This window comes from Dermacentor albipictus, chromosome 5 (genome assembly GCF_038994185.2).
Source record: "Dermacentor albipictus isolate Rhodes 1998 colony chromosome 5, USDA_Dalb.pri_finalv2, whole genome shotgun sequence".
Classification (NCBI taxonomy): Eukaryota; Metazoa; Arthropoda; class Arachnida; order Ixodida; family Ixodidae; genus Dermacentor; species Dermacentor albipictus.
The window spans coordinates 109229515-109290462 of record NC_091825.1 but is presented as its reverse complement, the minus strand read 5'-3'; the positions used below and the strand labels follow the sequence as shown (position 1 = coordinate 109290462).

The window sequence follows — 60948 nt, the reverse complement described above, 5'->3', positions numbered from 1 at the left end:
ATGAAAGCCAGTGCTTATTCAGAAGTTCGATTGGCTAGCTCGAGGAAACACGCAAACACAGGTTTTGCGCGGTAAAAAATAAATCGGCCCAAACGTAATAAAAATCGCGAGAGGTAAAAAAGAAGGACATGTTAACAAGGAAAATTAAAAACAACCAACTTAAAAATGCCTGTGCGAAAACTCGCGCAGCGGCAGGAGAGATCGGCCATAATAGAAGCACTAGTCGGCATAAAGAACCGCAAGAACATTTTTGTCCTGTGCGGATTTTTGCCAGTTAAAGCACGAAGAATGAAACACTTAAGTAAGCGAACGAAAAAGAGAAAGGCAAGTACAAAGAATAACATGAAAGCATGGCAAGCAGGAGGAAGAAAAAGAAAACGACAAATTGAACAAAACACGTGAGCTTCAGCAATAGTGAGGCCTAAGGGAACGGTGGAGAAGTGCATAGAGTTGCCGGAGTTGTGCAGAAGGCGGTCAGGTTGACGGGCGAATCGCCGTCCGATCCGCCAACCACGCGGCGGTAGTCGTAGTTGGTCTCGATGAGGCCATCGATGTACGTGAGTCCGGTGACGAAAGAGTAGTGGTCGGGTACGCCCAGCTCCCAGCTCTCCTTTTCCAAGGTGTGGTTCTTCTGGCCAAGCTTCTGCATCATTTTCTGCAAGGAGCCGCCGTATTACAGAAACAGAAATGGCGCAGTTTTTTTTTGTATTTCAAGAACGGTAACAGATTTTTAAAGAGCCCACTACTGAGAAATATTATAAGTAAATTATGGGGTTTTACGTGCCGAAACCACTTTCTGATTATGAGGCACGCCGTAGTGGAGGACTCCGGAAATTTCGACCAGCTGGGGTTCTTTAACGTGCACCTAAATCTAAGTACACGGGTGTTTTCGCATTTCGCCCCCATCGAAATGCGGCCGCCGTGGCCGGGATTCGATCCCGCGACCTCGTGCTCAGCAGCCTAACACCATAGCCACAGAGCAACCACGGCGGGTAATATTATAAGTAAGTCTACATTTGATGAAGTATTCTTTTGGAACTTCATTTTCACCGATTACCCGTTAGTAGATTGTTTATTCGAAGACAAAGCGAAAATTGATGTTCCGTTTCTCTGAATGTTCGCGACGGAGCAACGCCACCTGGATAGCACAAGGCCTGTTCACTCCGATTCATGACGTCACGCTACCTGGCCCGAAATTTCCGTTGCCAAGGCTTGCGCGAAGGTACCGGTGACGTCAAAATCATCGCGGCTTTCTCGGGAGCATCCCCGTTACATTCTATGGCAGTCGCGCCAGGTAGCAGGACGTCGTGGATCGGAGGGAAGAGGCCTTGTGCAGGTCATGCTGGCCGGAGTCCCGGCTCCGTATACGTCACTATGACGTCGGGAATTTCACAGTCGTCTTTTTTTTTTTTCGTCTGGATTGGTGGTTCCAAGTATAAGCATTTAAACGTTCTCATTTCTCTCCTTGGCTTTTTTAAAAGTATTATGTGGCCATATTTATCGGCTAAAACAAACAGTTAAATAAACCCGAGCAGACGCCCTCAAAATGAATGACCTCACGACGCGCTTGCGCGGGAACTGGAAGCAGGCACCGCCACCTGTTCTTCTTGCGTCTTTTCTGGCTAACCAGGCCTCTTCTCAAGGTAATAGTGGTTCTTTACCATTGAAGAAGGGTAATTTACTAATGCAGATCAATTTATCTTTTTCTTTAGTGCCCTGTTAACGCAGAAGATATACGCGGGTGACGTTCATTGACAGGGAAGAAAAGGCGGACCAGTAACTGCTTCATAGGTGAGAGGAATCGTTTGTTTCTTACGTAACTCCATTATCGAGAGTTCTGATACCGTAGAGAGGGAGTACGTACGTGTACTCCATCTGGAATTACGAGTACTCTGCAGGCATCGGAGAGCTTCTGCTGATACTGGACATGAGTGACTGCTAGCAGTGTGCTAATATTTAAAACAAATATGTCGCATAATGAATTCGCTATCGAGTCTTCGAATCGAATAGTCACTATTAGTACGGAGGAATATTCTCATAATAGCTCTCGAATATCTCAAATAGTGTAGTGTGTGCGGTCGAACACAAAATTCGAGCAAAAGTGCGATGGATTTCATAGCGGCCACAGTAGATGTAAAGCAGAAGTTACGCTGTTGATCAGAATGCGATGCTCTGAGAGCTAGACCTTACCGGCAAAACAGCGAAAATTCGCACTCTACGAAAAGCCTTGTGGACGCGAACAAGTTGCTTTTTTTTTCTCTGAATGCCCCATTTGTGCTTTTATACAAACAACACTCCTTAACGTGCACTGTCATGACAGAAACATGGTAATGCACTAGAATGCGAACATTGTTTCATATTTGTGGTGAAAATGGCTGTTAATTCAAAAACAATTCCAAATGTATTCGATACCTTATTTGTTTTGTATTGTCTGTCTGCCTGAACTAATATGTTGTGACCTAGCTGTTGCTGGTACTTCTTGTGATGTTTGAATATCTTCAGTGTATTATCTGATTATGTCCTCTTCCCCCTTGTTCCCCTCCATCTTATACACCACCCGTAAATGGCTTTTAGAGTAAATACAATGAGAAAGAAAAATAAATATTCAATTCAATTTGACTCGCTTTCGGCATTATTCGATTCATACTTGATTCGGTCTCAAAAACTACTATTCGCACATCCCTAGTAACTAAAGATCGCCACATGAGACCGTCCTAAATGAACTAATAATTACTACCATCATGGCATACGGTGCGCTGAAATGCTTACGTGTGCTATTAGGACTGTTGTTCAAACCAATCGGAGGAGCCAGTGTTGTAGCGGAGAAGTGGAGCGGCTGCTTTATAAGCTCAAATGATACTACTCGGTCAGCTGCAGTGGAATTATACGACACCGAAGACGTTTTCAGAGTGCCGAATCATGGCTTAATAACGGAGATGCTATAAGTATTTGCGACACGCCCGGAATCAGTATTTATGCAAGTGCATGTTATGGCATATAAGGTATCCATCAGGAGTAAAGTTGGTCAGTTTCCCCCGGGTACTGTTACACCTTGATTAATGAGAGTCCATTACAAGTTCAGCATAGCAGTCAGACATGTATTTCAAGAACATGTTACGGAAATAACGGTATCATCGTTACATAGCTGTATGAAAAAAAAAAAGAGGTGAGCCAAGAGCTGCTGACATTGAAGAAAGACAATGTCTTCCGGGGTGCATTAGTGTATACCATGTTGTTTGTTCGATGTTTTTTTCCATGTTTGTTATTCAGGAGTTGAATGGAGGCTTCTCCGAAGACATGGTTCTTCAATGTCAACTGCCGTTGAGTGACCTCATCTATAACACGTTACCGGCTTTAGCACCATTTTACCCTTACATAGAGCCACTTAGATAACATTTACCTTTTTTTTTTACTTCATGTTCTTTCCCTTTGAACTGCAAGACACTTTCGGGACCGGCGCGCGTTTTTATACACCTCTACCTCCGGGATTGGCCCGCATTTTTCGTTGAGTGAAGCGGATTATTACTGCTCCGTAAATAGCAATACTTCGCACTTCTTTTTTGTTGCAAGCTTAATTTTGACGCCTTTCCCGTTGTACAAATGCACTAGAGCGCCTCATATTGCCTAATTTAAGGAGCGAAAGTGGCTAGTTACCCAAATTCCACTAACCCCAAATTGATCGGAGATTGCGATAGAAAACCTTGTCTTAAAAGGAAGAATGAAAGAAAGGAAGAAAAGAAAAGAAAAGAAAAGAAAAGAAAAGGAAAGAGAAGAAAAGAAAAGGAAAGGAAAAGCTGTTCGTGCGCCTCACAGAAAATTGTTCAGGCACCAACTACAAACTAAGCAACAATGCGTCCGCTGGCCAAATGCAGGCAAGAAACACGCTCTTCAAGACCGACAGTTTCTCATCCTGCAAGAAATCCTGATAGCGAAACGTTTCGCTGCAGTTTACAACAAGCCTTAGGGCGGAGATGCATTGGCAAAACGGACGACTCTTACTTCTGGCATGTTCGGCTCATAGTAGATGGTCCCGCTAAGCAAGTCCGTGTGGATGCGAGGATAGTCGATGGCCTTCTTGATGTTCTTTTTCTCCCAGAGGACACGGATCGCCACCTGAAACAAGATGCGACATACGGCTATGTGTTATATGGATCGCCCGGCGATCTTAAGCTTTGAAAATCAGTCCTCGTATGAAAGGTCGCTTATCGTTAAAATTAAGCCAGTGTGATAGCGTTAGTTCAAGCACAATTAATGCAAAAATCGCCTTGCATGACATCGGACAAGCTTCTCACGCCCTTGCTTCGAGTGGCCTGGAGCTGCCACTGCAGTGGAAACGTCTGTTGTTCAACAAATCCAGAAATCTGCAACTCAACTTTAAAAATAAAGAAAGGAAGCCCTGGATGTCGCTCCAGCCGCATCGTTGAAATCCCAATTGTGTGAAACGAGCTCTCTGAAAATCGAATGGTGACGCATGCGACCACACCGATCTTTTTTCGCTCGGGTCGCTGCATGTGAAACAGGCTTTAACCGTATTTTTATTCACGCGCTTTTGTTGCGCGGCGTATGCAGTCGAACGCCCGTATAACGAAGTGCTTGGAGCCTCCCAAATCATTCGTTATACAGGTAACTTCGTTGTAAAGGTCGCGCATCACACAGCTAACAATAGAACTAGTACAGAATTATTCCTTCGTTATAGAGATAATTTTGTTACCTAGGCGTTCGTTGTAGAGGCGCTAGACTATTATCGGAGTGTGCGTGTAGAATTCTCGACTTTAGGCGACGACGTCCTGAGTTAGCTTCGCGTAGCGTTGACGAATGCGAACGCTTGTAGCGGACGGAAATATTCACGATACTCGCGAGAACCAGTGGGAAATGGTTCTGCGTCCTTTTGTCTGAAGCAGCCGGCGTATCATGTCGGCTTCTCGTCTTGTTTCATTCGCGTGTAGGATTCAATTGCGCGGTCACACATAACCAGTTCATGCTGTCACTTTCACGAGATGTCGTATATCATAATGCGCTTTCGTGCATGGAATCTGTTATAATTTTAAATTAGCAATTTTGTTTTCTATACATGTATAAATACACATATCTCAATGCGTTAGCATTTAATTGATACTGCAGCGAAACGTAATGCCACTGTCGAAACAAGTCATCATGAGCCGCGTACTGCAGCGGGACTCCACCGTCGCGCTTCCCTAAGAACGTGGCGCCACCCAGCGCCGCCACCACGAAGCATGCGCGTGATCTCCGGAATGCGTGCCACGCCGGTGTGTGACAACCGCTGAGAAACGCGTCATGCAGCAAGCGGGCTCCTCTCTCGCGCTTCGGATGGATGGATGTTATGACCATCCCCTTTGGAACGGGGCAGTGAGTTGCGCCACCAAGTTCTTGCTCTTATACTGCCTAATGTCCTACCTAGGTTAAACAAGAAAAAAAGAAACACTATGAACTCCCACAACCAAATTTTCCGATCCCCTATTGCGAACTGTGCTTTTGTACGTCTCCGTTTTTTTTTTTTTGTCGTTCACCTACTTCTCTTCCACCAATCCTCCAATCGCCTCTTACTACGCTTCTTTCTGGACACGTTACGCCATCTAGTGGCATTACCGAGAAGCTAACGCGTGGTCTCCAAGACGAGAAGCGTGGCGCACCGGTGCCTGCCAACGATTAGAACTAGTCCCTCGCTTGCCGCGCACTCAATGGCAGATACTGGCCCAAGTTGGCGAGAGGATCAGCCGCACATACCCAATACGTTCATGGCGCTGCAAGAGCGTTGACGTGAAAGCCGTTCATTGAAAAGCTACACATACCCAGTACATTCGTGGCGCAAGCTGCTAACGCGTCGGGCTGCTGTCTTTGAGAAGCCCTTGTGACGGTTTCGATTCCGCTCAGTATCGGAGAAATTTAAGGGATCTTTTTGGTCATTGAAGAGGAGGCACATTGCCTTTGGTGCATACCTATATTTGCTTAAGGCAGTGTCAAAGGCGTTCATTGAAGGGCGTACACGCCTATTGGCACATACCCACACGCCCAAGTTAGCATCGAAGAGGTTCATTGAACAACAGCACAACCGAGTAGGACATACCCAGTGCTCCGAGTCGGCGTCAAAGAATTTATTCGAACAGTGGCGCCTATAGCCCAGTCACGCATCTACAGTGACACATGTCCGCTTTAAATACGTTCGTTGAAAAGCGGCATGTGTGTACACATTGCCACATACATGGTGACCCAAGTTCGTCTGATGGTCGATTTCGAACACTGTTGCCTCAGCGCAGCAGCCCTGCTCACTACCCTTTCGATCACGGACTACCCAGTGACCCATGTAAACAAACAAACAAACAAACAAACAAACAAACAAACAAACAAACAAACAAACAAACAAACAAACAAACAAACAGATATATAGATAGCCCCCGGAAAGTGCGGAAAGTACCCAAAATATGAACACATTAACCAACGATGGTTATTGTTGACATCTAGGTCTTCAGAAAACACTGAAGGCGATAATGAAAAGTACGTACTGTAATATAGGCATATAATACCGCTCTTAAAATTAATTATATCAGGTTCTGGCACTATACGGTCCAGAACCACAGTCTGGTTATGAGGCACGCCCTGGCGGAGCACTCCAGATAAATATTTTGCGTTCCGCCCCTCAGGCACGCGGCCGCTACGGCTGGTATCGATCCTGCGACCTCGTCCTCAGCGGCTCAACGCCACAGGCACAGCGAGCCCAGGTGGTTATTAGCAGCAGTAAACAGCTTTCGCGAGCAAATATAAGGGAGCGAATCACGCTTGTAATAGCGCACATGGTTCAGCATTAAGAAATTTTGGAGCGCTTGCAAGGAAAGAAGCGCGCATACAGTTTGGGCTTACTGCATCCTTTAGTTTATTCTCTCATCACGTGCGCTTTCCCCTCCCCCCCCTCTTTTTCCTGTAGCAATGCAATTCATTTCCCAATCGTCTTATCCGTCACGCCGAGTGACCCATCTGAGCGGTAACAGCGGGGTGTCATCGTCCAAGTCTATACAAAGTGGTAAATGAGTGGTACGTGAAGGGCATTATTATGAAATGCCCACTGTTAGACTAAACACCTCCGTAAAAAATTTGCGAGCTTACGTTACCAGCGGCTGAAAAGTGCCGATCATTTTGCCGGATCGGCAACTCCCTGCACTCTATAGATACGTCGGACAAAAAATGCACGGCTGCTGTCGCTCTTTCCGGTGCGCGTATTCGTCGCGGGGGTACAGCAGGCTGATTTCGGCTGCTAAGTAATTCGAGCGATTCATCGCTGGGCAATTGCACGATTTATGAAGTAGCGCGCTGCGTTCGTATCCGGGCACATGTCACGCTTGTCTGGGGAAAACACTGCTCGTATACACATAAGTGCGTATGCGGGCTGTACCATCTCAAGTAGTCGCAATGGAAGCCTGTGCACTCCCGTGTGAAGTACGTTTCCTGCGTGAACCCTGCCACAACAGAAATGCTTTTTTTTCCGCAAGCACGAACGGAAATTCACCCCCGCGAACGTCGTCTACTGCTCTTGGTACACAGACCGCGCGCTGTCTCCTGCCCGTGGTTCTGAAACTTAACGCTAGGAGGATTTCAGTGGCGCCCCCTACAGGCGCCGCACAGTGCCTATGCGCCACTTCGAATATATGTAAGCGGCCCGCTTTTAAGCGATGCCCGCCCGCTTAAAAAAAAATTCAGAAAATAAGACGAGACTAAAAACCTAAATAACAACAGTATGAAAAACAAAGGTGAATGACACGCCAGTTGGACGCAGGTTTAGCACATCGATTTCCTGGTCAACGCAGTGTGTTTATATGCCAATAAAGACACCAATAAGGATGTCATGCAAAGAAAAGAAACACCAGTGGGCCGACAACAATGTATCTCATGTTCGCTTTCCTCGTGCGTTCCGAAGTCGCCATGAGGCGATGCTTTATAGACGCCGGTAAACATGGCGCACCGCTCTCTCTCGGTGGGCACTTATCTCACTGAAAGTGCACTGGGGCACACGCGTCGCAGAGTTCAAACTGTTGCTTTCCAGTTCGAAAGAGGGTTGCGAGCCCAAAGGGCGGTGCTAAAGATCCCTGCGCAAAGCGACGCGGAGTACCCGTCTTTCTTTTTTTCTCCCGTAGCAATTGAGAGACAGCAAACTGTTATCTTAAGGAGGCTGTGCACTCACACGAAGTATCAACCAAAGCGTGCGCCCGCACACACTTCCCTAACATTTGGAGCTCTCGCTGAGATTGACTTCGCAAGACGTTTCCGCGTGCGGAAGGTAGATTAGGAGCGTCGCGGGAAAACTTTTGCCGCGGTGTGTGATTCTCTCTTTCACCCGTCGGCGCAGCCGCACCACCTTGATAGAGTGACTGATGACTGGTTTCGTTTGCTCGACCTATCTTGCGAGTGAATATCGGTGGCTGCCCTTCCCCCTTAAGAGCAGTCGCGTCGTGACATACTTTTCACGGAACGGACCACCCCAGCGAGCGACCCGTCCGCGTTCCGAACGGTGCTGAGTTTGCACAAATGCGACCACTTCAGAAGGCCCTGCGGATTACCTTTTTGCTTCTTTGTATTACCTGATGGTTGCTTCGTAGAGCGGACGTCCATATTTGTTTTATTTCAGAAGTACAGCCAGCCCAGAAGGGGCTACAGGGAGGAGTGGGTAATACAGAGTAAAAAAAAAAATCGTGTGGTATCAATACAATTCACGTATTGCGAGGCAAGAAACAATGTATTAATTGCCCAGTAACCAGTAGGCCAAATACGTTTGAAACAATTGAGATGCACTATTTGCAAACAACAACAACAACAACAACAACAACAATAATAATAATAATAATAATAATAATAATAATAATAATAATAATAATAATAATAATAATAATAATAATAATAATAATAATAATAATAATAATATGCGCGGAACACTTCCGCGATAGAGCATGAGACATTGGCGAAATGGCACCTGTTCAAACAACAGTGAGCTGCCAGACTCGTGGCTATATCGTCGGAAAAGTGTAGCCGAACCTGCGACGAAATAAGAATGCAAAAAAAAACAACAAATAGAAGGCGGGGTGCTAAGATTGCGTGGTTAAGATTGAGGCAACCGATTTCATACTGTGACGGCGTACGGAAGAACGAGTTTTTTTCAACGCCCACTCGTTTTACTGGGGTATTCCCTCAGTTCTTTTGCATGCCGGGGGCGACTGGAGCACCGTGTAATCGACTCGATGTACAGGCGCGGCCACTGCTAGTGGGAACACGAAGCCCATGACATCGCTTCGCGGAGTGCCCGGCCCACCTCATGAAGTCTTGCGGCGCAGGCGTAATCAAAGCGATTGGCGAAAAGCCCGCGGAGTCGTCTGCTACAGCGAGTCATTTGCTCGGCAATTAAAATGCGATAATCGGCCCGCATGGTCACCGGTGGCTTTCGCGCTCCCCGTGAGCGCTGGGTTGTCGCTGAGGGGTGCCAAATACAAGTCACGATGTGTCAAGAAGGCCCTCACTACTATGATATATACCACGGTGCATCATGTCGGTGCCACCGCGCCCGCCCGTGGCGCAAGAAGCCCCGGCAGCCATGCGGGACGATTATCGCGTTCGAGTAGCTGAGAACTGTGGCTGTCCTTGTGAATGCTTATAGCTTCCCACGGTAAACCGAAAGCATGTATTTGAGTCTGTCACTAAGCCGTCGAGCCTGTAATAACTCGATGCTTGCCTGTTTTAAACGAGTGCTCGGTGAAGTGTGCCGGCTGAACGAATTCGCATACGAACCTACTCGCCCTACATCACTCAGTGAAGCCGTTGCTCTCGTTCGCGCGATTCTGCCGAGTTGTCCATGTCGGCCCGCAAGCCTACTGTTCCACAGTATTCACGCATTGACTTCGCTGCCTTCCTCAAATCTTCTGTCTAAAGCATATGTGTGGCAGTTACTCAAACCGCCCCATTCAACCTTATGTTTCTTTCCGTGCTTCACAATGACCCGAGTAAATGAGGGTGCTGACACTCGCAGTAAATGAGTATCGCAAAACCCGAGCAACAAATACTATTTCATTTGCAAATAAATCGGTATTCATGCACTTTAATGAAACAACGAAAAGGAGTGGCTTCGAGGACTTTACTTACATTTTGATGGCTCAAGAATGTGCATCTTAGTGGTGACGATGAAATCAGCATGCATTTAAATTGCGAACACACAAAGCTCTATTTGCTCCCCGTTATTTTAAAGCGAAGCTTTCCTTGCGAGCCCTGCCAGAGTTTCCTGAGCGTGGTTGCTGTTATCTTCAAGAACAGCTCGAACTACGTACCCCGATGGTGGGGGTCGAACCTCGGTCCCAGACAACTGCAGCCCCGTGCTCTAACCATTAGGCTACAATCGCACGTACACGTACTTCTGTGGTGTTAACGCCAGCTAGCTATTTCAGCGAAGCTGCGTAGCACGGGTGCGCGATGGCGCGTGCTCGCGCGCCGGTTGCCCTCACGCCAAACATGCAGGAATGGAATGGCCATACTTAATGCACTTGGTTAACCGCCTCACGAAAGTTTCGCCTCACATAGATTCCAAAATGTGCGTTGGATCTACATGTGTTTTCTCCTCTAGCGCCCCTTTGAAGGGTGCGCTTGCTTATGATGTGTCCGAAAGGCTGCCCAATCGAAGCTTCGGGCGTGAATACAGGTGCACGTCTCCTATAGCGCAAAAAAGTACGAGTGATATGCGCGAGAAGGCGATGCGTAAAGGCGCTGGCTGATGTGTGTTTCCGTCGACGGTTCCTCGCTTTTTTTTTTTTTGCAAGACATTCGCCGTGACCCTAAAGAACAACTATAGCCCGCAAGCAAGCCATTCCGAATCCAGGAAAGAGGCGAACCTGGGCCATGCTCGTGGGAATTCGCACTCCCCCGGCACCGGCGAGCGCCAACAGCGAGCCGTTCGGCCCCAGCACCAGCATAGGCGACATGGAGGTGAGAGGCCGCTTGAAGGGCGCCATGCTGTTGGCGCGCCGGGCGTTGCTCTCGGCCACTTCGCTGTCGGTCCCGCTGGTGTCCACCACCCGAGTCGCGATGTCCAGGTCGCTGAAGTCGGACAGCGCGTTGTTCAGCAGGATGCCCGTCTGGCGCGACATGCGCAAACTGCCGAACCTGCGGGGTCCGTCAGTACAGGTAAAACTCTTGCTTGGGCTAGTTGGTTCATGCTTGAAGTAGGTAAAGGCAAGGCGCAGAAGACCAGGACTTAGGAAGAAGAACATCGCCCGTCTTGTCGTTTGTGTTCTTCTTCCTAAGTCCTGGTCTTCTGCGCCTTGCCTTTACCTATACTTCAGTACAGGAGGCCGCGTTTGAAGGCAACTGTGCAATCATTCCGTCCGCCGATACAAACGTATGGGGCAGACATTTGGAGGTTAACAAACAAGCTTGAGAAGAAGCTGGATACTAAAAAGGGCGGCGTATAAAGGATAGTTTGCGAGAGCACGTCTTGTCGGGTGAGAACGGCACCGGCTCACATTTATCGCATCACTGCAAATCTTGCACGTGCACGTGAACCATAGCTGCAGAGAGCACGATTATCTTACACAGAAGCAGGGATACCGTGGCACGTGAACTGACGGAGGCCTTCTGTATCAGAAACGTTGGTGAAAGATTGGTGTCGCATTACATGAATGAGTTACATATCCTCATTGACCAGCTATGATAATTTGTTGTCAACCTGTTCTTACGTCACTCTTTGTGTCGTTGTGCGCATATCTGGAGTATATGTGCATAGTGTAGTGCGGGTAAAAAAATCAATTGCAAATGTGTATTCGTTCGTGTCTCTCCTTAGTCCTCGTCTCATTTTGCGCCTCAACCTCGTTTATCGTCGTGCACCAACTAGCCCGACAGTAGAAGTCACTATATACTAATCCAAAAGCAACACGTACACGGCCTACGATACTCCGTATGCATAGTTTGCACGTGACGTCACGAACGCCGCTTCTCGCCGTACTAATACGCAAGTATAACGAACACGATGACGTAGGTGCATCATATTATGACGCGTACATTGTTTTTAGTTTTCCACAGTGACCGTTCTTCAGCGGCTTAACATTGTTATCGGTTTATCGCTCAAAGCAAGACGCGCTCGTCGTACAGTCACGCTTCTCGTTTACGCCGTTTCTCGACGTGCTAGTACTACAAAATGGCGGCTACGATGACGACAATGCAAACCATGAATATAGCAGAGGGCTTCGGGTTAATTCTGACCACTTGAGTGTTCCTCAACGTGCATTCAAAGTCGCGGTATACACCACCTGCCACGCAGGTCGGGAACTGAACCCGGCACACCCCTCTGAATTGAAACACCACAGCCAGTGAGCGAGTGGGATTGAATGAGTAGTCGGTCCGCCAACTTTGTTAACCAGGAGACAATATGATGGTAGCGCGACGGTGAATTGACAGCTCGGAGCACTTGCACATTCAATAGACAGAGTTTTTATAAGTATCCGCAAAGGAAGGTTCATAAAACGTTTTCCTTTTTTTTTGTCCTCCTCAGGAACAGTTCTAGATTTCCTTGTATTTAGCCGTTACTCTCCGACGTAAGAGGACTCCAATATTCGCTTAGTCCACTGATGGGAATTCAGAAGAACGGAAATACTGCGGCAAGTAATTTTTTGTGTGTGCAGAATTCCTTTATTTTAATCGCCTATAGACAGACAACGCTGTTGTATACCTTTTCCAGGTGTATTATGTGAAGGGATAAACGTTATACTTGTGTGATAAATCACAATTTCTAGTTAACCGAACTATAAGCAGCATCGCTAATTACTTTCCTTATTATTCTCTCTTGGGCAAACGTTAAACATGGAGAACTGAGGCTGAGTCACGAGGCCGTGTAATCATTACGTCATGTCTATTGTGCATAAATTTCATAAGAACGAGCACCATTTGCAAGTGCGTCCCTAACAATCCGGAAAAAAAATAATAATATAGATGCACTGGCGTTCCAGTTACTATCGTTCAGAGTCACGCTATGGAGCTCGCTTAATTCTGATCTTTTTTTCTTAATAATTGTAACGTGTACCGAGCACTTACCGAGCGCATTAGGCGCTTTGTGCGCGGTTTATGAAACGGTGCTGCCAACTTTAGGCCCTATTTAGCTTCCTGTCAGTTCCTGCCTCATATTCCTTCCTATACTGCTGACCGACGTTCACAGGTCGGCCGCGAACTGTATTTACCGTGTGCTCATCATACATTTGGCTTCAATTTAAACCATTTCCTCTCTCCGTTTACGGTGTACTGCTTCCGGCTTCAGTTTCACAAATGCAATATGTGCTTTAAGAAGGGTTAGAACGTTAGTAGTGGTGTTCGAATATTCGAAATGACGAAGATGAATCGAATGGCTGCTTCTATTCGATTCAGCTTCGAGAAATCACAATTCGAAACAGTCGAATAATTATTGCTGTTCGAATATAATGGATAACGACTTCTAAAGAAGTCTACAAAACGAACAAACAAACAAACAAACAAACAAACAACTTCTGACTGTTCCGAATGATTTCGTTGCCGGAGAGCTGTAGTTGCCGCGCAGAGGCACCAAGGGCCGCATTCAGAAAGTTTTTCTTTCGTAAGTGACATCTCTCCATTGGTCGGCCGCCTTCGCTAATGACATGTCCAGCATCATGATTGGCTGACGTTTTTTCTTACGACAAATTTTAGCGTAAGAGATTTTTTTGTAGATACGGGTGGGCCCAGATCGTGAGTGAACGCATGTGGCAAGTAACTTCAGTCCAATAATTTAGAGTCATTCATTAAAGATGTCTCGCCTTATATGGCAGCCCACGAAGTCATTGTCCGGATTTAAACAAATAAATTTATTATTTGGCAAAACTAGCCTTGTCCACATCTCTTCTGGCGGATGTGCGGTGCTGTAGTATAACAATTAAGTCCGCCACCGAACACAACACACTACGTTCATTTTGTGACGTGCTGCTTCTTTATTATTATGACTGTCACTGTCATGGTGTACCAGTTACGATCCCCTTTCAGTTGTTTCTCATTTACAAGTTTCTCACTTGACCGGAAGTTGGATTGATATTAAGGGTTACATGTGTCGCAGAACGTAAAAAAAATGTTTTCGTTTCTTTAAGTGACTCCGCGGAATCTTTCATTTTCCTTTGTATAGGAATGAGAAAATATTGTACGTTCGATTTGAAGGTATGTAGTTTTCTTTTTCTCGGGTATTCACATTCGATTGAGCTTGGAAATTTCGCTACTCGAACTCCCGTTATAAGCAGCGAAGCAATGGCGTCATCGCGTTAACTGCAGCACCGGCGAGCCCGCACAGAGGTCGTCGACCTTCGGAGAGGGTAATTAAACTTGCACAAGCGGAGGCTAGCAAACGCACGGGTTGTGAAGCGTGCTCGAGATGACGAGCACGTCTCCCGAGGGCGCGTAGAGGATGAGGTTGCTGGTGCCCTTGTCAGACTGTGGCACGACCCCGCGCAGGTAGTCCTCGGGTTTTCTCGCTCTTTCCGGCAGTATGTTGTTGAAGGTGTCCGACGCGTAGTGCATGGACAGCATCTGCTGCACCTCCTGCGGCGTCAGCAAACACCAACACGAGCGTGACGTTCGCGCGCATGCGTGAGTACAAGCACATTCGAGGGACATTGAAGATAGATAGATAGATAGATAGATAGATAGATAGATAGATAGATAGATAGATAGATAGATAGATAGATAGATAGATAGATAGATAGATAGATAGATAGATAGATAGATAGATAGATAGATAGATAGATAGATAGATAGATAGATAGATAGATAGATAGATAGATAGATAGATAGATAGATAGATAGATAGATAGATAGATAGATAGATAGATAGATAGATAGATAGATAGATAGATAGATAGATAGATAGATAGATAGAAAACAATCGTTGAGCTGCTTCATTAAATCACCGCAATACAAAGCCGACAAAGCCCCTCTTATCGTGTGCAGGGGCTTGGCTATAGACCAGAAAAGACGCGCAAACTAAACGCAGGTGGCGACGCCGCCTTGAAGTTGCCGCATCAGTTAGCGTGCCGTGACAGCACGAATTTCGATCACGTATGCTTGGGCATGGTTAATTTTTAATATCTAAGGATAGACTATATTGTATCCTAAGAAGGCCCAAACACTGAACTTCGAAAGTTTCAGAGACATTTTGGTGCAGCCACAACGGCCTCAGATCGGAAGAAAATACGCCAGAACCTACGACGTCACACTGACGTACAGGTACAGGTGGGATAAAAATAGTAATAATGGAACTTTTTTATCCTCCTTTTCTCGTCTGAGAACGCATTACTGTAAAATGAGCGAAAAGGGAGTTTCGGAAGAATGCTTTGTCAGCGCAAACTGATCAAGCGTTTACAGACAGACAGACGGACGGAGTTCGTATACCCTCCGTATGTCGACGTAGTCGTCGTCGCCCAGGTGGGAACGCTTCTGGAGCGCGTACTTGAACGTCTCGGCCAGGTAGTGCATGTTGGCGAGCGTGATCGCGTACTGCTGGTTGCGCGTCGGGTCCTCCCGGCTGCGCTTGGCGTTCATGACGTTCATTATGTAGGAGAGCACGGCGCCGGCCGTGGGCGGGGGCGCGGTGTACATCGTCAGGTCGCCCCCGGGTCCGCCGCGGAGCGTGGTGCGCAGAGCGTCCTTCCAGACGGGCTGGTAGTTGCTGAGGTCGGCGCCGGTCACAAGCGAACTGGTGCCGCGCGAACCCTCTGCAGGGGTCACGAGAAAGCACGGCGATGAACGATAAACTTGGGTATTCCTAATAGACGTTAGCGCGAACGGTACGATCGCCTGACTACATTCTAAACATATTTAGCGCCTTTACGGGTGTATAAAGAGCGTTTTGATTGTCTCATGGCTAACGCCTTCACGTTTGACGGGTACGCAAGGCGTTGGTGGAGACCAATGAAGGTATCTTGTCTCGCCGACTTATTCTGGCTGGTGTAAATGATGACAGCTGCGACAGACGACCCGAAAGGTGCATTAAATAAGTTTCTAAGCTATTGCTGTCAATTCTCTTGTCAGACATTTCTGTCCGTCCAAGGTTGTCTAATCAGAGTTATCAAGCACGCCTTTTCTAATCGCACGTCTTTGTGGAGCTCGTTGTCGTGCACCAAATTTTTTTTAACGCCCTAACGGTACGGGTGTTACCAATGAGACAAACCTTATACACCCTTAAGGATATAAACATTTTTAGAATGTATGGCTTTGACCACAGTACGATATGTACTAAAAGCAGGCAACAGATTCATGTACTTGTGGTAGTCCACCGACTCACACGCACTGTCTGGAGACGCTCCCCCTAATTGGGTAATTGGGCGCGCAGATACATTCTGTTTATTCTTACCAGTGAACTAGCACAGGTTTGATGAGAAAGATGCATTGACGGGCTAGGTAACGCAATGGGTGTTCACAATAAGCTTTAGTGCAAGCCGTAGACGGCGGTTGGAGACAGAACAAGGACGTACTGTCAACTGACGTGCTTGTTGCGTCCCACCCTTACTTATAAAGAATCCGCTATGAAGGGTATTTTTATTGCAGCAGTAATTGTACGGACGCTGGAGGCGAATTCGCGCCGTTGACGTTGGCGCCGCCGTCGTCATGCTGTCCCGCTGTCGACGACGCATGCGCTGCTCGCTCGCGGTGGTTTAAGTCTACAGAGACGCGGGGTACGTTTGACTGCAAAAACGAACAAGTGGATGCACCGCTTAATCAGCGCGATGGTGGAGGTGAGATAGCGCTTTGCTTTCCGCTGTTGGTATGAGGTATTTGTGCTCGCGCACTGGTGCGTTTTTTTAAATTTAAGCTGGACCTAATCTTTAAAAATTGCCTGTGGCGGATACCACAATTCTGACCCTTTATCTAAATTACTCGATGAGGCGACCTTTACGTCAACGAGAATTTCTACATGCTTAATAGCATAATTAGGGTAACTACGTTTATTAACTCTTAAATTAATTACGGCATATACTTCAATCTACGAATTGAAGCGTGTGAGTTCGCAAGACCTATCGACTTGGAACGAAACTTCAGGACTACTCCAGTTTGGAGATATTAATTTTCAACGTGTCCGACGAAATGCATTGGCACCCCAGCAGTTACGTTTGTGCTTCGGTGCAAAAAAACAGCCTTTTCTGGAAAAAAGAAAGGTAAGTGGAACAACAGTGCAATTCTACCTCATGTTTGATTATGTGTGGTGTTTTATGATGCAAGGGCCAGGCATGGCCAAAGAGCGCCATGACAAAGGTAATGTTAACGGTGCATTGTCAATGGTGTAGACAATGAATTCCTCATGGTATATGTGACATGGCTGTAGAAAGGCCTAAAATCTGTCGCTCTGGATGCCGTAAAATATATTATTACTAAAAAAATGACACTGACTAAGTAGTGATGTGGGCTATGGCAATGGGGTTTCATTAAAAGCATGATACAATAAAAGGTAACCATTCACACTTTAGCTTCAAGAAATCCTTTGAGTACAGGGGCTGCTATATGTGCTCTAAACATTCCCTGGCCAAATGATTTCCAGTGTCTAATTTAACTAAAAATTCTGACTAGTTTCGGATTAAAAAGCGGTTCATTGCTAAGAAAAAAATTCGGGTGAAGAAGTATATTTTCACGATATGCAGAAACGAAATACTTTTTCCTCTGTGCTTCTATTGCAGGGTATTGAATAAGGACGTGCAGGACTGTGAGATTTTGGTCGCACATACTACAAGTCGGAGGATTCCCCCCAGTCAAGAGGTAGGAGTGAGTGCCTAAGTGTGTCTTATTCTTAATCGGCAAAGGAGCACTTCGTTATATCGTTATGTTCTCTCCGATACCCAATATCCTAATTTGGGTTTTATCAAGTGCAGTTTATTTGATATCTGAGCATTACACTGTTGCTGCCAGTGGATTTTCAGCTTGTGACGCAAGTATGCTTTAAGATCTGTGCCTGGGGAGGGGTATGTCTATGTCCGTGTCACTAAAAGCTACCGAAGTAGCTTTCTCGTCAGCAGCTTCGTTGCCTTTTATGCCACAGTGGCCAGGCACCCAGCACAGGATGATCATTTGTTTAGCACTATAAGCTGAGCGTAGCAGTGTATACAGTTCATTAAAGACAGTGTCTATGTGTTTATGTACATTCTTCAGGGCTCGGACTTCACTCAATGAGTCTGTGAACACAATAGCCCTAGTCAGATTCATTTGCTTGATGTGCTTTATTGCAGAGAGTATTGCATATGCTTCTGCTGTAAAAATACGTGTATGTGGATTCAGTGTACCGGATAGTAAAAATGCTGGTCCTATTGCTGCGTAAGGAACACCAGAAGCAGACTTATAGGCATCTGTGTAAAATTCAGCACAAGAGTACTTCTCCTGAAGCTCAAGAAAATGTGAACGTATGTGTGCCTCAGGTGCTCGTTTTGATATTTCAGCAAACGAGACGTCACATTCGATAGTCTGCCACTCCCAAGGCAGTGGAAGCCGCGTAATTCCTATTATGACATTCTCTAAAATCGATGCTCCGATTTCTTCGGTCAATGCTTCTAACCAAAGGGGCAGAGGAGGTCTAGTGCCTGGGCGGTTACGGAAAAGCGTATCCGTAGACAGGCCGTGAATAACTGAATGGCATGGATGATGGAAATCTGATTTCACTTTGAGGGCGTAAGAGAGACTTAAATACGTTCTTTGAAGATGTAGGGACCATTTGTTAGATTCAGCATACAGGCTTTCTACGGGGCTGGTCCTGAACGCACCAGTAGCAAGACGGATACCCAAGTGGTGGACGGAATCGAGCATCCTTAAAGCACTAGGCGTGGCAGAGCTATACACGATGGCTCCGTAGTCAAGGCGTGACCGAATAAGACTTTTGTACAAGCTCAAGAGGCATCTTCTGTAACTTCCCCAAAATGTGCGGGACAAGAGCTTCAGCAGATTCATTGTCTTCAAGCATTTCATATTCAAATATTTGAAGTGTGGGATAAAAGTTAGTTTGGAGTCCAAAATGAGGCCTAGAAATTTATGTTCGTGACTCACAGATAGCCGTTCTCCATTATGATCAATAACGGGCTCCGGTATTACACCTCTCTTATTGGAGAAGAGAATGCATGTACTTTTTTCAGGGTTTAGTTTAAAGCCATTCTCGTCTGCCCACTTAGACAACTTATTCAGGCCAAGCTACCCTTGTCGCTCGCAGATACTAAGATTACATGACTTGTAACCTATTTGGATATCATCCATGTATACGGAATAAAACATTGTACGTGGTATGATAGTATGGAGCGAATTCATTTTTACAAAGAATAAAGTACAGCTCAGCACTCGACCTTGTGGCGTACCAGTTTCCTGACTAAAAAGACGAGACAGGACGTTACCAATCCGAACATGAAATGTGCGGTTGCACCGATTACTTTGAATCACGTTTAGAAAGTTGCCTCGGATGCCCATTCCAGCTAGATCACGAAGGATTCCGAAACGCCAAGTAGTATCATATGCTTTCTCCATGTCTAAAAATACTGATAAGAAAAACTGTTTGTGCACAAAGGCATCCCGGATATTTGTCTCGATGCGGACAAGTTGACCTGTTGTAGATCTATGTTCCCTGAAGCCGCACTGCAAGGGATCTATCTTGTTGCTTTCAAGAAAATGCACCAGGCGCCGGTTAGTAATTTTCTCAAAAAGCTTACATAGGCAGCTTGTTAGAGCTATAGGCCTATAGCTGCTGGCCAAAGACGGGTCCTTGCCCTCTTTCAGAATAAGGATTATGACTGCTTGCTTCAAGACGGACGGGATGTAGCTGGCAGAAAATATGGCATTAAGAAAGAGAGATGAGTGTTTTGTGTGCTTCGGGGTGTAGGTGTTCAATCATCCCGTAAACTATTCGATCGGTTCCAGGGGCCGATTTATTACAACTATGCAGTGCAGCCTGAAATTCCGCCATATTAAAAGGACGGTTGTAGGATTCATTGCTCTTGCCTTTTCGATCCAGAGGCAGTCGTTCAGCTTCTTTCTGGTATTTAAGGAATGAATCGGAGTAATGCAATGAGCTAGAAATTTTTCAAAATGTGCCCCTGGAGAGTCAGCTTGGTCCTGAAGAGTATTTCCTTGCGTGTTTACTAATGATAAAGGATGAGTTTGCCATCCTTTGATTTTATTCGCTCTGTTCCAGGCTTTTCGTTCGTCAGTGTAAGAGTTAATGCTAGAAATATATCTTTGCCAGCTTTCCCTTTCGGCACGGCGCCATGTTTTTCTACCCTCAGACTTCATTTTCTTGAAAATGATTAAAATCTCTGTAGTTGGAGAGTCTCGAAGGCTGTTCCAAGCAATATTTTTATTTCTACGCGCTTTCTTGCAGTCGTCATTCCGCCATGGAACACGTCGCTTACAGGGCGATCCATTTGTTATGGGGATACATATTGACGCCGCATCAACTATAAACGCCGTGAAATATGCCACTGCATCTTCGATAGACAGATTACAGATGTCATTCCAAGTCAAATGTGTCAGCTCCCTGTATCGTGTCCAGTCGGCCCAATCGACTTTCCACCGGGAGACAAGCGGAGAGCACTCATCACTTTTTGTTAGTTTTATGACAATGGGGAAATGGTCGCTCCCGTATGGATTCTTAATCACGTTCCACTCCAGATACGGCAAGAGTGGACTCGATGCGATGCTTAAATCGATAGATGAAAATGTTTTGTTTGCGACACTGTAAAATGTAGGATCTTTCATTTAGCAAGCAAGATCTGTAGTGACGAGGAAGTTTTCAACTAAGCGTCCTCTGGCATCACAACGACGGCTTCCCCAAAGGGTGTTGTGTGCATTAAAATCTCCAACGACAATGTAAGGTTCGGGCAGTTCATCGATAAAGGTGGGAAATTCTGTTTTTGAAAGATGGCAGTTCGGGAGGATATATACAGAGGTAATTGTGATCAGCTCATTAAACAGTCGCGCACGGACTGCAACTGCCTCTAGGGGTGTTTTAAGCTGTAGTTGCCGGCAAGCAACACCCTTATCTACAATTATTGCCACACCGACAGACGAGGAAAGAGCGTCGTTGCGATCTTTTCGATAAACGGCATACTGCCGGAGAAAGTTCGTGCGTGAAGGATTAAGATGCGTTTCTTGGACACACAGCACTTTTGGATTGTGCTTATTTAAAAGTTCCTTAATGTCGTCTAGGTTGTGGAGTAAACCCCTGGCATTCCATTTTATTGTTTATGTTTTGTGCTGTGTGTCTAAGAAATATAGATTACATTAGCTCACGAGACCTTTCCCGGCACCATGATACGAAACCTCTCTTTCTTCCCGACGCGCTCGAGGGAGCTGCGCCATTCCTTGGGCGTTTGAGACTCCGGATTTGTGCTCGTATCCATCACCTCGTCTGAGGCGGTGGATACTGCCCGCGCGGCGGGCACTTTCGCGGGAATGTTGGGCCGATCTGCTCGAGCAGTGGCCCTGGGTCCAACAGGCCCGAGGGTCTGCTGTTCCTCCTTTGTGGGGGCCGGTACAGCGCTGGCTGTTCCAGCCGAAGGGGGGGGGGGGGGGGGGCTGATGGTGTGACTTGGGCGGCTGCCAAAGGATATAGCGCTGCCCCCCGGCGCGCCACATCGGTGTAGGATGGACTAGACTGATTGATGGAGAAGCGTTTGCGCGCCTCTTGGAAGGAAAGGTTCAGTTTGACTTTGATTTTGATTATTTGTTTTTCTTTTTTCCAAGATGGGTAAGAACGGCAGTACGCGGGGTGATCCCCTTCACAGTTAGCGCAATTGGTCATGGAAGTGCAAGTGTCGGATGAGTGCTCGTTTGATGCACATTTTGCACAAGTAGTGCGCCCTCGGCAGCTTTGCGAACCATGCCCGAACCGCTGACACTTGAAGCATCGGCGTGGGTTAGGAATGTATGGCCTTACACGGAGTTTACAGTATCCTGTTTCTATTGAGTCTGGTAAGTTGTTAGTTCCAAAAGTGATGATTATATGTCTAGTTGGTATTTCTTTGTAATCTTGCCTTATTTTTATCCTTTGTACCTTGACGACGTTCTGTTCTTTCCATCCTTCCAGTAATTCACTTTCGGTAAGGTCGAGAAGGTCATCTTCCGAGATGACACCGCGCACTCTGTTCATCGACCTGTGTGGTCCTACAGAAACGGGAATGTTCCCAAACGCTACAAGTTTTGAGAGTTTGTCGTATTGTGGCTTGTCGCGAACTTCGAGCAGAAGATCGCCACTTCCCATCTTCGTTACTTTATAACCTGGGCCTATTGCTTCAGTGAGAGATTTGGCTACAAGAAATGGTGATGTCATTCGGACTGTCTTCGTTTCGTGCTGACTGTGGACAACGTGGTATTTAGGAAAGGACACTTTCGGTTGCATAATGAAGTTGAATTGTTCATTGGTGAGCCCCCTCTTCAGGGAGCGATCAGGCAATGGGGGAAAAGCTTCTGCCATAACAAATTCGAAAATTCGGCGACGATGGTGCCCACCCACCACCGAGCCCAACAAGGGGACGCTACAAGATATTGGAAGCCTGCAGACGCCAGCCATGCATCGCCACTATAACCTAATATAAGATACCCAAGGTTGTCTAATTACACCAGGTTAACCCTTGCCGCCCAGAATACGGAAATGAGGAGAAGTGAAGACAGGAAAGATGAAAAAGTGAGAGAGAAAGACGAAGATCGGAGAGGAGGATAGAAAAAGGCGACTGCCGATTTCCCCCAGATGGGTCTGTCTGGAGGTGCCGTCTATGTGAAGCAGAGGCCGAAGAGGTGTGTTGCCTCCGCCGGGGGGCCTTAAAGGTCCGAACACCAGGCATCGTCTCAACCCCCAGGATCCCCCTTTCCCCAGACACGGCTAAGCCGCGCACTGCTACCTGCGGGAGGGGCCAACCCTGGTGTGCTCGGCTACGTGGTGTCGCAACACACCAAACGCCTGCTGACGCAGACGCCCCTGCGGCGTCTACCGCAAGTTTGACGGCGCATATCACGAAAGCGGTGGCAACCTCATAATTGGTTTCAAGTTGATACGACTCGCAAACTCACCGGCTACAAATCGTAGACTGAAATATGTGCCTAAGGTAATCAGTTAAATTTTTAGTTAGTATAATTAAGTTTTTATTCAATCAGTAATTTTGATTTCTTGTAGAAGTAACGACCGCCTCATCGAGTAATTTAGCTGAAGGGTTGAAACTGTACCTAAAATGCTTTTTTTTTAATTTGGTGCAGCTAAACAATGGCGGCGCTCCTCATGACGCCAGCATTCTGAGACGCCTGGTAACCCAGCAGCGGTTGTCTTGTGTGCTGCGTCGTGCCAACATGTTGGACCAGCCTATACTTAGAATAACCGTCCGAGGAGTTTTATCGCAACGGTAGACCTCCCTATCGCTGTCGTCGTGTGTGTGAAGTTTATGGTTTTATCAAGCAGTTATTATACGTTTCTTTCGAGAGATAGAAATGCGATTACTTGTCATACATCAAAGACTATACGTTCTTTCTCCTCTGGAAAAATCTCGAATATAGCTCGCTGAGAAAAAAAAGGGGGAGGGGGAGGGTGTCACATATCCCCGCCACCCTTTATATCTACCCGTGATTCCGTTTTATTCATTTTATCAACATGCTGTCTAAGAAGCAGCCTAATTTCCTAGATGTATAAAACGTCGTCGGTAATGATGACGCAGCCAAATCTAGCGGTATTGACGAGATGACCTCGTCCAGTTCTGAAAACTACTCATTAGCAAGGCTTCGAAATGAAAAAAAAAAAATCTTCCCTCTAAACGCTACCACTAACCGTGTCTAACTCAATTTCCTGAACTAAGACAGTAAAATAACTTAGCTATGCTTGAACTGCGCAAGTAACCGGGCGCAATAAAAAGATGATATAGGTCGACACATTAAATAGCAACACGGACGATTTCATTGATGTGGAGTCACCCAAATTTCGTGCAATTCTTGCTGACAGTCCGGCGCGACAGATGGTATACGTCCTACGCAGTGTTCCCACAGCTGCTAATACATGTCGGTGTACTTATTATTTTTTTGAAATCTTTAGTGATTCAGTGATAAAGCTTGAGAATCTAGTGATGTTTGGCGTGTTTAAGAAACACACTGGCGAAATCTACCTCTGTTTCAGAATTTTGTAGCCTTTTCTACAAATTTGCGCGGACTTTCTGTAGATTGCTACAAAAGCGCGGTCAACTTTTACAGCGCATTGAGAAAGAGCGATATGTGCCATTTCTTATTTTTATGTTTAGGCTTAAGCACAGACCAGAAAAAGAAAACACTGAACATCTCGGACATCGTGTGCGAGGTGTCATCTGAGGCACTTACAAAAACTGGAGGACGCTTAAGCTTCGCCTTCAAGAGTGGAACGCGAAAGCGTTCCCGTCGACCCGCCAAGGGATGTAAGACAGTGGGCTTCGGCGCAGCGACTACGCGCCCCGCATAGGACGCGGTGAGCGTCGAGCAACGCAGCGTTCGGTGCGGCAACGAAATGTGCGCCTGAGCAAGCGACGCACGCCTCCAAGGCAACACCGCATTCACTAGAGGCGCGTTTGTACCGCTTTGAAGCATGGAGCCCGTGGCTCAGTGGTAGCGCCTCCGTCTCACTCTCCGGAGACCCTGGTTCGATTCCCACCCAGCCCATCTTGCAAGTTGTGTTTTATTCATGAAGGGCCTGCTAGGATTTATCGCTCACGGCCAACGCCGCCGACGCCGACGACACCGGCTTTTCTGCGACACGAGCTCCTTAACGCTGTCGCGTTAAAACTGGTTTGAAGGTTCATGACCTGCGGCCACACTGGTCATGTGTGTTTGCCAGAAATGCGGAGATGCATACCGCTTGTGAAGTCCCTAGCGTCGCCGGTCATCAGGTCCTGGACGAGGGCGTCCGCTACGGTGTGGTTCTTGCCTTTGGTCACCACGTAGAGCGACCGAAATCCCGCCTCCGACAGTGTTTTGAGCGTCCGAGACAGAGCCGGATTCCGTATTAGTTGGCCTTCGCGGTACAGGTCCTTGGTGTATGAATTCCAGAAGATGGGCCTGCGTGTTTATGGTCGAGCGTCATTCGACGATACCAGGTTGCCGCTGTGATCTCGAGTACACGACGCAAGCAAGGAGAACCAAGGAGTATTGAGCAAGCTGCAGCGGGGGAAGAAGAACTATGTAATTCATGCGAACATGTTTCAATCAATATGGCAAGAGAAGCTTTCCTGAAGCGGTTAACTAAATGCCGTGACCCTGAATACGATACGCGCGATTGTTATTCATTGTCGTCCCTCGCGACATGTAATCTCATGCGATCTGTGTGTGTGAACCGCGCAGGAGGCAACTTCACCGTCATGCAGGGTTTGTCCATGCACGGCTTCGTTTGCAAATGCATACCTAAATGGAAGCAGCAGTATCTGATGTAACGCGCAATGTGAAGTGCCGAAGTAGGGATATCACGAGGACCAAAGAGTGATGATTGGCTTTTGTCGGAGGAAGAACGCGAAGGAGAGGTTTACGGGAGAGAGAAGTACGATGCGGTACACCGCATCGTACTACTCACCCCCATAATAGTCAACCTTACTAGAGTAAGGCTGACTATTATTTGCCCGTTTCATTACTTCGTCTTTCGCCTATAACGAAAACTGGCGCGTGTACTTGGCGCACGCAGCTCTTAATTCGGCCCCAGCCGCAGCATCCGCGGTTGGTAAAGTCCCGTATAGAGTTTACAAATAATATTTCGCCTTGACAATATGTTGATCCTACGCAATGTCGGAATCGGTCAACTCTTTCTCTACCATGGGGAAAATATGTGCTTCCTTGTAGGTTAAGCCAGATATTTTTTTTGAAGTAACTACCGCCCTAAATATTTTGTGTAATGCGTGAACACAATGCAGAATGAATGCGCTTTGTTGCGCGTGAAAGTTTATTAGCGAGATATATGTCATAAAAAAGATATAAATTACCGGGATCGGGAGTGTGGGATAAAAGTGAACAATGTTTTTAAAGATACGCTTGTACCTACTAAGAAAAAGATGTAACAAAAATGATGAGATACACAAAATGTATTGCCGTCTACTAGGCACTATCTCAGAAAAAAATGAGGACGTTTAAGCATCGCCTTTAAGAGTGGAACGCAATAGCATTCAACGATGCCTGACTGCTTCTCACGCTTCCCGGCAACTGCAGCACATGTAACCGTAATTTTTACCGGGAATTTTACACCCCTCGGCGAGCACTATGCCCGAAGGCGGGCTTTCCGATAGAAACCCGACCTCTTGTACGGGCCGCGATGTGGCGGAGGCAAGCGCCATTTGGAAGTGTTTCAATGAAGCCGGCGCGCCACTCCGTGTACCCCAAGATATTTACGCTATGAGAACAAAGAAAACTGCGCAAAAAAGAACAAGACAGAGAAAGAACCACACATTTGTACCGCAAGGAGTTGGCGTTTCTAGGCTTGACTACATGATAGCGGCATCGGTCTTTGCGGTTGGTACGCATGCGCTCTGTTGCTGGTAGGAAAGAGGCGTTGGAGCATTAAACCAGTTGTTAGTCTGCGCCTGTGTCGTGTGGTTCTTTCTCTGTCTTGGCCTTTTTTTTTGTTTTCTTCAAAGTTTTCTTTGTTCTCATAATGTCATACCAACTAGTCCCTCACCGTACGTTACTGAATATTTACGCGCCGGCGTGCGCAAATGGCGGACGCCGTCTCCGGTCTATGTATTGTAGAAACGCTTGAGTTTTCGCGCAACAAGATTATGTTTTCTCGTATATTCAAATTACAATCAGAGAGCTATCATGGCTGCAGGTTGTGTATGAGTCAGAGTTTAAAATTTTTCCATAGATTTTAGCTTGAGAAATTCAATTAGTTTAGCCAATTCCTTGCGCCACATGGAAGGCCTTGGTATGCGTGGCTCGAAAATCCTTTTTTGTTTAACCGATGTCGGACGCCAGCGCTGGATTTTCTGCGGCGCGGGTTACCCCTGGGACGCGGCACCTCCGGGCTCCAAGTCCTCGTACCATCTGACGACTTCGCGTTAAAAGCATTTTTTAATTGAACAAGTAGTACAAAAACACTTAGTACAAAAATTGAACTGCAAACACTACAGTTCGGCGTGCCGGCCTGGCTGGTTTGTGTCGTCGTTGCTCTCGGGGTCAAAGTCCGACGAAAAGGCAGTATCCTCAGACTCGCTGCTGCTTGATCCATCGATAATATCAGACGCAGCGGAATCGCGAAATCTGTGATCTTTCCAAGCGCGCGCGTGGCTGGCGGAGGCGACCATTTTTTGCTTTCTGCTTTGACGATCGCAAAACTTCGGAGCGCATTAAGAAAAATTACCGCCTGGCGGGAAAAAAAGCACCTAACTGCTTAGAAAACAGAAATTCAGTTCTCCCCATTCACGTCCAATGGCGCAGAGCGTCCGTAAGCGGCACGGAAGGTCTCGAAAGTGGCATTTCGAATCATCGTTAGCGGGCTAACGATACCCAATGGGCGCGCTGCGGAGATAGTGAAAGCGAGATTATCATTCGTACTTACGAAGAACGCTGTTCTGGTTTACCTACAGTTTCGCAAGCAAAGCGCATGGCGAAATTAGACGTGCTTCGACCGGCGAACGCATTGCTCAACGCAGCAGATACGGCGCTGCGAAACGGGTCTATCGCATACAATACACAACAAACCTTCACGGCCAGATATTTTTATTGCAGTAACAACGCAGTAATTAAGCGCAAAGTTACATCGGAATGGTTAGGTGCATAACAATGATGCCGAAAGTCCGAACCATTGAACGGCCACAATTACTGTGTTCTTCTATATAAGCAAATAATGGCCGCTACCTGCCGTCAAGCTAACAACGCCAAACAGCAAATTATAATAGCCGAGAGCAACGTAGTGCTATGACGTCCTGCGTTTAGCGGCTGCCGAGGCACACGTGATCCTCATGTAATACTCTATTTCCGTTTAGTTTTGTAGCACTCAAAATACAAAAGCGACATTTCACTTGAGAGGCAATATGGTCCCTGCGTCGTGCGATCGGAAACATAATAAAACGACACTTCAGGTAGAGCTAAGACGTAACCGGTAAGCGAAACTCATGCCATTATATGCCTAAAATGAAGCGTATTCCACGATGTCATAGGAGTGTTTAAGATTATTGCCAACCATTGCTAAGTAATTTTCACACCACGTTGTTCATGTTTCCTGGTACCACAAAGACTAAGGAGTGGTCTACACATTGCGACAAGGAGTCCTTAACGCACTGCATTCACATCTCGCTGTGACAACTTCGTTTGTAAAAAAAAAAAAACTATGGCAAATGCCTTTTTTTTTTGTGATGTGAAACTCAACGCAGCAACGAAATTGAAATGATTGTTGCGAACGAAGGGTGCGACAATCACACATCGCGCGCTGATATTCACTGATATTATTTTAGCGCATAAACTGCATCACCTGGCGAAATGCTCCTGTGCATCGCCAAAAAAAAAGAAAAAGCCGGCAGCATTTACGACTTCGCTACAACCACACGCAAAAAACAATAGAGAGTTTTAGATTAGGGGACGCAAGTGGCTTGGGTATACGCAAGCACTAGGGGCCACGGAACAGAGCATGCGCAGGCCTTTACGTCTGTGTCTGCGCATGCGCAGTGCCATCGACCCTATAGTTCTTGCGTACGCAAGCCGCTTGCGTCCTCTAATCTAAAGCTGTCTGACATTAGACAGTTTTAGTTACACGTACCTAGAGGCTTCACGTGAAAAGCCTACGTACCTTACGTGCACGCCATCTGAAACGCTTTTAGCTACACGTACGCGACGCACGCCAATAGGGACCCCGTAGCCACATCTATCGGGAAATGTGAACACGGCGGTAGCGAATTCGATCCTGTCGCCGTGTTTCAATGCAAGCCGTCTGCGCGCGCGCGGCCCGCTATCGCTTGTTCGTGATCTCGCGGAACTACCACGCGAAGCTGTCTACGTGCGCAAGAAACGCACGCAAAGAATTGAATCTCACGTACGTCCGTGAGACGCGCGCGCGCCCGCTACGTTTTACGCATGCGCACTGCTGACACGTAAAAGCTCTACGTACGCAAAGCCTCTACGTACGTGTAACTAAAACTGTCTATTGTCTATTTAGAAGATACGCACGCTGTACACGCACATACATGAACACGTAGCGGCTATCAGACGACATGCGGCGCCATTCGCACTATGCAAGGTTCAGCTAGTGTACGCCAGGCGGCGACTCTTCTCGATTTGGTGGTCTGAAAGAAAGCCTGCAGCTTCTCGGCACTGCTAGGCCACGTTATCTCTATCACGCAATTTTCGCTTCCTAATGGTCATCCGCCGAATATTTAATTGACGAAGCTCTCCCATGAACCTATCCTTCCCGTAGCTGCTGATCGTGTGCTTCTGGGTGCCCAGCTTCCCCTCCGAAAAGCACAGTCTTCCAAGCGCAGACTGCCACGCTATACGTCTGAGCGTGAGAATGAATCATCATTTTAAGATTTGAGGCGCCTTACGTGCGATCTTGTACGCGTTCCAAAATAGAACGGAGGCGGTTCGTTCCACCAAGCCAAATACGGTTCGTCAATTTGAACCGCGCTGAACGCCATGACGTCGATTGCGGCGTGATATCTGCTATCAATCATTCCGTGTCGTCTGCTATCGGACGAACGGAACGGAACATACCGCCTATTTCGTGACGTAAAGAACGAACCGCCTCCGTTCTATTTTGGAACGCGTACAAGATCGCACCCCTTATCTCGGAGGTCGCGACCAGGAGTCGTGCATTATCAGTTATGCGTGACTTGCGGCGAGCAGGTAATGGAGGCGTTTATTTATTTCTTCAGTTCTGGCATCTGAAATGTCTACTTTTCCAAGCATTTTGTGACGCATCCACTTGTACTGCGAACGCTAATGTTTCACGGGGGCCTGATCCGAAACTTTAGCTTTTTTTCGCTGACCCGAAATTTCGTTGCAGTTGATTCGTATAATCTCCTCGCGCGAGAAAACAATCCGTTCTCTTTTCTCTCGAGACACCGGGGATGGCATGGCTGCTTACTTAAGCGTGTCCTCGCGCTTAATATGTTCGCCCATGTACTTGATGGCGTTCGCCAGCCCCACGTCCACGTCGACGCCCTCGGAGGCCTTGTAGTGGGCCGCCTCGAACAGCCTCTCCCAGTGGTACGTCGAGCCGAGCTCAGAGAGTAGAGCGTGGTAACCGTACAGAGCTGCGGGTACACCCACGGACTTCCAGCCTGGCAGTCAACACAGATGCTCTTATGACAATGACGACATAATTAAAACGATCATATCTGGAAAAAGAGCGAATGATTAGGATAAGAAGGAAAGGATAAGAATTAGAGAGCAGACGGAGGTAGCTGATAATATAGTTGACGTTAAGATGACGAAATATTGTTGGGCTGCCGATGTAATGCGTATACGGGGCAGATAAGAAGTCTTCTATTGGAGTTACAGAATGAGTGTCAAGGTAATTAAGGGAGGCGCAGACGGGGTCGGCAGAGGACAAGGTGGGGTTTTGAAATGAGAAAATTGGCATGCATAAGATGGTGTCAAAGGGCACAAGACAAGGATAATCCGCCTTTTTCGTGTTCCTGTGCTGCCCACTGAGGCAGGCCACTGGAAAGGTTTCGGAAGGGTGCCGGGACTTTCGCCGGTTGATTTCTGTACCTGCGTCCATGTTGAGTGTGTGTCGGTTGTGCGTTTCGTGGATCGCGATTAATTATTAATGGTTTCTACGGGGCAGCATGTCGTTCACCCATCGACTGAACTGGGTGAACAGGCCCTAGTGCGCTGTTGTGGTAACAGCGCGGTCAATAAAGGCACGCTGAGTTCTGCCTGCCGACGTGGCTCCTTTGGAGTCCATTGTCGCTGATGTCTGTGGTTGCACATCGCTTTTTGTATTCCTTTTAGACATTCACTAAACATTTTTAATATTCAAAAAGCCTTCGAGCGCACCCTTCCACGTAGGATTTGCCAAAGCGGTGCATTTGTTTACATTGACATCTACAGCCACAGATTGCTGTTAGCTTCAGGTATTGTGGAAACAACGCATCACTGATATAAAATAGTGTCAAAATGTGATAAACCGAACATATCTGTGCATACGAGCCGCGTTGTTCCATCCTGAGACTAGTCAATATGAGCGGCCGAGCCACCCAGACAACGGCAGCCGTGATCCAGACACACATATTGGTTGTTATTACTGACTCTCGTTTTTGTTTACCTTCATCATACTTGCAGTTTGCGTGTGCCATAAAGTATTATTAGAGAAAGCTATGCTCGGCATGGAGCCCTCACTTATAGTTCGCGTAGTTCTCTCGCGAGAACGCGGATGCCATCGCCGACACTGGCAACCTTCGGGAACGGTGACGTAAGTACCGATATTGGCACAGTGCTGTGTCGCCGCTTGCCGCTTATTGTGTACATGGCGTGCGAAGTGAAGAGTAGTTGATATCAAATTGCTATAGGGCTGCAAATGAGCTATAAGAGCGGTTTCCTGCGGCCTAAGTGCTTATTCTTTAAGTTCAGGTCCATTGGTAGCTGGTTCACGAACTTGACGAGGCCAGCCTATCCCAACTTTCGCTAAACAGGATCAACATTGGCTGAAACTTCGTGTGCAGTGCTTGAGCGGACTGAAGCTTGTGCATTTCAACTTCGAAGGCCTGTCGACGCATTTCGGGCACGACTAACTATATATACAAGCGAATGCGCTGCGGCTATCGCGTTGTTGGTTCGACGGCTAATCGCGTGAGGTTCGGTCGAGCGATCATGGTCGGCACGCAGACTTTGTCGGTGCCATCGACAAGGAAGCCCGTCGCGACAGTGACAGTGAAGGCCAACTAGCATAATAAGGTCAAACGGCAGTCCATCATCGTTTTCTATAGATAAATAAATAATACCCTGTGGATCTAAAGGAAAGTCTGTTTTGATAGTCCTTTGAAGTACATCCCAAAAGAAGACATCCGCCCAACAATCTAAAAATACATGATCTATAGTTTCTGGTTCCTTACAGATCAAGCAATGTGAACCCCAGGGTAAGAAAAAACCACGATCTTCTAAAAAGGTTTTGACAGTCAACGTACCCGTGTGAAGCTTAAAAAAAGGAAGACTTGGTCCCTGGCGTTACTTGCATTCTTTTCACCCGCTTAAGCACGTCTTGCCCTCGGCCTCCACTATATATGGCCATGTACATTGGCACAGGGAGAACTATATCGCATACATCTTTGTACAGAGTTTTACGTTTCACTGAAAAAAAGTACTCATTTGAATATCTAATGGACAAGAGCCGCGCACTTAAAATAACTTCTTTAAGAAATCCACAGACAGGACCTCTCATATTCTCTGTACTAACTACATAGCCACGTAACGCGCTCCTTAGCCTCAGTTGGCACACCGTGTGCAAGAAAGGATCGCTTAAGTCGCGGAAAAATAAAAACCGGTTTATGACCTGTCGTATAAAGAGGTGCGTCATTCCCAAACCTCCGTCTTTAACTCGTCTGAACAAATTCATTCGACTGCATCGTTCCCAACTCGAAGTCCACACACACACTGCTAAGACTCGGTGCAACTTCTGTATATTTACCCTTGAACAATGCAATACCTGCATTTCGCTATGTTGGTCAAGATATGGAAGAAATCAAAGGGGGAAATCTGAGAGACTCAGATGCATTTACTGCATTTTGACTTGTACTCCGTGCTAAGAAACACAGTCTTATATCTCTGCGGGCATCGTAACCACCATTAATTTTGAATTAATTTTGTCCGTGCTAATGATGTCCAATCAACGGCATGAATTCGATTGTATTGCCCACTGCTATTCCACTGATAGAGATAAAGACTCCCCCCTTAATGTCCTTATACGCACCTACCTACGCAGACCAAAATTCCGTAACCACTAACCACACGAACCACTCTTTTGCCGAAATTAGACCATAAATCGACGCACCGACGTCTCTGGTAGCGCTACAATAAAGAAAGATGCGTCCACAAAATGCGTTTCATGTGCTTGCCACTTAAGCTCAACTAGTACGATGGGCCTGATCCCCAATTAGGACGACCGTCGAGCATGACACGGCTTAGCAGCAAGGAATCGGCACGCTATATAGCAGCCTGTCCACGACGGGATTCGGTGGCACCGAACCATACCGCACTTGACCACGGAATACATTTCGTCGCGTAAATCCCACCGACAGCGCTCTTGGCACTGTCTTGCCACTCTTGGCAGGACAAGACAGCGAGTTGTATAATAGGCCGCACACGCGGACAAGTCCTAGTGCAGGGTCTCATGAAATCTCGCGAAAGTAAAATGATTCTACGAGAGTGATCGCCCGAGAATACCACGCCATGTCATGTGCGACCTATGACGAAACCCGTATAGGTGTGTTTTCACATATTAAGGATCCGCTCTTTTTCGAAGTCAATCATGAACGAGGAAATAAAAAAAAAAACGCGATCGCAGGGGCCCGAGTGCACAAAACAGTATGCACAAAACAGACGTAGTATGTTTCTTCATATATACAGTTGTGACCATCAAAATCACTTAGCTTAATTTTTTGCAATAAGGAGACCGCGACAACCTAAGGGCAGCGCTGTTGTTGGAACGTCAGCTCAACAGCGAACGTCTGCGGTAATGTTTCGAGAACACTGAGGGAGTTTTTGTTTAAATCTCACTGTTCTTTCTTTACCGCTTTTTTTCAAGCTTACAACGAAACAATCTTACTCACCGCTTTTCAGTGCCTTGCTGTCGGTGAAGTTCTCACGGCGTGCAGACTTGGGAGCAGTCTCGGTGGCAATCAGCACGCGGGCTCGTTTAGTGATTCTGAACACGAAAACAATGCGCGCTTATAGCTTGAGCTCCTCGCTCTCTATGCGGGGAAATAATTAATTAATAATAATAGTGATAATTAACAGCGGCGGCGCTTAAGATTATTTTTGCCGAGCAGTTAATCAAGCAAAAGAAAACTCAGTATCAATGCGTTTCGAGTTGTCGATATAAAGCTCAGATGGCAGAGCGACCGTCCCGGTAAGGCGTTGGTCCCGGGTTCGATCCCCGGACCAGGGCGAATTTTTTTCTCACACAGCGATGCTTTCTTCCCGAGAAACCCGTATTGGCTTTATTTTTTAGCTTCATGCTACATTCGGACGGATCACGGTTTTCCATTTCATGAGCCTTGCTCCAGTTTGCGGGATCCCGCACAACTTATTTCCGATGTATACAATCGAGAAGTGATGCGAACGGCTGTACTATAGTTGTAAAATTTCGTCCCTCTGTACCACAACACTGTCGGCAGCAGCATGCAAGCCGATATGATTGAAATCGAATGACAAGACGTCGGAGAATCTGGGCACCTGGCAAATGGCGAAGAGTGTCAGTCACCTACTTTATGCGGGAGTAACTGCTTGCCCATAGAGTTTCTTACTTGAATTACTAGATGTAAATGTGGCGCTGCAGTCGTTCAAACACCGTGGAAATAATTGGTATGTAGCACACTGATTTTTCTACGATTGGGCATGGCTTCGCCGAAAAGCGCATTGTGGCCTCTTTCTTTAGGTATGTTACGGTTCAGTTATGGTACGCCTCAAACACTCTAGCAATATTTCTGCCAAGCAGTGAATTGTTTTAATTTGCATCTAATTCATTCCTTTAACAAATTACCAGTTCATTCCGAAAAAAAGGGGAAAATAGAAGCAAAAAAATCGCGAAACAGGAGCGGTCCAGCTTTGGCATGGCGTGTAATCGTCCTCTTCTTTGGTAAAAAAAATTATAATGCTAATTAGGCGAGACAAATGTGTGGCCATCGGGACACTGCTTTCTATATAGAGTAAGCAAAGAACTGCAGCCAAATGACTTCATAATAGTGCGAGACCCAGAGCAAAGACTTCCTCGGTTTAAATTTCAAGAATAGGAGTGGATGAAACGGACAGGGCATCCTTGAGGCCAGCGCCGCTTATCTTAAAACGAAAGGCAAGCTTGCAAATCAGCATGTTTTCGAGTTATAGGGCGCGCACGGCAATGGATGGATTAGCATTCTCAAGGAGGCCGCGGTTGTCTGCCAGTTTGAGTTTCCGGGCCCGACTCACGCGTGCGCAGTTCCAAAAGGAGTTATAAACAGGCCAACATTTTACGACTCAACTGGACGGGACCAGAAGACACGTGGGCGAATAGTTGCACTGACTGCCCGCTGAAAGGCTTCGAACTGCTTAAAGCGTTTCCTTTGTTATTCCGCGGCGAAAATGGCCGTAGTCAACGTTTTCGACTCGCCTATGAGCGCTAATCACCTCACAAATCATGGTGCCAAACAATGAATCGATTCTAGTTCTCGAAAGAGAACTGCGGGCCGCATTACGAGATCGAAACGATTGCGCATGCCAGCCATACTTGCCGTAAGGAGCGAAAGGAACGCCGCAATGGGCTTTCGAGAAAGCCTGGCCGCTCGGCGAAACTCGATCAGTGTGAAACAACTGCGCGCGTTCACTAAACGGGCTCGCCGCGTCTGCGGCTGCTCTTGCTGCAGCTATATTTCGTATTCGCTCACAACGCAGAGAGACAAGGGAAAGGGTATTGCACTTAGCGTGACTCTCTGCGGTCTCGAGGAATGCGAATGAGCGTTCTGTCGACGGTCACATCCTTTTCGCTGTAATCACCAGCCGACGCAAACGCGCGCTCGGGTCCGAATGTCTTCACGGAGGTTTCGAATCACTCTTTCGGGAGGGGCTAACTCGTAAGCCGAGATTATCGAGCACCTGTACTCGCTATAAGCTCGCTATGGACATGGGATTCGCGAGTTCCCGAGAAAGAAAGTACTCGCATTTGCCCAGCTTTTTATTCATTTGTTCTTGTTCTGTTTGAAACTAGGCCATGGTTGTGTCCGTGCTTACAGCTCAATTCAAAGAAAGAAACATGGGCGCGGAATACGAGTATGCAAGACTAAATCACTGACAAGCACATACAGAGAAACAGCGTAAGGATGGCTTCGCCCCGCGATGCCATTATACCACGATGGAAATCCCATTTGAACTTTTTGCCATTCGTTCCTTTGAATTAATCCCCAATAAACTGGATGTGTTCGAAGCTGCAGACTGTATGAAAGTCTTAACCGTGCCGCCGCTTGTTGTTTGGTTGCCGTTAGCGCTGGTCATTTGGGTACCCGAGTGAATTGGTGCCAACAGGCGGATAGCCGCCCTGAAAACGATCACGAATAAGCGCCGTGTCTCGTCCAAAACTCTACTGCCCGCTTGAATTAAAACGGAGGTCACATTTCGTACAGGCCTCGGGAGTTGGTCAAGCTTTGTTAGAAACATCAAGGAAATATGTAATATCTATGTAATACCTATAATGTCTATGTAATACCCTATGTAATACCCACGCATGAGGGCCCTTAAGGGTAATGTATATAAATAAATAAATAAATAAATAAATAAATAAATAAATAAATAAATAACAAAAAAGCGGGCTGCAAGCAATTATAATGAAAGCCTTCTGGTTACGCGTTTTATTTCCGACAATATTTATGCGAACATCCATACTAAAGTTGCACAAACCTGCCACCTATAAGTTTGGCAATTAAGGGAGGCTCGTAAAGGTGAGCACGGCGAACCACATTACTGCTTTCGGAGCCACGTCTACACATGCAACTCCCGCCTCCCCCAAGAAATCAAAATAAAATCGTCAGACCCGAAAAAGCTACACGAACACCCACTTAAGAGCTTTGCGAACGACTCCGTGAGAACTTTCAAGCTTTCAATTAGTAATGCAATAAATTTTATCCCTTCGTAGCTTCGTTTGTGTCGTTCGTTCATTTTGTTTCTCCCGTGTAACGCTCAGTACAACTATGAATGGTAGGACAAAACGAAAAATAAAAGCCTCGAATTTGCCGATTACAGGCTTGGATGATCACGCTTGAGCGACGTTGTTTTCCAACGAAGTTGAAAGCGATCACCTGTGATAGTGCAGCGCCACGAATCCACCGCCGATGCCCGATGCGTGCGGGTGTACGACGCCCATGCAAAGCATGGTAGCCACGGCGGCGTCGGCCATTGTGCCGTTCTTTGAATACACCTCCCTGCGCGTAGTGGACGGGTGACGGCACGAGTCTGTTACATTGCGAGCAACATTCAAATACTGGCGTCGACCATTTGCTAGTACATACATTAGCGCGCCAAACGAAATGCCAGAAGAAACGCTGTAATCTGAGTTTATTAGTGCATGACGCAAGTTCAATTTCTTTTCCCTTAGCTTTAACACGTAACATTTTCTTTTATTTGCGTGGGTCACAGGGGCGGATTCAGAGTAGCATCAGGAAGAGGACCCTTATCAAAGAGATAGTGAACGTGAACATGATGGAGAAGAGATAGAGGGGAGAGGGGGGAGGGGTACCCTTGTGCGTCGTTGACAGTGTGATAATTTCTGCTCTCATTTTACTTTGGTAAAGAAAATGATCGTGCTAGTTGTTGTTGCATAACTATTGCGTGAAGTATGAATTTTTAACGGAGACGCAGGAACAAGGAGGTGTGAGCACGCGCTCTAATTTCAAACTACTGTGGTCTATATTGAAGTGGCACTTATAAGGCACATAGCCCCGAAGAAAAAAAAATACGGAAACACGAAAGAACACGGAAATATGCCGAAAAAAACAGGGGAAAACATGACAACGTAACATTATCATCCATCACTGCGTGCGTTGTTCTACATCGCACTGTTAGGCAAAGAATTGTTGGTTTCTTGAACTCATGAGCATGCGCTCATGTGCATTACCGGAAGAAACGGACATTCAGCAAAGATAAACATTTTTCTTCACCAAATACGTCATGCGCTGACGTGGTGTAGGTTATGAAGATACATTTCATGTGTGCCGAATGTCACGTCAAGTAAACGTGTGTCACAGACAGCTGCATCGCTCGTTTTGGCAAATATGTGAACATTGATCGCAAAATATTCGTATTATTGATTCGCATATACTACATACAGACTACGAAACTACGTAGTCTGTAGTTCGACGGAAAGTCTTCAGGCGAAGGTAGCGCATTGTGAAAATAAAATGGCCACTTATCTAAGTACTTGGTGTCTGTCCTATACGTGTTTTTCCTCAAGCTATAGTACTCGGGTATCAAGTGCTCGCTTTATTATCGCCAACTACGAGCCGCATTAGCTCTAATGAGTTAGACACTAAGGAGAAACAGTGAATCAGCTTAAACAGGCGTTCTCTAAAAGCGTTATTTTCGTAGGTTTCGCAGCAAAATGTGGATTACTAGGTCAGAAATTGAATGCAAGCCTTCCTCTCTTTTATTTCGCGCGTAGCAATGGACGCCGGTACATCATGTGAGACGTCACGCACCCATAAATATGTTCTATATTGAAGGCTTTAGGGCAGTAGAAGTTATCGAAGCTTGCTAGGTTGAGTAAGTGAATTTGTTTTTCTTTTTTTTTAGAAAGCATTGTATGCCTTCATTACCTGATAAACGAGTAACTGGACTCTAATATATCCGACGTCACACACTTTTTTTTACATTTCTTTGTCGCTGGACTTCAATATGATTGGGATACCCGGCCTTTCGGTGGTCTGTGTTTCCAGGATATCATTATTTAGTAAACAATAACAGACGATATCAAGACAAATGGTGCAGAAAGGTCAGGGTATAGCGTCGCCAGCCGTATTTCGTTATCTTATGCTTCTTCTCTGACTTAACGACCCTGTTTCACGGTAAGAGGGACCGCTTTACTATTGCACAAGCGCAATTTACTAATAGAACTTGAACATTTGTTGTCCACTATTCATATAAGGGCCACGTCGGAGATAAAATATACAACAACATCACAACATTGTTTTTCAGTAGTGTCGATATACGCCAGCACTTCGAAATCCTCCGTAGGGGGAACAACGTCAGCCGTTTGACTCGTACACGTGGCATCACACGCTCACGGGGTAGGCAATCCTAGAAAGAGCTGAATGAAATAGTCCTTGCTATTCGATTTGAAAATTCGCTCTTCGAAATTGTCGAATATTCGCCTAGGTTAGTACGTAAAGGATTGCAGCAATTCTGCGATTTCGAGGGTGAGAGATCGACTCATATGAGGACTGTTCCCAATGCTTCTGCTGCGAGAGAGCCGTGATAGCAGAAAACGGATAAAGGAAAGCATTTGTTTCCCATTTTCAAGCTCCCACATTGACTGGAGTTGTGAACGGCATTACATGTATCTATCAGATAACGTAAATAAGCCCGTTTTTTTCTTTTTTTTCTTTTTTAGCCAAGATAACTCCACATGAACTTGATATTTTGTTTTACTAGGAACGAGAACATTTTCGAAATTCTGTTCGATGTTTAGAAATTACTTTTCGCGAATATTCGAATTCAATTCGAATCGGAAATATCGCTATTCCAACGCAGCTAGTTATGCTCGTTCACTCGCCGCAAGGCAAAAAAAAAAAAAAAACCGGCCTCAAGTTCGTCTTTTTTTTCGCGGATCAGTCCCGCGTCCCGCTGTATTTTCACGCCTATTGTGTGTGACCTGGGCACGTGCTTGCACGCAGGCACATCGGTGATGACGGCCCAGCGGCTGTACTGTCCCAGGCCCGACTGTGACGGATCCGGCTCCTTGGTGCCGCCGCCGGCGAAGTAGAATACGAACATGACGAGCGACACCAGGCCGAACAGGGTGGCAATCACCGAGCCCGTTCCGTACAGAAACTGTCTTCGGGCGCGGATGGCTCTGCGTGACACGTGATCGGAGGTAATGTAACACACACAGACACGCAAACATACGCGCACGCACACACAAAAGGAACAGACGCAACGCGCTTGTTAGAATCCACTTACTGAGCGAGACTTCTTTGAAACGTCTGAATTAAATTCTGTGCGATGACGGGCGTGATTCCAGGATATCGTCGCTTTAGTCACCTACGTCATCAGTTTATTTTTTCAACTTTTCGGAGTGGTTGCAAAGGGAAGTGCAAGTACAATCGTTCTGTTTTCGAGTGGGTTGGTAAATTCAGTAGATGCGTGCAGCGTCGAAAGTGCCTGCAGTGCTAACAGACAGGCCGCTTGCTTCACTATGCAGAGCACCTATAATAATTCGTAACACACGCGTAACAGTGGAAAAATGGCAGAATAAAAGACAACACGTTGTCGCACGTACATTATCGTCGCGCATGCGCAATTAGGTTAGACAAGACCCCCTAGCTTCAATATAAGCTAACAACTTTTAAGAATAATAGGCCTAAGAAAGAACATAATAATAAGACACGAATAAAAAGGATAGGACAGGCGCCTGTCCTTCTCGTGTGTCTTATTTTGAGCTATCCTCAAGCTTAACTCATAAGCCACCTAACCCAGCAGCACGTATCACTAAGCTACTCCATATGTGCCTTACATAGCGGACGCTATGAGCGGATGGTTCAGAAGAAAGAAGAAACAAATACTCAGGCTTTACATAAACCCGTTCTTGCCACAGAGTGAAGGAAATACATGCACGTACTCTGCTATAATCCTGGACGAATCCTCTGCGTCCTCTCCCGAGTCACGACGCTCGTCGTCCTGGTGGGGCCGCATGGTGACGGTAGGATGCTACAGCCAGCAGCGCGCAGGTTCTTCTCCTTTGCCGGTTTTCTCGGAGGCCACGCAGTTGACGGGTGCTAAACGTCCTGTTACTTCGTTGTTGCGACTGCGAACTGACGAAGCTGGTCTGTCCTCTCCGGAATACCCACTCTTTATGCGAGGTTTGCAGAGTCGCATTCGGCTCTGTCGTGTCCTGCTTCTTCTTCTTCGCTTTCTTTTCCCTGCTGTTTATGGCACGCGCACCTTTGAAAGGTCCGCGGAAAATTTGCTGGTTGGTTGCTCCTAGGTGATATATAGCTCGACCGATTATGGGGGCCGCAAATCGAGCGGTAGTAGGAATCAAATATAAGCTGAAAGCGAAGTTTGTAAATTAAATATGATGCAACAAAGGTATACATTAGTGGGTAATCATAGTAAAGGAGCTTGATTTTATAAACTCTATTATGAATTTAGGGATATATTAAAGAAGATCTCCTATTAATGTTATTAGTCATTTGGGATGAGAGAGCCAAAAATATTTTGAGAAAACATCATTCCCTTCGAATCAAAGCACCTTCATGTATGGACATAAGGGTGACAGGAAGCACTTTTCAAACCCTAGCATTCAATCTTCGGTACTAAAGAAATCACAGCGAAGCATCATCGCGCAGCGGGCATTCAACGGGAGCAGAATAAGTGTGATGCTAAGACGTATGGGAGCACGACTGTAGAGATCACAGAGCAGACGGCTGTAGCTGATATTCTACTTGGGATTAAGACTAAAGAAATGGAGCTCCGCCGGTCATACAGTGCCTCGAGCAAGCCGGTATGTTAGACTAGCACAATGATGGCCGATGTAAATGAAGACCAGTCGAGTACAACAGAAGACGTGCTGGTATGGCGAGATCGAGAAATTTGTAGGCAGAGGACGGTGTCAAGGGACCTAAGAGGGGTAATTGCAGATTGCCGTGAGAGGTCTTTGTCAGGCAGTGGACATAAAGAATAAGGCCAACGATGATAGTGATTATCATGAAGGAGAGTAAACATTTTTGTTTTTTATTCACCGCGGTAACCAAGTGTCCATGGCGTAGCGCTGCTGAGGTCGAGGTCGGGAGTCTTATGCCGGCCGCGGCAGCTGCATTTCGATGGGGTCGGAACGCGATAACTCTTGTGTACTTAGATTTAGGTGCGCGTTAATTGACCGGAGGTGGTCAATATTATTTCGGAGACCCTGACTGCGTCATGCCTCATAATCAGATCGTGGGTTTGGCGCGTAATATCCCAGGATTTTTTTTTACACATTTCTTAAGTACAAATTTAGCCTGTAGACCCAAATCCACACGGGTGATGGTAAACCGGGAGGATAGAAAGAGCCTCCGCGAAACGACGGCACGTTGAAGTAATACATCAGCACACTGTCGGCATACCAAAAGTGTAGGTCTATTCCATCTGAGAATCAAAGCAAATATCCCAGATTTTACAAGCATGATAAATTTCAGATACCTCTACGATAGCCACAATTTTGGAATAGCGACGGGGAAGTAGTGCGCAGTATCAGCAGTGTTGAAGAGAATGTAGCAAGGTGCAAAGTGTTGGCGCATCTTAGTTTCGCTGTCGTAAAAACATTAATGTCAGCATGGCCGTGTAACAGCCTTAGACAGTCATTGTTTATTTGCGGCTTCAGGCTTGACTGCTTAGGAAAAATAAAGTGCGCAGCGCAGACAAGGACGAGAGGTCAAGAGACGCGGACTAGCGCAAGTCCCAGCCCCTTGACCTCTCGTCCTTGTCCGCGTTACACATTTTATTCTTCCTAAGCATTATGAACCAATCCTCCCAGCAACAAGTTTTATTTCACTTAACTGTTTCAAAAGAACCTTGGGATAGGCTAGTTGGTTCGTCATGAACGAATGTTCTCGGCACAAACAAGACAGGGACAGAGGGAAAATAATGAAACAGGTCAGCGTTGGCCATGTTTCATGTGTTTCCTTCCTTCCTTGTCTTGTTTGCACTGAAAACTTTCTTTAGTTTCATCTGTGTCCCAGTGGAGACGTTCGTTTCGTTGCCATTTGTTGCTTGCTTACCACCTCAGCAAGAAAGTGCCCATAACGTTTAATAAACTCGACCGCGTTTCAAGTAAATTAAGTTTGTAAATGACTTTATTTGCAAGGCAAGAGAAAGTAACGAGAAATCGAAAGTGTAATTACAGTCTCACCCTGCGTGCAGCGAGAATCTCCATGCACGTACATAGAGATGGCGATGCTGGCTGTCACTTCTTCGATACAAAACTATGTTGCCATCAGTATCGTATTTCTATCGTTGCAGAAGTGCTGGAATCTCAATCGCGAGCAGAAATAACATTTATTATGTACGTGTATCTGTTAGTACGCGCGCGTATTCGCGCGATCATAGTACTCGAATGGTGCCACAAAGGCCCACTAGTGGTCAAAATTAATCTTGAACCACTACGGCGATCCTCGTAGCCATATGAACAGCTTCGGTATGTTAAATTCTATATTTTATACTTTATTGAGTACGACATGTATAGAATGTACGAGCACGCCTACGAAGAATGAACCGTACGAAATATTAAAGAAACAATAAAGCACAAACAATAAACAGTCAACGAGAGAAAACGTATAGGAGTTGCCAAGTTTCACTTGACCTAATGAAACAGTGTGCAGAGCACGCTCTATCCTCTCAGGTGACGTATACGCACTCCCGCCGCCCACATTTTATTTTTGGCAGCTGCGAGCATCGCAGGTGTACTGTGCAGACAGAGACTTTGCCCAGAAAGAGACGCAGCAGTGTTCCTGTACACACACGCACAGATACGCACAGACGCGCTGTCGTGATCCGGTTCCCTCCGCTCTCCCTTCCCCATAGCCACGCCAGGCCTCCCAACTCTGCTCACAGTCCCTCGCTCCTGCAACGATCCGGCGGATCGTCATTTGCGGAGGGTGTAGCTCTGCAGTGGCGGGTGTGAGACCCGCGTGCTGCTCTCAAAATTGAATCGTGCGCGAGCCGACCTCGTGATCCCACGCCTCCCCGGCACGACCTGGAAGTTCCTGTCGCGCTCGAGTTCCGGCTGGCCCATTGGCCTCCCGCAGTCGGCAGTACACTGCAGTGTTCGCCGATGTGTGTGTGCGTGTGTGTACGTATATATATATATATATATATATATATATATATATATATATATATATATATATATATATATATATATATATTTAGCTGCCAGCGAATGGTACAGCTGCCTTCTTGTAGCTCCATGTATAGACGCCTCACGTCTGTCTCAGAGTGCGGCTCTCGAGCTCGACGTCACGGAATAGTTGCATCGTGTTAGCTCAAACGCGTTTTCGGGGAGTAGAAATGCTTTACATCAGCTGTGTAGCAAATCCCGGCCGAAGCGGCCGCATTTCGATGGGGGCAAAATGCAAGAACACCCGTGTGCCGTGCATTGGGTTCACGGTAAAGAGCCTCAGGCGTTCGAAATTAATCCGGAGTCCCCCACTATATACGGCGTGACTCATAACCATATCATGGTTTTGCGCGTACATGTTATGGCTCATGTACCCTCTGTACCGGGCGGACTGCATGAGTGCCGTTGCAGACTAAGAAAAAAAAAAGAAAAGCGAAGAAAAAAAGCACATGTAGCGCCATCTTTCGGTGGCAGCTGCGAGCCTCAGCGTAACTGAATGGGGAACAATCGCAAAAAATATATCTCCCGAACACTACAACAGAAATGCGGCAACAAGAATCACAATGGGCGTGGGGCGATCGCCTGACCACGTTCAGAGACCTCACCCAACATCACAGACTCCAAAGACGCACATTCCCGCCACCACACGACAAGTTAAACAGGAATGAGGCCGTAACTTTACGCCTGTTCCAGACACACAGCTACCCTAACCCCGCGGTCCTACATCACTTCTACCTAGCTTTATATCCAACAGATGCCTGTAAAGCTTGCGGACAGTGAGCAACGCTGCAACACATGCTCTGGGAATGTGCCGGCAACCACGGTAATGGGACCACATCCGTTCGCGACACATCCGTAATCGCGGCTGTTACCACAGTACGGGAAGCCTCGAGCTTGCTTCTCCATCGACGTCGCCGCCGCTGGGAGGCGGCTCTCAAAAGTTCAGAGCTGGCAGACCAGCTCTGGGCCGTCCGGCAAGCCAAAGATGCCGCCCGAGTCCAAGGACTTCGAGCCGCCACCTAAGGCCATCACATCGAAACTGCCGGCCATTCATTAATAAAGTTTTCTCTCTCTCTCTCTCTCTCTCTCTCTCTCTCTCTCTCTCTCTCTCTCTCTCCCGAACAAAATTGGTTATCGACAATAACTGGACGTTATACGCAGTAGAGGCTCACCGGGATATTCTGAGGAAATTCCAGCAGCGTGACAAAAAGCACGTAGGTTCCCAATGCATATGCTTTGTCCATCAGTAAATTTCCATCTTATCTTTCTACCTCCCTATCGCCCACTGTAGGGTGACAAAGCATATTTTTAGAGCGCAGTTCTTAGGCGCCCATTCCTGCGTTGAGCGTCGGCGTGCCTCGACGTCCCTCGTAACAGAGGGAACGAGCACAGCGAAGGATGAAAGAAGGCGATAGCAAAGAGAGCGCGAGCCGGAAAGCGCAGGAGGAAGGCATGGCGAAAGCGTGAGAACAAAAGCGTAGTGCCGCGCACGACGGGCTGTGCAACGACGACGGCTTCGACATGGCGTCAAGGTAGCGCGTATCGTCTATGCACCGATGACGCCACCGATACCATACATGGAAACAAAGCGCTGCATGGGCGGAGGTCTGTCTGCGGCGGCTGCTGCAAATAGCGCCTACGCGTCACCCACGCGCTGCCTCTCTAGATATCCCGATTAGCGAGGCAGTCGCGCCACACTTCGCTCCCTCTGCAACGTGCCTCACGAGGCAGATTGTCCGCTCCAGCCAATATATTGCGAATTAAGGACAGTATAGAGCTACGCGCAAATCTCGCATTAGGGAGTATCGTGATCGTCGGCGAACTTTCTATTTGATTGCATATATACCGGCACCAGATGTGGTGTTCCGCCTCTCAGGACAATGCCATAATGTCCATGCTTTTGCAACATTCACGTGCATGTTTTTTTTTCACTGCATGATAGGTACTGCAACACAATTACGGCACAGATTTTAATGGAGACCCATCATACTGGTGCACAGCTAGGAACTGACACTTTTGCAGTTTTCTGGTACTTATTTAGAATGCAATAGAGGTTTACAACAGTCAACATACAAGTTTCCAGACGTCAGGCTGCAGCTGGAGGCCACAGCACTTATAGGTAACTGCAGGCAATCTGCTTAACATATACGTTCATCAATATAGTAGGCCTTGGTTTTTGCACAGGTTGCGGGACATGTATGAAAAGGTCAGCAAACTGAGGTCCTCTATAGGCTGGTCTTCGGACAATGCTGTATGGTCAACTTCTAATAGTTTGCTTTTCGGTGATGCTTCAAGCAATCGTTTCCTGAAACATGAGGTATATTGATGGAATGTTGAACGTTGCCAGTTTCAAGACAAAGCGCTATCAATTAGTCATGCAATCACACGCGTTGAGCGTTACTGAGGCAAACGAGCAAAACATTTTTGTTATGTTTATCCTTTGTGCCTTTCTTTATTCTTCTATCTCTCTCTCCTGATATATATTATATATGCGCACACACACACAGGGTGTCCCAGCTAACTCGGACCAAGATTTTGAAGAAAAAAAAAACTAAACTTACAGCAACATTTTTTTGCTCGTCTTTGAGTAACTAGCCGAGATAAATTAACTTTTTAAATGTAGCTTGAAACATTCAGGCGTCAATAGGAAAGTTGTGGAGCTTCACAAATATTGCCCAACCCAGGTACTTCCAACGAGACAGACTTAGCGTCGCCGCTTTTATTCGGGAAAAACGAAAGCCCACGGAGTTTAAAAAATACCACGTGACAGCGCGCTCTGTGCGCCCGAATGCGCCGCCATTGCAGCGCTCTCGTGAGTGAATTGTAAAAACATCGCAAGCGCCGCGCCTTCCCTTCACTTACGAGAAAGGGCTTCAACCTTTGCTCGGCTCTGGCAATACCGGCAGCGGCTGACGACGGCGCTCCGAAAAAGCGCTTCGTCAGCAGCCGCTCGCACCTGTCGCCGAAGAACGCGCCGTCATCAGCCGTTTATTCCGATTTGACGAGAAGAGCAATTTTGTTTTTCCAGCGTTCAAGTCGATGCGGAATTGAAAAAAATACGCACAAAACATGCATCATACATCTAGAACCTATGAGAGAAAGAGGATTATTTGTTACTACGCCGCTTTTATTCAAAGCTGTGCCAACGGGTAGATGCATGTGAGCTCGACTGTCTATTACTGTCGTACCACGCAACCGTTTCGAAGAATTTGTTCGCAGTGCCTAAAGCATGCCGTACTCAAGCGAGCAGAAGGCGAACATGGTCTTAGCCTTGGGAGCAGCACGGGGCGACAAGAGGAAAGCTGCCAAGGGATACCGAAATCTGCTATGTGGAGGAATTAAGACCTAGCGTGAACACAATTATGAGGAGTTACTTGGTGCTGAAACAGGTAGCTTCAAGAAGACGCGGCACAGAAAGGGGACCTTCACTGAAGAGGCTGAAGGAGACATTTTGGCTTTCATCACTGCAAACCCTCATTCCAGCGTGCGTGATGTGAGTGGTGAGATCGGCATTTCAAAGTCTTCAGTGTCAAGAGCTCTTAGGAAGGCTGAAATGCATCCGCATCACCTCCAACTACCTCAAAAGCTGCAAGAAAGACTTTCAATGGCGGCTTGATCTCTCAAATTGAATCGTTGTGAACAGTGCCAAATACCGGATTTTGTTGACGAAGTGCTCTGGACAGATGAGGCAACCTTCTCCAGAAATTCTCAAGTCAACATCCATAATTCGCATGACAGGAGCGATACGAATCCGCATTGGGTGGCGCAGACCAGACACCAGTACCAATGGTCATTCAGTGTGTGGTGCGGTACCTTTGACGGAAGAATAATTGGCCCCATATTTTTTTTTTTGCCACATGCCCACTGCTCAGCGGTACGTGAAGAACATCTTGGAAGACCCAGTCGAAAATTTTCGCTGGGCTCTTCCTCTTGCGTTTTTAAAAGTGAACTTGGTGTCAGCACGACGATGCACCAGCTCACAGCAGCAGCCTTGCCCGAGCCTGGCTTGACGAAGCCTTCAAACGCCAGTGGGTCGGGCGGCATGGACCAGTGGCATGGCCTGCAAGGTCACCTGGCTTGGCACCTCTTGACTTCTTCTTGGGGGGACATGTGAAAGAACGAGTGTACCGCAAACCTGCAACTACAGCAGAAGCGCTAAAGGCAGAGATTTCTGAGGCCTGCAGCGAGATACCGTCTTGCGTCATCAAAAAAGCTACATCGGAAGTGCTGAAAAGGTGCCAATACTGCATTATGGCACAGGACGACTTGTTTGAACACGATCTTTAGACTGACATCACGGCGAATAAATCTCTACAACCGTTATCCATGAAAAGAACCACCTGTGTGAAACTTTTGTACGACGTAGAAAAGGCACGTAAGTAGTATGAAATTACAAATTCTCTGCCGACAAAGAATGGAGACGAAGCTAAAAAGCAACCTTCTGTGACACTTTACGATTCTTCCTTTTGTGACAACCAGTGTAATTCACATGACGTTATCAATCTTGTTATAATGCGTGTTTGCTTGTTGAGGTCTTGTTCCCGAATTCGAACTCATGAGCTTGTCATTTTTCCTCCGCATGCATTCTGCTAGCATGGAAATGCAATTATCGCCGCAGAAACGAGAGCCGCGCTATATTTCAACTGGCGCCCGAACCCACTGGCGTTTATCTCGGAACCAAGCACAACGCGACGCTCTGTCGCGGGCAGCACGACAGGCGCGAAGCGAGCGATGTTTTGTACAAAGCACGGTTGAGAGCTCTGTAATCGTGGCGCATTCGGGTGCACAGAGCGCGTTGTCACGTGGTATTTTTCAAACTCCGTGGGCTTTCGTTTTTCCCGAATAAAAACGGCCACGCTAAGTCTATCTCGTTGGAAGTGCCTATGTTGGGCAATATTTGGGGAGCTCCACAACTTTCCTATTGACGCCTGAATGTTTCAAGCTATATTTAAAAAGTTACTTAGTTTATTTCGGCTAATTATGGAAAAAGACGAGCAATAAAATGGCACTGTAAGTTTAGATAAACGCTAACATCCGCGCGATTTCCTTTCTGAAGAACGTATAGGTTTTTTTCAAAATCTTGGTCCAAGTAAGCTGGGACACCCTGTATATACAACACGCAACACATGACGTCATCCGGTGAGTACCGTTTGCATGCATAGCAGTTATATTGGCACAGTGGACTGAGGCAACCTCTCGAGCACCACTTGCATTTTATCCACACTTCAAAGTGTACCCGCTAGTCTGGCGACTGATGCCTGTAGATCACCCGATCTGTGGATCATTAACGTGGCGCCTGTGCAGCGCTGAACAATGCGGAAGTTCAGAGTCCCTCCCGTTTCTTTTGAAATCATACAAAACACCGCGCGAAATCGTTCCTGCCGCCTGCGGGACTTCGCCTGCAACGAATCCAAGAAACACTGACAGTCGGCTCGGAGAGCTGCTTATTTTTCTCTTTGTGTCACTGAAAGCGGAAGAACTTAGAAGTATTCTCTGACCCTTGGGGCTAGCGCTTTCGCGTCTCTTGAGACATTCAGGAAATGCCCTGGCGAGGCGAGTTTTGTGGAGCTGCAGTGTGTGGTATGAGAGAGCGACGGCGAAAGCCCGCGCTTCTGTCACATATTGGAAAGCCCTATCCTTGTAACTTGAGCCGCGAAGACAGTCGTTCCCGGTTGGCTACCCTACGTGTGGGGGAGGAAGAAAGAGAAGATAAATAAAGAACTGCGGTCGTTGCTGTTGTTGTTGTTTATTTTATGTAAGTGAAGAAAAATCTGCTTTTGCGAACTTTTTCACTCCTTTGCAAGGAGCAAAACCATCCTTTAGTTATTGAACTGTGCTTTTGGTGCTGGTGCCCATGGAACAGGCAATCCTTGTGCGCTTGTGTTCGTGTGCGTATCGTACTTTTTATTTTCTTCTTCCTTTTTTGTTTTTCTTCCATAACGAGTATATATCTTGCTATAGCTGGCTATTACGTAACCTTCTGATGCTTCTACATCTCAATAAAAAATGGGAAGACATTTCTGTTTAAGACCAGCTACACCGAAGTCCGAAACACTACTCATGAATATAAAAAGAAAGATATACTAATCAGAAATAAAATCATGAAACTAACACTTCCCACTATATGACAGAAGTCGCAAGCCTGTAAGTTGTGTCATCGTGTGCATCAACGTGTTCTCTTACGCATGGGCTGCCGTGGAAAGATTGAGGTAGACAGTACCTGTGCTATCCTATTTGTTGTTCTTGTTCCGTTTGATTACACACGAGCTGCTGTGAAGAAATTGGGGGTACTCGTGAAGTTGGTTGTTGTTGTTGTTGTAGTTGTCGTCGTCGTCGTCGTCGTCGTCGTCGTCGTTGTTGTTGTTGTTGTTGTTGTTGTTGTTGTTGTCGTCCTCGTCGTCGTCCTCGTCACCCATTTATCTCATTGTTCATACCCATCGTGGGAGAATGTCCAAGAATCTGGTGGCCAAAGCAAAATGACCATAGAAATTACGAAAAGTAATGCAGCGAAAATGGCCAAAGTGCCCGCCACAGGTACGACAAGGAAACAAATTGGGGAACGCGAATTCAGAACTATACAAGATGTGCAAAAGGAAAAAAGCAAAAAAAAAGAGCTCAGAAAGGGGATGCTTGGGGAACAGGAAAGACTTATTTTTCTACACTCATTGAGCCTCCGATATGCACTTAGGCACTACATTTTCACGGCGCTTGATGCTGTGATGCTTAATAAAATTAAGCACCGTGCGGTGTGCCTTAACGTACGCCTTACGCATTGATAGCAGTGAATCGTCTTATGAGAGGTATCCGCGATGCTTAACGCGGAAGAACAACAGATAGATAGATAGATAGATAGACAGACAGACAGACAGACAGACAGACAGACAGACGGACAGACGGACGGACGGACGGACGGACGGACGGACGGACGGACGGACGGACGGACGGACAGACAGACAGACAGACAGACAGACAGACAGACAGACAGACAGACAGACAGACACAGACAGACAGACAGACAGACAGACAGACAGACAGACAGACAGACAGACAGACAGACAGACAGACAGACAGACAGACAGACAGACAGACAGACAGACAGACAGACAGACAGACAGACAGACAGACAGACAGACAGACAGACAGACAGACAGACAGACAGACAGACAGACAGACAGACAGACAGACAGACAGACAGACAGACAGACAGACAGACAGACAGACAGACAGACAGACAGACAGACAGACAGACAGACAGACAGACAGACAGACAGACAGACAGACAGACAGACAGACAGACAGACAGACAGACAGACAGACAGACAGACAGACAGACAGACAGACAGACAGACAGACAGACAGACAGACAGACAGACAGACAGACAGACAGACAGACAGACAGACAGACAGACAGACAGACAGACAGACAGACAGACAGACAGACAGACAGACAGACAGACAGACAGACAGACAGACAGACAGACAGACAGACAGACAGACAGACAGACAGACAGACAGACAGACAGACAGACAGACAGACAGACAGACAGACAGACAGACAGACAGACAGACAGACAGACAGACAGACAGACAGACAGACAGACAGACAGACAGACAGACAGACAGACAGACAGACAGACAGACAGACAGACAGACAGACAGACAGACAGACAGACAGACAGACAGACAGACAGACAGACAGACAGACAGACAGACAGACAGACAGACAGACAGACAGACAGACAGACAGACAGACAGACAGACAGACAGACAGACAGACAGACAGACAGACAGACAGACAGACAGACAGACAGACAGACAGACAGACAGACAGACAGACAGACAGACAGACAGACAGACAGACAGACAGACAGACAGACAGACAGACAGACAGACAGACAGATAGATAGATAGATAGATAGATAGATAGATAGATAGATAGATAGATAGATAGATAGATAGATAGATAGATAGATAGATAGATAGATAGATAGATAGATAGATAGATAGATAGATAGATAGATAGATAGATAGATTTTAATCACATCTGAAGAGGTTAGCCTAGCGACAGGTTTGGCACGCTACTCCAGGGGATATGGTTAGCGTTTAAAGAAAAGGAGTGAGATAAAAACAAAAGCAGGGCACACACACTAACAGAAACACACTAACACAGAAATTATTTACAGAATCACGTTAAGGCCTGCTTTTTCTAACAGAGATGCGAAAGCGCCCCAGTGAAGCGGTGTTCAAATAGAACGTCCCACAGCTAAAGTCGCACGTCGTGTTGCATGTTTAGATAATTTCTCAGTGCAGCCCTTAAAGTTGTTGAGAGTCTGCAAATATAAATAAAATGGTGTGAATCCTCGAGAACACTACAGGTGGGACAAAACTGCGTGCTTGAGTCCAGAAAAAAAAAAAAGATTTCTAGTGAATAGTGGTTCGTGTAAGTGATATTCAAATGAATACGATGAAAGCACGTTTGATCACGTTTCACGACCACATGGCTTATAAAGGTTGCGATTGGAGTCGAAACACTTTTGTGGCCCGCATTGCCGCTCTGCGTCGCACCCAAGAGCTTATGTATTTTGGTTAGAAAGGACTACGACTGCGAAATTATTTCAGAATGCTCAGTAATAACAAGTGACTATGATAATATCACAGTTAAACTACAATACACAGCGCTTGTTGTGTGCTACCGCCCAGCAAACGGGTCAACATTGCGTTTTTTAACTACTTAGACAAACTATTTACCTGTTTCACTAATGATAACTTGAGCCTCATCTGCGGTGGGCACATGAATATTCATATGACGAAAAATGATAGCACAAAAACCAATTTTGAGATCCTCTTAAATACAAATGGGCTTAGAAATGTAATTAATCTCTCGACAAGAGTAACTGTGAATTCACAATCGCTTATTGACATGTTTCTTACAAATATAAGCCAGGATATACTTAGGTCGGGGGTATTTTCTTTCGACCTGAGTGACCCCTTACTGATATTCCTTTGCACTAAAGGATACGTACGAAGTAAATCGTCACGACAGACGTTGAAAGTCCAACATATTTTAGAGCAGAACCTTCTGATATTCCAGGAAAAAAAAGAGGAAGTATCCTAGAAGAACGTCTTAGACACTGACGATGCCAATGTACTTATAATATGTTTCTTGAAATACTGCAGCCTATATATATGCAACCAGCTTTCTTGAAATATCTGTTAAACAAAGGAGAAAGACAAGGAAACCTTGGGTTACAGCTGAACTGAATGTAAGAATAAATAATTAAAATTACCTTTACAAACTATTTACCAAAACTAAAGATCAGAATAAATTTAGAGATTTTAAAGTTTATCGAAATAGTTTGAACAAGGCCTTAGCAAAAGCACGACGTGAATATTTTGCAAATCTTCTAGATTTAAAAACAGGATCCACAGATGTCACATGGAAGAGATTAGCTTCATTGCTGAATTATAAAATCTCACCAAACGTGATCCAGAAACTGATTATAAATCGTAATGAACTAACGCGGAAACCACTTGCAGATGCGTTTAATAAATATTTTGTTAATCTTAAGGTTCAAAATACCGTTCACAACAGTCTGGAAAACCTTCGAGGGAATAGAGAAAAAATTTTTCTCAACCCGACAAGCGAGGCTGAAGTATTTACAACAATAGCTAGCCTAAATAACACTAATAGCAAAGATGTCGATGGTTTTAAAACTAAACCTCTTAAGTATATCGCTGATCTCCATGCACCGGTTATAGAACATATTTTTAATCTGTGTCTTTCCGCATAACGTGCAGCTTGCACGGGTAACTGTTGTTTATAAAAATGGAAACAAAAATGATATGAACAATTACACACCTATCTCTGTTCTACCTATTTTATCTAAAGCATTCGAGAATGTTATATTAAGCCGATTTAACAAATTTGAAGCTAAACACAACATAATAACAAACTCGCCGTATGGCTTTCGGCTAGGGCTAAGTACAGAATTTGCCCTTCTAACCCATATTTTAACGCATTTCGAACAAAGTAATTTCATACTTGGGTTATTTATGGACTTTTCCAAAGCGTTTGACCTCCTTAGTCATGAAATATTGTTTCGAAAATTGAAGCGGTATGGTTATTGTGGCAAAGCCTTAAGTTTAATGAAGTCTTACTTGTAAGTGTATTTAGGGCAGTATTTTAGGCCCATTTCTGGTCAATATGTATATAAATGATATTACAAACATTTCTCCTATAGCACAATGTATTATATACGCCGACTACTCGAGCATTTTCCTAACAGGAAAAGATATTGAAGAATTATTTAACTCCGCGAAATCCACTCTGCTTGCTTTAGAAGAATGGACTGAAAAAAAACGCCTGACGATCAATGTGTCCAAGATATTATTCAGGTCAAAAGGAAGAAATATAACTGTAAATAGAAATACAACCTTACACTCTATTCCAATCGAAATTGTTTCTACATTTCGAACATTAGGAGTAATTTTTCATCAAACTTTATCATGGGATCATCATATCAACCATCTAGCAACAAAACTATCTCAAGTTATCGGCCTCACATACAGCAACCGTAGTATTCCGACACAGAAGATTATGTTGGTCATCTATAACACCCTGTTTTCCTCAAGGTTAAACTACTCTCAATTATTGTGGGCGTCCACAACGACGGGAAATATACAAAAGCTCCACATACCTAAAAAAAAAGGTTTCTTTGTACAGTAGGAAATGTGCACAGTCGTTTTCACATACACGAAATATTTCCAAAATACAGCGTTATGCCTATTATGAAGATATACGATTACCGACTAAGCTTTATAATCAGGAAATAAAAAATGACGGCACATTCTTAAAACAGTTAGCGAACCTACATAGTGATGCCCCTAGCCATGTCACCCGTTACAACGAATACTGGGATGCAAAAACATACCGCTCGACATATGGTCTCCAAACACTGGAAAATCAGTTACTGAGATTATTAAATAAACTGAATAGAGAAAATATACAGCTGGAAATATGTACATTTAAAGAACTCCGGAAATATATGTCCGAATGATCATGTCTTTGAGTGTCACTGAAAATCTGCAATTAGGCTACTCTCTTTTTATCCTTATTCCGTCATCTTTGTTCTGAACATGCCGATGTTTTAATTAAGTCCTTTCTCCTTATTCTAAACAACCATGTTTTGATTACCCACTTTTATTGTATATGTGTGGATGTTATTTCCACCTGATGAGCGAATTGTATTTATGACTTGGATTTATTACTTGTATTTTTGAATTTTATTTTGAATTGTAATTTCAATTGTAGTGAATTGTGTTTTTCTTACCTTAGTAAGCTATACCTTCGTATGATTTTTTTTCTTGTTTAATTGCTTCAAGGTAAATATTTGTTCTGTCATTACTTTCTGCCTTATATCACGATCATTTTTGTTTCTATTTCCGGAAAATCGAATGCATTTTCAGGGTGTATTGTGTACTGCACTGTGTGTTGTATGTTTATTTCTGTTCTTTTTTTTCTATTATAAGCAATGCCGCTATAAAGCTGTCATGTGCATGGGGGCCTGCGGCTTTGTCAAGCAGTCATTTATGACAGCTTTTACTGCTGGCCTCCAGTGTCGTGTACCATATATGTTACACGAAATAAAGGCATTATTAAAATGCATTGTTAAAAAAAAGAATATGCTTGAAATACCTTGAGTTAAATATAAACTCAACGTGCTTAACAGGCGCGCTGCGTCAGCGTTAAGCTAACTTTTCTTCCAAAAACAAACGATGTCATGCTTTTCGTGCTTGCTTTTTTTTTTGTTCATACTACGTGACATGGATTGAAAGAAGGTTTGTTTTCGTTTAAAAAAAGAAAAGAAACAGCGTCAAGCGATGTTGACGTCTTCTGTATTCTTTCCACCTAATCGGCTAACCGGTTGCGCTGAACTTTTAGCGCGTTTCGTCTCTATTTGATAAATTGTGATTGCAGCGAGTACATAAATCGCGCGGCTGCATTTACGGGCCATCGAAAGCGGCACAATGATCGGCACACGCTGGAATTTGCATGTGCGCGGGCGAAATTAATGTGACATCGCAGTGGAAAGCGCGTGCACAAGATTGAACGTCCATCGAGCGAAGCGTCGCCTCAGCAGCTGCGCCGTTGTATATATTTCGCTTGTCCCACATAGACAGCGCCAGTCGGAAGAAGAATGTCGCTGTGGCCAGAGCGAACCTGCGCAGACAGTCTAGGGAGCCGTCAACAAGTACTGCCACTCCGAAGAATGGTTGTAACGCTGTAACCATGTCCGACAGCCCGTTTCTCTTAAATTATCCAGGCTTTGCTACAGAACATTGGTCACATGAAAACAAGGTTGATGTTTCTGGGTTTATAATTATGTTTTAATGTCTGTGTTTTAACATTGGTTTGAGCGTTAATGTGTCTGCACGGGGCCGACATGCAGTTTATGGTAGAATCTACAGTTTCTCTTCGGAGCGATCACATATAAAAGTCCTAGAAGTGTGCTGTCATTAAGAGCTGGTAACAGCGAGCTTAGGGTGGAACAGTAGCGAAAAGGCACGTATAAAAGCAACAGGCTGTCTTCGAACGGATGCTTATTGGTTCCTCCCTGGTCTTTATCTTGAAAAATATTTTGTAGCTTCACGCACATGTTTCGACCACATTAAATACAATAACTTCTAATTTTGTTTTGGTTTTTGCCGTGCGGTTTTCATTTCTTTCAAAATATGTGTTATGTATATGTTATGTATATGTTTATGTAGCATATATGTTTTGTTTATCGCTCAATATTCATCAGGTGGAAGCCTGCGCACAGGTCTCCATACCGCGAGTTTCCCGTCTTAGCAGGGCTGTTCGAAATGATAACTATAAATTATCAGTTCGTTCAAATGCATCTCCCCTTAAATTAGGCGGTCATTATTCTGCGATGAAATTAGTATTCCTGCGACGGCCTGTTTCAGATATAGCGGTCATTGTAACTCTCTCCGAGAACTACAATTACTTACTGCTTTAACGTGAAACACCGAAGCTGACACTCAGTCGCGCTCCAATTGAAGAAGGTGCGTTACATTACTCCGTCATATCGGGTGCATAAATGCAAGCATCGTGAGAAAGTGATAACTTATTCATTTAAGATATGAAACGCCAATGTACCTGAGAAGGTGCTTTTGTTCTCCTGATGCGCTAGCCAACGTGACGCGATGCTTCATTTTCTGCTTCTGGTATTATGCAGGTCAGCTCCTTCATTCCACACAAATTTAGCAACCGCTAAACATTGTTCAAGCTTTAATCGCAGTAAAGTGATGAGATAAACTGCTGGTCACAGTAACGCCCATAAGTATTCCATTTTTCCAGCCGCAAAAGCCTACTCCAACCAGTTGTCTGAGGCAGCCATTTCCTTTACTGCGATTGAGACTCATTCATTGTATACCACAGGTTTCTACTGCTGCAACTTTTGCACCTGCAACTACAGCTGTTGTCGTCAGCGTGCGGAGGGAACAAACTCAACGAGGACTTCAAGAACACATCCGAGCATGCGGCGTAATTGCATGACCTACGAATACATTCGTGCAGTATCAATTAAGGTGACGTCAGTTAATGGGCACTCGTATTTTGTCGTGCCTGGAAAGCGATGAACGTCTCGTCATACGGGAAACTCAACTTGTCATCCTATTTAGAAGCGTTTACCAGTTTGGACATTGAGCTCCGCGATGTTTCGACCCTCATTTTTTCTCTGCGTTCCAAAGGGTTTTGGCGACTCCATGAAAGCATAGACAAGTCGCATATCAGGGGCAAACATATGTGGCATCACTGAGGCCGTGGTTTCGCGGCTTCGAGCATCAATTTACCAAGGGCTGCGGGCCCGCTCCTCCACAAAAAAATCCTCTCGTGGGACCAATGCGACACATGCAGTAGTTTTCAGCATGCCATTCTTGCTGATTTAATAGAAATTTGTATTTGTACCCGTCGGTGTCTTTTTCAACTCTCTTTATTGATTCTTCGCGGTGAGATACCGCACGTACGCGACCTTACAATGACTATAATGACCTGGTGACCCCCGCGTGACAGTACAGGGATGCAGTACAAGACGCCGACAGCCACAGCACAGGTGTGATGAGGCATCTACCGTGTTATCAGTCCAATGTTTACCATGACAGCACCAAACGAAAAGTGTCGTAAAGATAGAGCAAGAGAGTAAGGGGAAATAGTAAAAAAACTTAAGCAAAACTCATCTGAGTATCTATGGTAAAATATGGAGTGCCACCTTGTCAATTTCTTTTTCGATTTTCATTTTTCTTGGTGTTCTTTCTTTTTTTATTCTTTTTTACGCTATGCCAGTGCATTGCTGTGGCAGATATGGTTCATACCAGGTGCGGCGTTTTTGACTCCAAAGGAAAAGATTTCTCAAGCTCACCTTCTCTACCTTTCCGTCAAGTTGGGCATGTCAGCTTGCTTAATTCCTTACACTTGGCATGCTCTCTTGGAAGTTTCATCCACAGTGTGGCTTCTTTCCTTCACACAACGATTCCAAAGACAAGCGCATCAAATCTATTGTCCTCCAGTCTAACATTGCAATCACGCTCACTCCCTATTCGTAGTATTCCCACCGTTCTGAAAGACTGTTAACGTGAATCGGCATCCCTCTGTCTAGCTGCCCAAGTCTCTTCACGCCATTTCTGGGTCGTATACGTATTGAACGCGGGAGGTGGCATAACCGAGAAAGCGTCAAATTTCTGCAACACATTTGTAAGTTTTATAACTGCTTATGAGCACAGACTTGAGTTTGGTGAATTATATTTACTACGAGTGAGTGAGCCCTCTGCGATTCGACAACTCCCGCTCGGATCGACAAACGTACTGTGGAGCCATGCCTCTCTGAACGCCGAGCGAGATGCTAAAGCTTAGCTCCAATTGCGTCATGCATGGCCCTAGACAAAGGCGCCTTCTGTGAGCAGGAGGCCCATGGGTGATCCAGTAAAAGCTTTGTTCCTCTACACAACGATGCCGAAGTAAGATGCATAGGGTTGAACGGTTGCGAATATATAAGCGACATTAGTATTACACGTTTTCGTTACATGCGGTTGTAGCAAGCGACCCCGTATATATATTGTGGTCTTCACCCGCGACGCTCCCGGCGCGCACGCTCCGATTCCGCGCGCGCCGGACGACCACCGCGGGTTCGAGCACTCCGAGCCGCCACGCGTGTAGGGCACCGCGCGTCCGCGCCTGCTCCGGCCCGCTCCGTGTATACCGACGCGCAGCTGCGCGCGTACGCGCCCCGCCGGCCCCACAGCTTAGGGGAAGGCGAGACCGCGCGCGCAGCAAGGGAGTCCCTAGGCAAATCTCTCGAGAAGTCATAAAGAACATTTATTGAGCTGGGACTCAATAGAAACATCAGTTTTAACGTCCCGTCTGAATCTGAAGCTATAGTCGGATACAACTTTAGAAAAAAGGGGAGGCCCCGCCCAGGTGACCGAAGCGGCGAAGTCACCGGCCGTCCGGCGCATGACGTCGGTCCAGAGTGCGCGCCCATTGGTGGATGCTCGTGTGCATCCGCCTCGGAGGAGTAAACGCCCCCTTTTTTCTAAAGTTGTATCCGACTTTAGTTACACAAAACATGGCCGAATGGTCGCCGGTGGCCACTAACGGCGCACCGCGACAGAGAGAACAAAGAAACGAGGAACAAAGAACAAAGAACCCGAGCAGTAAGAAGTTGTTTATCCTTCGGTCAGCGCTTGCCATCGCGCGCCCCCACAGCAGAGAAAAGGGAAATAGAAAGAAACGACAGGCGAACAGGCGGGGGCACGATCGGCAGACGCTGCCTCAGGACATCGAGACGACGGAAGAGTGCGCGCGCGCCCGCCGAGGCCGGCACCCCGACGAGCCGAAGTAACCATCGGCCGGCGGCGGACAAAGGGGCCGCTGCCGGCAGAGAGGAACACGTACGCACCTTCCGACGCCACGATGTGGTCTCCCCGGGCCCTGTCTTGCGCGCGCTTACCCGGTGAGCACCCAAGCAGGGCCCGAATCCCGCCAAAATGTCGGCCAATCGGGAAAGCCTGTTGACCTTCGCGTGGGCGGGATGACAATAGAGCGACAGTGTTTTATGACCCGCTGCCACCCCGTCCACGCAGGGAGGAGAGGGACACGGAGCCCCTCGGCAAAACACAACCACCGCGAGAGCCAGAAACCCCACAATATATATATATATATATATATATATATATATATATATATATATATATATATATATATATATATATATATATATATATATATATATATATATATATATGCGCTCCCCGGACGTTTACTTGGCGTCAAAAGTTAGAAATAAACACCTGGACAACCCCACTTCTGGCACGTGTCTTGTCTTGCTACGCTTGCGAAACGCGATCTCCTCGTAGGTGCAAACCCGTGCAACACAACTTATATAAGCGCGAAGTATCGAGAAAAATGTATATAGATATAGATAGTATCATAAACTAGGAAAGAGATGTCCGCGTCTCACCGTCAGTCTTGAACTTATATCGGCACTCTACGGCGTTGCATACATAGCAGGCAACGCTGTGCCAGCTACGCAAGTGTTCCAGCCGTAGAGGTCTCACTCCGTAGCTGTTATTGATTTACAACGCTTTAACGCAATAGCGTTAAGAGCCCCGTGTCGCATAAAATCCTGTGCCGGCTTCTTTCGTCGGACGTTGTGTAGCGAAAAACCTTTCCGAACCACAACCACGCAGGCACTCCGCATGGTGCACAGGCGTTACTATAAACTAATTCAATTCCACAAAGTAAGATGCGTGCAACCTAAACACAACCTACAGACATGATAGCGTCAGATTGTAATTTTAATATACCAGAAAACATAATTCTGTAACACGGATACTCAAACACAAACCTCTTTTCCAGCGTTTCTACCATTGACAGAGCGGCGCGCTCCGCTCGGTTCCTTGCAACGACACCATCCAGATGGCGCTCGCCTCCACGCTTTCGCGGCCCGTGCAAGAGGCCGCGTTTCTACCAGAAAGCTCGCCCGCTCGCCTTTGTGCATAGCGTTCGCCACCAGCGTTTTCCGGTAAACATCATGGTTGCATAAGCTGCAGTTGCCGGGAAGCGTGAGAGGCAGCCAGGGATCTTTGAATTCTATCGCGTTCCACTGTTAAAGGCGAAGCTTAAACGTCGTGCAACATTATATTGC

At 46.2% G+C, this 60948-nt stretch overlaps 1 protein-coding gene across 1 annotated transcript; it reads right to left on the bottom strand.

Annotated features, from left to right (window-relative positions):
* Window positions 1-302: 302 nt before the first annotated feature.
* Window positions 303-40797, bottom strand: LOC135920703 (scoloptoxin SSD14-like). Its single transcript, XM_065454930.1, has 11 exons — window positions 40487-40797; window positions 39521-39721; window positions 36954-37076; window positions 33738-33832; window positions 30053-30248; window positions 24851-25053; window positions 15421-15743; window positions 14384-14571; window positions 10878-11148; window positions 4000-4113; window positions 303-655 (listed from the first exon to the last, which is right to left on the bottom strand). Exons 1-11 carry the CDS (start codon window positions 40558-40560, stop codon window positions 422-424), a joined length of 2022 nt encoding a protein of 673 aa, XP_065311002.1. The 5' UTR covers window positions 40561-40797; the 3' UTR covers window positions 303-421.
* Window positions 40798-60948: the final 20151 nt, after the last annotated feature.

Coding starts and splice junctions, on each gene's coding strand:
- LOC135920703 (XM_065454930.1), bottom strand. CDS start 40,560: ATGCGGCCCCACCAGGACGACGAGCGTCGTGACTCGGGAGAGGACGCA. Junction 15,744..24,850: donor CGCTAGGGACTTCACAAGCG/GTATGCATCTCC, acceptor TGACCCCTGCAG/AGGGTTCGCGCGGCACCAGT. Junction 11,149..14,383: donor TCGAGCACGCTTCACAACCC/GTGCGTTTGCTA, acceptor CGGACCCCGCAG/GTTCGGCAGTTTGCGCATGT.